General features: G+C 37.7%; 2 protein-coding genes and 1 pseudogene across 3 annotated transcripts in view; 2 read left to right on the top strand and 1 right to left on the bottom strand.

The window, feature by feature from the left end:
• Window positions 1-16,504, top strand: part of MOSPD1 (motile sperm domain containing 1) — a 21,545-nt gene extending 5,041 nt beyond the window's left edge. The window contains exons 2-6 of the mRNA XM_082681262.1: window positions 6,265-6,519; window positions 6,631-6,706; window positions 8,185-8,402; window positions 12,694-12,855; window positions 14,945-16,504. Of these exons, the coding sequence (XP_082537388.1) occupies window positions 6,366-6,519; window positions 6,631-6,706; window positions 8,185-8,402; window positions 12,694-12,855; window positions 14,945-14,976 (642 nt within the window). The 5' untranslated portion in view covers window positions 6,265-6,365 and the 3' untranslated portion in view covers window positions 14,977-16,504. The remainder of the gene's footprint in view (window positions 1-6,264; window positions 6,520-6,630; window positions 6,707-8,184; window positions 8,403-12,693; window positions 12,856-14,944) is intronic.
• Window positions 16,505-19,240: 2,736 nt separating this feature from the next.
• LOC309817626 (PPP2R1A-PPP2R2A-interacting phosphatase regulator 1-like) lies at window positions 19,241-65,094 on the bottom strand (the record flags this gene model as incomplete). Its single annotated transcript, XM_082646899.1, has 8 exons — window positions 19,241-19,376; window positions 47,104-47,253; window positions 49,047-49,143; window positions 51,870-51,932; window positions 53,747-53,757; window positions 55,015-55,058; window positions 64,705-64,761; window positions 65,077-65,094. 8 exons carry the CDS (start codon window positions 65,092-65,094, stop codon window positions 19,241-19,243), a joined length of 576 nt encoding a protein of 191 aa, XP_082503025.1.
• Window positions 65,095-65,269: 175 nt separating this feature from the next.
• Window positions 65,270-68,163, top strand: LOC309817625 (annexin A2-like; annotated as a pseudogene). The gene is made up of 3 exons: window positions 65,270-65,310; window positions 67,002-67,399; window positions 67,665-68,163. The product of its transcript is annotated as an annexin A2-like (transcript).
• The last annotated feature ends 3,926 nt before the right edge of the window (window positions 68,164-72,089 follow it).

Raw genomic sequence — 72,089 nt, 5'->3', positions numbered from 1 at the left:
GAAAAGGATGAGGCAGTCTCCTGTACCACCAGCTCGCAGCGGCTCTGTCTCCCTGTAAAGTCAGGGGTATGTCAGAGCCTCAGATTTCTAAACCCTGCTGGCCCAGTTGGGCACGGGGAGGCAGTGGAGATGAAGAGAGGGAAATGGGAGGGAGGGAGGAGGGGAGAGGCAGCTGGGAGTGTCGATGCTCTCCGTTCTCTTACTGCAGCCCATGGCAAGCAGCCACCATAGAGTTACTGTTCCTCTAATTGGGATGGGTTGCCTGTCTTTTGTGGATGAAGCGTGTTCAGCTATGGGGAAGGGGAATGTTTCTTGATGCAGGAGATATTTATTAGTGGATACCTGTAGGTTAACTGCTAAGTTCAGTATCTTCCAAGTACCTAACGCTGAGCTTGAGTCTTTGGATGCAAAAAAACAAAACAAACAAAACAAAACAAACAAAAACCCCACAGAAAAACAATACGGCATTATGACTGAAATCTGGGGAGTCACAATTAGTCCACACAAAACAAATGTCAATGTATTCACTCTATCCAGTAAGTACATTAAAAAATAATGTAATAAAATTAGTGAAATGCTTGTAGATCAGAGCAGTAGCAGAAGGCCATAAAGAGGGGACATTTGTACTAGGCTTTGAAGAATATGTAAAATTTTGGTGTCCAGAGAGGAAGAATAAAATAAACCTTGGTTATTATCGCCCTAATGAATAGTTACTGACAGCCATAGCTCTGCTTTCACAATCAGGAAAAGAAAGTGTGCGCAACTTAGTAAGTGAAATTGTCTCTCAGTTTTTTTTCTTGATAAAACTGAAAAGGAAACACATGCATCAAGACTTGAATTTTGGGTCATCCTTTGAGAACTCTTCTCTTCTGGAAAAGCGGGAATTTCCTAGAGATGAGGGCATGTGTTGCCATCAGCATTAGGGAAGCAGGGTTTTTGAACTGAGACGCAGAGGAGATGATTATTGTATAGGGAAGTGCGACTCTGGAGACCAGAGTTCTGCCACCAATATCCTGTGCAACCTTGGGTAAGACCCTTAACCATCCTGGGCCTGTTTTCCTTGTTGGTAAAATAAGAAGGGTTAGGAGCTGACATCCTTTGACTCTGTGTGTGCTTGACTTTTGGAAAGCAACCTTATTAACTGATTCACAGTGAGGTTTTACCAGCTTAGTGTATAATCTCTCCCCAGAATTTTTGCACTCTATCATTTTGCAATATTGACTAGAGCAAAGAGAAAGTGTTAGTCTCCGGAAAACCATCAATTAAAGGCAGGTATCATGCTCCATCATGTTTGTTGGCAGAGTCTGTAATATTGCACTGGTGACCTAGTGCTAATTTCTCCCTAATCTCCTCTGGTTGGAGTTTGGGAGGCAATTTATATCGTAGCCAAGATAAGTGAGAAATGGGAACACAAATTTGAAAAGAGATAGTAAACTGCTCAAAAATGATTCAGCACTTTTAAGATGGTGACTAGGGGACAGACAGCCTATTCACAATTCATGGGAAAATATCCAACTCATAAAGAGAAAGCTTCAAAATTCAAAAATAAGAATTTCTACTAAGCCATCATTTAAAGCTAGTAAAATTTCTACTCTGACCTATGCCAACTAACTTCCTGAGGTTAGAAGCAAGAGTTTAGCACTTGTTCTGTGTGTTTAATTTTGACTCCCCAGCCAGATTTATAAACCATCTCATACTCCTTTGTAAGAAAGTGTTACATTTTCCTAAGTTTTCAAGTCATCTTAAATAAATCTTGGTTCTTCTCATTGTAATGAGTTTCTGTTGCATATAAAATTATTTTAAATAATTAAAAATAATTCTATTTAACACATAGTTTAAGGTTTTCAATGTTATTAAAAGATCATAAATGGAAAATGCAATCAACAGATTTTTCACACATTGTTTCTAAATTCCTTCTTATGTTTCAAAACTGGCACCTTTTGTTTCTAAATTCCTTCTTATGTTTCAAAACTGGCACCTTTTTGGAACTTCCCTGGCGGTCCAGTGGTTAACACTCTGTGCTTCCACTGCAGGGGGCATGGGTTCGACCCCTGGTCAGGGAACTAAGATCCTGCATGCCATGTGGCACAGCCAAAAAAATAAAATAAAAATAAAAGTTAAAAAAAACCCTGAGACCCTTTTCAAATTAGCCTCTAGTAGAGTTGTTGTTTGAGTCAACTTTTTTTTTTTTTTTTTTAGTTTTGAATTAGGTCTTCATGGGGTTCAGAACTCAAAAGATTTAAAAGGGTATCAGGAGAAAACTCCCCTCTCACCCCTGTCCCCAGCCATTCAGTTTGTCTTTCCAGGGGCAGCCCTGGCTGTCCTTCCAAAGATATTTTACCCATACCCAAGAAAATAGGTTTACATAGTCTTTTATCTTCCTTTTCTACACAAATGGTAGCATACCCTACTCTCTGCATCGCACCTTGCTTTTCTCACTTAATACTGCATTTGAAGATCAGTCCATATCCACACCACACAAAGAGCTTCCTCTTTCTTCTTGACAGAGAGCTGGTATCCCAACGAATGGCTATATCATACTTTACTTAATGAATCCCCTATTAATGGCCAGTTGGGCCGTTTCCAATCTTTTGCTATTGACAACAACTAGCTCTTACTGCATGCCACGCTTCATTCTATGTGCCTCACGTAAATTATTTTGTTAATCCTCAGTGCTGCAAAAAAAAAAAAAAAAAAAAGCCCTGTCACATATATGATTTCACACAAGGGGAATATTTATGCCTGAGAAATTCCTAGAAGTAGAATGTCTAGATCTGAGGGTTAGGTGCATTCAATTTTGGCAGGTATAGTGGTTGTATCAACTTATATTTATATCCCCGCCAGCAATGTAAGAACATGCCTGATTGCTCCCACCATGTACTATCAAATTTTTGATTTTTGCCAATCTGACAGGTAAAAACATGTATTTCAAGTATAGCTTTAGTTTGTATTTCTCTTGTGAGTGAGCTTACACATCCTTTTGTAAGTTTAAAAACGATTTGTATGTCCTTTTCTATAAAATATTATAGTGTTTGCTCATTTTTATATTGAGTTGTCTTTTTTTAATGATTTGGAGGTCCTCTATATATAGTAGGGCAGTTAGACATTGCCTATGATATGATTGAACATGTTTTTTTGGCTTTACTTATAAAACTTTTTGCCATGCAGAACTTTAAAAGTTTTTATATAGTTGAATTTACTAATAGTTTTTGGTTCCTGGTTGTTAGAAAGCCTAAGATTATTAAAAAGATTTTCCATGATTTCTAGTGCTTTTATGCTTTTGTTTTTTTTATACATTTAAAGCTTTGATCCATTTGGAATTTACCATAATAAAATTCTGGAATTTTATAAGGAGTGAGGGATAAACTCAATTGTGTTTCTAGATGGATACCTGGTTTTATCAACATTTATTGACTGAACTATCTTCCATGAATTAGAGATACCACCTTTTTAAAAAAAATCTTTTTAAAATTTATATTTGGCTGCGTTGGGTCTTCGTTGCTGCGCACGAGCTTTCTCTAGTTGTGGCGAGCGGGGGCTACTCGTCGGTGCAGTGCGTGGGCTTCTCATTGCAGTGGCTTCTCTCTTTGCGGAGCACGGGCTCTAGGTGCGCGGGCTTCAGTAGTTGCGGCACGTGGGCTCAGTAGTTGTGGCTCACGGGGTCTAGAGCGCAGGCTCAGTAGTTGTGGAGCACGGGCTTAGCTGCTCCGCGGCGTGTGGGATCTTCCCGGACCAGGGATCAAACCCGTGTCCCCTGTATTGGCAGGCGGATTTTTAACCACTGTGCCACCAGGGAAGCCTGAGATGTCACCTTTTATCATAAGCTAAATTCTCACTCTAACTGAGTTTTAGAATAAGATGTTGAATATTATTTAGTGATGCCAAATTTGGATGTTCTATTCCTGGCAGCCAAGCTTACTAAGAAAGTAATTGTAGAGCTTATCATTTTCTATTGAAAAGAATAACATGCCAAACTTCTGAGAGGACATTATCCAAATAGAAATATGTATGGCTCTTAGGAAAGAGAAGAAATTCATGGCAAATAAAAACTCAGAATTAAAATGGTTTAACCATATGCTTTTTAGAATAACCTTAGTTTTATTTTATTGAAATGGCCAGTTAGTTTGGTATAGTGGAAAGAATACTGGACTAGGAGAGGCCTGTTGGCATTTTTTTATCTACCTTGGTCTCTTCCTAATTTAGTAATGACAACAAATACTTAGAACAGCGCCTTGCCTATAACAAATGCTAAAGGCTTTACATAGATCAGTTCATTCAGTATATGTAATTAATAACGAATTTGTAATCTGTTGTGAATTAAACAAATACAAAATATTATTACTAATAAATATGTCTATAGGTGCTTTCAGCTTAGTCATAAAAACCTAAAAAACAAAAAACAACCTAACACTGTTATGGGCTACATGCATGCTATAAAGTATACAAAGAGAAAGTGGAACCTGGGGCAGCCTGTGGATGATGAGCTTACCAAGGTTCTCCCTTACCTTCACATTCCTGTGTCTTCCCTTATGCTGATCCCCAGGTCTCAATGCCCTCCCTACCTACTTCCCCCAACACAGAAGCTCGTATCCTTCTTTTCTTTAAGGGCCATCCCAAATGTTGTCTCCTGGCCTCTCTTCCAGGTAGAATTATTCATGCAGTCTTCTAATTCCCTAGCGCTTTATATACAACGGTATGCATTATAATAAAGGTAGCTTAAATATTTATTTTGTCTCCTCAATTATACTTGAGTTTCTGGAGGGCAGAGTTTCTGGAGGGCAGAGTTTCTGGAGGGCAGGGCCTGTGCATTATTCATTTTTGTATCTCTGTGCAGCTCTTGACATAGTTCCTGGCCTATAATGTTCAGCTGAGAGAAAAGAATAAAAATTTGCATACATGATTATACAGTATCCTATTTGATAAAAGTGGGCAAGGCCTCAATCAGAATCTGAGCCCTGATAGCTGGTAAAAACCAAACGATGGGGCTTCCCTGGTGGCGCAGTGATTGAGAGTCCACCTGCCGAGGCAGGGGACACGGGTTCATGCCCCGGTCCGGGAAGATCCCACATGCCGCGGAGCGGCTGGGCCCATGAGCCATGGCCGCTGAGCCTGCGCATCCGGAGCCTGTGCTCTGCAACGGGGGAGGCCACAGCAGTGAGAGGCCCGCGAACCGCAAAGAAAACAAAACAAACAAACAAAAAAACCCCAAACAATGGTACAGCAGAAACTAACACAACATTGCAAAGCAGTCATAACACAATAATAATAATAAAAAACAACCAAACTATGTAATCATTCGTTATATTTCTCTCTGAGTGTATGAGAACCTGAGTGCAAAGTATTAAATGGATTTTGGCCTACTGTATTTTATAGGTGTGATCTACAGGGTGAAAATCAGACATTTTCTGTGACTGTATGTTTTAGCTTTCTCATTTTATTTTAAAAAGCCACATTTAGGGCGCTAGCTAAATAAGAATGTTGTTGATCAAAATTAGATTAGGAGACAAATACAGAAACATTACTTATCACACAGGCTACAACTCTCTGGAACATATTCAACAACCCCAGAAGGAATCCAAAAAGGTCTCTGAAGTTGGAAGAAAATAGCTCTCATGAAGTCTGTGTACTTGATGTAGGAGGGGAGGCACCGTGCCACTTGCATGCCGAGGCCTGCTTACTGACTTTGAATTTTCATGGAAAACTCCAAGGACTGCTTAGCAAGTTTGGATATGCGTCTTCTTTTCAAGACATTTTTCCTTGTCTTGGGTTTTGGTAGAAAAAACGATTAAGAGAACTCTTCCACCCATGCTGCCAGAAGGCACTAACTAAAGCATTGTTGAAATAAATGTTAAAAAAGTGAGTCTCGTGTTTTTCCTTTGTAAATCATGGAGGCTTACTTTGTTTTATTTATTTTTTTCATCTTTAAGAATTCTGATTGGCTCACATAAAATCAGTTGTGACAAAACGTTTTTTTTTAATCTGAGGTTTTAAATGAGTGACATCCTTTTGATCTCACCTTTTTGAGGGTGATTAATTTTAAGTAGGAAGCCTTCTTTATCATAGGTTGATATCCTGAATGTGGAAGGAGCAAGTGTAAGTTTCTTTGCATAGTTTGGTAGAAGCTGTATAAGTAAGCCAAGCGGAAGAGTCAAAAGGCATGTTTAAATGATTTGGGGACTGTTATAATGCATGCTAACCATGCTAGTCAGAGCTGGCTCATGATTACAGGTATCACTCAGTTTGCTTTTTCTCTTCTCTTTCCAGATTGCCAAAATGCTTTGGAGTTTTTAACTGATTTTAAGAAAAGCCCCAAATAGATTTGAGACTGTAAAAACTGAAGCCGCAGCAAGGGGGATTCAGTGCCAATGCATCAACAAAAAAGGCAGCCAGAGTTAGTGGAAGGAAATCTTCCTGTCTTTGTGTTTCCCACAGAGCTGCTATTTTATGCAGATGACCAGTCAACACATAAGCAAGTGTTGACGCTGTATAATCCCTATGAGTTTGCCTTAAAGTTCAAAGGTGAGTCTCCTAGGTGTATTTTCTGGATTTTAACTACTCCCTACTAATTTTTGACTTGTAGAAACTAATTTTTTAAAAAACACTAATGGCCATTGTGACTTTTTCTTTCAGTTTTGTGTACTACTCCAAATAAGTATGTTGTCGCTGACGCTGCAGGTGCAGTAAAGCCTCAGTGTTGTGTGGATATGTAAGTCACAACCACTTCCTGGTAACATGTTTTCAGTGTGTTAATATTTATGTGTTTAACTTGGAAAAGATCTTTTCTTGAAGCTGCTCCCGCATAGGCCTTCATTATATTTTGAATTTTTGCTGAGAGTTTGTCCCGCAACATACTTTTTAAGAAGTTTCTAAGAAAGTCTAAACAGGTTGGCCAAATAATAATTCATTATGTTGGAGCTGATGTGTGTGTTAATATTTCCACGAACACTTCCTCATTGTGCTTTTATTCATAGCAGGGAGATTTATGGAGGCAAAGTTCTAACTTATTCCTTTAAATTTCTCTAGCTATAAGAGGGAATTTAGCCCTCTTTGGAACATCTTGCTGTTATAGTGTCATTTGTGGAACTAATAATACTATGCTCTCAGAACAATGGTCATATAAATTCATCTGAAATGATTCAGCTAATAAAACTGAAAGTTAGTCTATACAAACAGGAAGCGAGTGTATAACTACTCATCTGTAAGAGGTTATCTGAGCTCTTCCAGATAACTTCATCTTAGAGTGTCAGATAAATGATTGTTTGTTCAAGCTGTTCATATTTAATTTTCACTTTAGAACTAGTGGTGACCAGATGGATCCAATGACCAGCCCTTAATTTAAGCTACCAAGTAAACTGTATTTGTTTAAATCTTCCGTTGAGAATGAGAAGCAGAAGTCTTTTCTCTTGCATACATTTTCATCATCTCAGAGCCATAAAATGATGTATCTTTGAGGACGTGTTTTTGCACATTTCTTTTGATTTTCGTTCAGTACGTAATAAGCATGGACTATTGCAAAGAAATATAGTCTCTTGCCTAATCAATGTTTTATCTTTGACTCAGTTGTTCTGTGTTCTCTATTAAGAATGAAGTAAAATAAATGGCACTGCAGATAACTTGCATAGAATTTATAGTACTTTATATACTCTTTTCAGAGAAATACAGAAATGCATTGTAAGCCTTCTGTTGCATTGGTCTTACTGTGTTACCTACTTATTCAATTGCTTATTTTTGCCTTTGTGCATGGACTTCAATTTTAAGTGTAGGGAGAGGTTCGTTATTTTGTTACTTGAACAATAAATAAGTGGCAATAGGAATTTATGAGACTTTTGTGGGGAAGAAACAATTTCACATATCCTGTTTAGTGAATATTGCTGTACACAGATAGCCAGGAAAAGAATGTCATTGCTAAAAGGAATTTTCTTTACCTATCATTCTTTTCTTTACCTATCATTCTTTTACTTTTCTTTACTTATTATTCTGAAGATGACTCTTATTCATCAAATATTTCAGAATTACCCATTTCTTTTTGGGTTGTACTGTGATTTTTTTTAAAGTATCACTAGCAAATTTCTGTATTTGAGTATTTGGTTATAGTCAGTTAATATGTATGAAATTTCTTGCTGAATTCTGCTTGACAGGCCCCCAGAAACCTAAACAGCATTTGTTCTTTTTTAATGTTTCCAGTGTGATTCGTCATAGAGATGTTCGATCCTGTCACTATGGTGTAATAGACAAATTCCGTCTCCAAGTTTCCGAGCAAAGCCAGAGGAAGGCTTTAGGAAGGAAAGAGGTCGTGGCTACTCTTCTCCCGTCGGCAAAAGAACAACAAAAGGAAGAAGAGGAAAAAAGAATAAAGGAACATTTAACTGAAAGTTTATTTTTTGAGCAGTCGTTTCAACCAGGTAGTCTGGATTGTTTTTAAAGCCCTTTTGAGGTCTTACACATTTCTTACTTTAAGAGAATCAGGGAGCAAAGAATAATTACTAGAACAATAACCTGCCGCTCTAAACCTAGTCGACTACTTCGAAAGTGAATGAAGAGATCAGGTACCTAGAATCGAACAAGAGGCCTAGAGCTGGCCTTTCAGCGGAGAGAAGAGCTCCCGCTAGATGAGGTTATAAGGAGAGGGCAGTCGTTGCCAGAGCCTTTTCAATCTATAAAACCTGAGACTGCAGGCCCTGTGCTTTATAATGCTAGCACAATTTGGCAATTCTATACTTTTGTTTCTGTGACTTTCCTATATCCTTTCTCATTTAATTAATTCGAAGAAGGAGAGAGATTGTGTTTGGCAATAGGCCAAGTTTGGTGCACTGTTCATATTATTTTGAAAAAAGAATCTCATTAAAGTTGAAGTTAATTAAACTAAGTAGATTATAATATCCCCTGTGGGCTATTAATTGAATCCCTCTCCATTCCTCATTTCCTTCCAGCTTAGATATTCAGGAGTGTTATGATATATTCTTTCAACATCGACACGATCCTCATAGTCAACTCTTGGACGTCGTTCCGCCTCCCTCTGAACTTCTCATTATCTCCCTCCAACCCTATTATAAGGGGAGGAAGATAAAATTTTCCATAGAAAAGCATGGAAACTTTTTGACCGTGATATATGAACGTGATAACAGCTGTCCTTGAAATTGCAACATTATATATGAGGGATTAAAAACCATCTAGTTGTCATTACATTAATTCATAGATCCCTATCAGTTTGTTCATCTTAGAACGTTTATCTCGACAAGACAGGGAGTAATGCCCCTTTGATTTACTGGAGCCAAGTGTCTTCTCATTCCGTGCAAGGAGTGCCCAGATTCTCTGGTGATACCAAGACTAGGAACTAGGTAGTAACTAGTAGATTGTTTTCTTCTCAGCAACTATTATTAACCGACAGGACCAGTTTTTCATGTTTCGAAGCTGAAAGAGAATCTCTGTCAAATGTCACTTTGATGTCCAATCAATACTGTGAAGTTGACTTATAAATAGATATGAAATGCAAGATTCCTCTTTTAAAATGCCTCCTGTAGAACAAGAAAGGCCATTTGAGCATTTGGTTTTGGGTGTTAATTTTATAATTTAAAGTAAAGTGGTCGTTACAGATCATTTTGGTATTTAACAGACTGATTTAATGCCGAAGAATAATAAGGGTTAAAAGTTTACTGTTTCATATATATATATATATATATATATTCTTTTATTTTTAAATTGTTAGAATTCAAGCGAAAATCATCCTAAAATACAAGTGTGTATTAATTGAGCATTTTATTATTTTATTTTTATAACGAACCTTTGTATCTGAAGTACATTAGAGAATTCTTCTAATGGTATAGCACATGGTGGTCTCTGTTTTGGGGAAAAAAAAAACCACCACACACCTCTCTAAGCCATCCTGGTCAGGAAGCTCAAGGAAAGCAGACACCTTATTTGTCTTGTTCATCAAGTTCATCACTTGTTCAGCACAGTGCCTGGCATACAGTAGTTACACAGGAAATATGTGCGCGGGCCTCACTAGGAAGGCTGGACTTCTCAGCTGGTAGGGGCAGCTGGGTTGGTTTTCTTTGTCTTACAAGGTTTCCACGGCTGCTGCTGTCTAGAGCAAGGGCGGCAGCACACAGTAGAGCTCCCCGCTCCCCGCAGGTACCACAAGATTGTGAGGGTCTCTCTGTGAGTTTAGCTGGAAAAATCGTTGGCGGCTGTATCGTGAAAGATTTAGATTTTAAAATGTGGTGAAAGGCAGTACAAATGAGAAATTTCTTCTCAAGTTATGTATTATATAAAGAGACATATAGTAGTAACAAATTTAAAAAAGTAACCAGCACCTATAATCCCACACACTTGACAGATCTGCTTACATGTGTTCCATGTTACTTTCTAGACCTCGTCTATGTGCATAAATACAATTATATATATATTCTTTTTTTAACAGAAAAAATATATATGTATATATTCTTTTTTTTCATTTAACAGAAATTGAAGAGAAACCCACAAAGCATACTTTCAGAAAATACCAAAGCCCAGGTCATTAAAAAGTTATTTTAAAAAGATTCAGCTGAATCTTAGAGGGTTCGTCTTAATTACATTATTAATGAACTGCTGTGTCTATGCCAGGTTTGAGCCAGTGCTCTCTGGCTTAAGAAAACTACGTTCTTTATTATGGTTTATAATAATAAAGAATTGAAAATGACCTAAAAGTCATTTAGGGGATTGATTAAATTACGAATATTCATAAGATGGAATGTCAGGCAGACATTTACAAGGATTTGATAGAATGGTAGATAGTTATATATGGACATAGAAAGAGGTTCAAATATATATTCCAAGTGAGAGAAAAAAAGTTATAGAACAGTATGTATAGTATGGTCTCATTTAAGTAAAAAAATCATTTTACATGTTTATATGGGCATTTATAAAATCTGAAAGGATCTATACCAAGCTGTTAACAGTGTTATCTCTAGGAGGATGGGATTACAGAGGAACCTTTATGTTTTCTATATCTCTAAAATTTTTACAACCCTGTAGTATCAGAAAAACTTTCCACTTTGAAAAATGTCAAGCATTTATGTGAATGTTTTTGGAATTTCTCTAAATAGTAAAAATTCCTTGAAATAATCTTTACTGTGGGTTTGCATTGAACAGTGTAGTCGTGATAAATATTTTCCTTGAAAACTTACCTTTGCAACAAATATAAATATAAAGTACTACATTCGTTAGCAAAAGATAGACTTGTTTTTAGGCATTTATGCTATTGTTTCATCTCAAGCAATAATCACTATAAAATTTGAATTTGTTTTCACCTATCTGTCTTTGGTGAGGCTCAATTAAACTTCACACAACAGCTATGGTATTAATAATTTAGAAAAGCTGCATCTAATAATAAAAGGAACAGCATTATTTCATTAATAAAACACAAAGATTGTGTTGCTGTTGGCTATTCCTTTTAATGAAAGGAAGGGTAGTGGGAAAAGCCGTAAGACAGAAAATGCTGGTGGGTTTCTTAAAAATATGGGTATGAATATTGTACACATACAACCAGAACTGTAGAATAGCGGGCCAATAATAAATATTTTTAAATTTTATTTTATTGCGGTAAGAATACAACAAGATATCTGCTCTTTTAACAAATGTTCGTGTACAATATAATATTGGTAACTATAGGCACAATGCCGTACAGCTGATCTCTAGAACTTATTCATCTTGTATAATTGAGATTTTTATGCCCATTGATTAGCAACCCAGCCCTTGGCAATCACCATTCTGCTCTCTGATTCTATGACTTTGACTATTTTAGATTCCTCATATAAACGAAATCATGCAGTATTTGTCCTTCTGTGATGGATTTATTTCATTTAGAATAATATTTGCCTGACATTGTTTCTGCTGCTTTCTTACTTCTATGCTATAAATGGGGGTAGAGTGGAGGGCAAGAATTTTCATAGGCAGCTTTAATAACATTAAAGTAGAACGTTTTGCCGCCTTAACACCTTCAAAAATGATAGCAGGATGCTGCAGGTATTAGGACCAAACCTGTCTCGAGACCTACCAAAGATACTCCCAGAAGGTAGTGGAGCTCTACTGCAGTGGGCTCCAAAATGGAGTACACACAAGCAGTGCATTGGGGGTATGGGAAGAAAATGCCAGAACTTCAATTTCTATCTATTTTTAGCCCATTCTCTGCACAGATAATACATGCTTGAACACTTTCTACGAATTCCGGTGGGGTAGTGGGGAAAGGATGATGACCACTGTTCTCTTCAGTGGGAACTCACTACCTCACATTCCATCCTGTAATGGGCTTCCAGATAAGTCCAACAGATCAGGCCCCACGAAATGGGAATGATGGGGAAAGAATCAGAGAAGTTAGGCAAAACCAGAATCCTGGTGCGTGGTGGCCAGTCCGTGTGAATGAACTTTTGTCTTAAGTTGTTTTTAGAAGCAAGCTCAGGGGGCTTCCCTGGTGGCGCAGAGGTTGAGAGTTCGCCTGCCAATGCAGGGGACACGGGTTCGTGCCCGGGTCCGGGAAGATCCCACATGCCGCGGAGCGGCTGGGCCCGTGAGCCATGGCCGCTGAGCCTGCGCGTCCGGAGCCTGTGCTCCGCAACGGGCGAGGCCACAACAGTGAGAGGCCCGTGTACCGCAAAAAAAAAAAGAAAAATAAATAAATAAATAGAGGCGAGCTTAGGGATTTTTATCTTTTTACAGAAAACAGAACTGTCTCCTCAGGACCTAGTTTACTAACTGTCTTCCTGGGAGTGGTGTGTATTGCAGCTCTGATGCTTCCCACGCTGGGTGATGTGGAATCGCTGGTGCCTCTCTACCTCCACTTAAGTGTCAATCAAAAATTAGTGGCTGCTTATATCTTAGGTAAGTGTTTTAAAGGTGCATTGGGGCATATGTGTTGGCAATTTATTTTCTTGAAAAGAATAATACATTGTTCTTTTATTTATTCCATTCTTTCTTCAAAAAATCTCTTCTGGACTAAACTGTGTCCTAAATACCTGCAAAATACATTTGTAAAAACATGAGAATTATGGAAACACTCACATTAAACTTCAGTAAGCCAAGGATTCCTAACCTGAATCAAGGCCCAGAATCTCTAAATGGCTTGCCCGAGGTGTACTGATTACAGTTGATTCTCTTTTTAAAAAAGTTATTTAAAACTTTAATACAGTTTTTAAAGGTTACTTTCCATTTACAGTTATTACAAAATATTGGCTCTATTCCCTGTGTTGTACGATACATCCTTGAGCCTATCTTACACCCAATAGTGTGTACTTCCCGTTGCCCCACCCCTATTCTGTCCCTCCCTGTGTAGGCAGTTTTTATGGCCTGGAGGTGGTAGTGGCGGTCTTTATGTGTGTGTAGGATGATGGTGGTGGCTTGATTTTTCTTTTTTTAAGAAAAACAGATTGCTTCAAAAGCACGTTGAGATAAAGCGCATTTTAAGATTTAATTGTTGGCTCACATTTAGTTCTTTTCAGCTTGTTTATCTAGTACCTAATACTGTATTTTTCAGTTATTTTCCTTTTGCTGATTTACAGTGGTATAAAACATGTATAAAATGTAAAATGCATACATTCCATGATACAGCATTTTTACTTCTAGGAATTGATCCTAGGGAAACATACAAAGCGCATACAGTGATAAAGATGAACAGGGAAGCCTTGTTTAATGTTGTGACCCTTTCTCTTTAAACCAGTTCCCTTGTTTCCTGTTGAATCATTCTTTCAGTCATCCTGGCTTGAAACCTTATAGTTAATTAGTTCAAATGAACAAACATTCATTCAGTACCTACCATGTGTCAAGGATTAGGGTTCTGGTGATGAATGACTCTCCTCATCGTCTCCTCTCACCTCTTCTGAGGTGCCAACTCTTTTCAGTATTCTCTCTCAGAATTCCTTGGTGTGCTCCCTTTTATAAAATTTCCAAATTGTCTTCTAAGTTGTCTCCGACTTCTGTCTGTGTCCCTCCTATTCCTATTCCTCCCCTTTACCCCCATTATCTCCCCCCCACAAATCATCCATCACATTACTGTCAGGTTGATTTCCATCCTGTGTTGATTTCACCACCACCACTCCCTACTCAACAACCTTCAGTGATTCCCCATAATCCGTAGAATGAAGTATAACTCCATAGTTCGGCATTGAAGACTCCACACTCTGAGTCCTCTCTGAGTTACTCTTGTCTAGCTGCTTCCCTGTGTAACTTCTTGATTAGAGTGCGTTAGATTATTTATTGATCCCCACAAAGCTCATCTGTAGCCCCGGTCCTACCTCCATGCCCTTGCTCTTGCCATTCGCTCACCTGAAGTGCCTGCCCATCATACTGTTCTATATCTTTCCTGTCCATCTTTTAGGCTTACTTTAGCTTGACCTTTTGGGGCATCTTCTCTGACTGCTCCAGTCCTATGTGATTATTTTCCTTCTCTGTACTTTATCACTCACTTTTTAAAAACCACTCATTTAGGACTGAGGATATTCTTATATTATTAAATTTTTTTATGGTTTTATGTATGGAGTCTCTTCAAAAGGAACAGGCTAAGCAGAAATACTATGCTTCTGTCTCTTTGTGGCCCTAGGGCCCTGGGATACAAACAGGCTTGCATTGTTTTTGTTGATGAAATTAGCAGGCTTTACTGACACTTTAAAATGCCATGTCTGCTATTATTATAGTTGTCGTGACTGGATAAAACGAGAGATATATTTGATGGTTAAAAAATTAGCTACGGCCAGACATTAGTGATGGCATTAAATCTATCCAATGACTGCCTATTGCTGTAAATTGGATTTCTTCTGTATAGTATCAGCTAAATTCTAGTTGATTTTGAGTTCTTGGTAGAGTGCCTGCCTATGTGCTGTGTTTTATTTGCTCATTGAGGTGTAAACAATTATTTATTGAATGGAAGATTTTGTAAAATGCATGTCCTTAACTGTTCTCCAATTTTTTCTTTCAGGTCTTATCACAATGGCTATACTTAGAACATGAGCAAGGAATTCACTTGACTTCTGAAGTAGATTTATCTTGAAAATATGAATGTGGACTGCCTTTTATCTTTATTTCACCCCATTAACATGCTACAAACTATTGATTGATTTACAATCATTGCAAATGTATAATATATATTTTAAATTACTCTATAATTTTATTCCAAGGACTCCAGCACATTATGTTACAGACAGCAAGGAAGCTTCTGAGTGACACTTAGGAAATTTTTTGAAGAAATTCTTTTTATATCTAAGCCGACCGTGCAAAAGACTTTAATTAAGACATTTGTTATTTTCTCATCTTTTTTCTAATTCACTTTGATTGTTGAGGTCATGTATCCTTCAAAGTTAAAGGCCTAAAAGAGCAAACTGACCAGCCTGAAAATGAAATTACATTTATTTCCTAGCTACGAACATCAATGTTACTATATAAATTATGCCTTGTCCTCTATCATTATATACAGGCGCCATGGTGTTTCTAAAAATAAGAGTTTTACAGTTAATGTGTAGAAGGTAAAAAAATGAAAAAGCATAAAGTACTGAGGGATCATGTTTATCTTAGGGTCTCACAGAAGACAGGACATATTTAATTCATCTGGTGAACTACAGGATAGGTTGTGGTCCAGCCACCAAGAAGCAGGGTGACCATTCTGTTTGGTCTAAGAATTCTGAAGGAAGGTAGGCATAATGCTTTATGTTAATAGGAGGAAAAATCACTTTATCTTTTCTCCCCAGCCCTTTGCCTGACTGTAAGCTACTGGCCCAGATGGGGACTACCAATGCCAGGTGTTTTATGTGGAGATGATTTTTCACCTTTAAACTCTAAGCCAAGTACAAAAACTCCTGAATATCTGTGTCTATTTTTTATCAGTCACTGAGACATTTTTTAAGTTTGTATTTATTATTAAAACAACTTTACCAAAAAAAGTCCCCAAAGCACAACTATGTACATTTCTTTATAGCCTCTTCTGATCTCTAACATATATATGCAGTTTTAACTGTTATTGTTATAGTATCTGATCTTTTGACTTAGGATTTTTATCTGAGAGCACAATGCATTGAGTCTCTTGAAAATCATCTTCCAGATCTTTTTACAGAATGAACTTATGCACTGCTACTGTAGTATTCTTAAGGAATATATGTAAACACGAGATGTATGCCTGAGGTTGGGTTTTGCAGGAAACAGTACTTTGCTTCTAAAGTAAAAGCTTTTACGTATACTCTTCCGTAGAAAATCCTCATTGTTTAACCATTTGGGGAGCATAAATCATTAAATGAATCATGTCTGTATGTTGTGTAATGACTAAAAAGCACATAAATGTAATCTATTTTGAACTTTGTAAAAAAATCCCTTGTGTTTGAAGGTTATCCTTCTTTCTCTGTCTATCTCAAGTCGCGTGTGTGTGTGTGCACGCGCGTGTGTGTGCGTGCGCACGTGTGTGTGCGTGTGTGCGTGTGCAGGTGCACGCACATGTGTGTGTGCATGTGATAACACATTGTAAAGAACAGAAGTTACTTTAAAAAAATAAAAGAAAATGGAGACCTAAGTTTCACAACGATTGACACATTTTGTTTCGGTATATCTCTGAGGAACTCAAAGTCTCCTATTTCCCAAAGCTGTCTCCTATTCCTGTGAGTTAAATAAGCAAAAATAAGAAGTGAAATATGTGAGCTAAAATGTCTTAAGTTTTTAAATTTACCAAAGGAGTTAATTTGTTTTTAGTTTTTGAATAGGTAACAGTTACGTGCTTCAAAAATCAAAAACTGTAAAAAGGTATACAGTGAAAAATCTCTCCTCACCATCCCTGTTCACCCCGTTCCCTGTCCACACAGCTCCTTACAAGTGACCACTTTTTTTTTTTTTTTTTTTTTTGCGGTACGCGGGCCTCTCACTGCTGTGGCCTCTCCCGTTGCGGAGCACAGGCTCCGGACGCGCAGGCTCAGCAGCCGTGGCTCACGGGCGCAGCCGCTCCGCGGCATGTGGGATCTTCCCGGACCGGGGCACGAACCCGTGTCCCCTGTATCGGCAGGCGGACTCTCAACCACTGCGCCACCAGGGAAGCCCGCAAGTGACCACTTCTATGAGTTTATATATACTTCGTTTGTTTCTCCAAATATATATTCTTATTTTAATGCTTTTATATATAAATGGTAACATGTTCTACATACTGTACTGCACCTAGCTTTTTTCTACTTAACGCTATATCCAGGAAGAACTTTCTATATCAGTAAAGAGTATCCTCCTTCTTATTACAGCTGCATAATATTTTGCATGGCTTATAGCATAATTCATTTTACCAGTTCCTGACTAGTTCTACCAGTAACGCATGAGAGTGCATTCCACAGTCTCATTAGCTATGTGTTTTGCCTATCTGATAGCTGAGAAATGGTATATCCGTGTAGTTTTAATTTTTATTAACTTAAAAGTGAGGTTGACCATCTTTTCATAGAGCTTATTCACATCTTTGGTCCCACACCCCCTGCTTTCTGGTGGGTGGGTGGTTTTTTTCCTTATTGGCTGTAGGAACTCTTTGTGATATGAGTTGCAAATATTTCCTTTCAGTTTATCATTTTTCTTTGACTTTGCTTATGGTGTCTTTACCATGCAAAACTTATTCTGGAGTCGTTGAATTTATGAATCTTTTATGACTTCTGGATTTTGAATCATAGTTAGAAAACCTCCCTCCAAGGTAACAAATCATAGATACGCACATGCATACAAACACCAGTTAGAAGATATAGAGAATAGTCTATTTACAATAGCAAAAAAATTTAAAAAACCTAGGTTTAAACTTAAAGTCCCGAAACTTTTATAAGGGAAACTAAAACACTCCTGGGAAACACAAAACTAGACCTGAACAAATGGAAAGACATCTGGGATGTTCTTGGATGTGTAGTCTTAACATCATAAAGATTTCCTATCTTTCTAAGTTACATAAATTTAACATGATCCCAAAAAGAATACCACAAAGTTTTGGTATTTTTGTTTTTCACCTAGACAGGTTGACTCTAGAGTTCATATGAAGAAATAGCATAGCCAGGAAAACTCAAAGAGTAAAGGGAGAAATTTTTCCAGAAATTAAAACTTTTATATAACTCCAATAATGTGCCACTGGCCTGTGAACAAACCAATGGAAAAGAATTGGAGTACAGAAATAGACCCAAATATATCCAGGAATTTAGATAAAGGTGTCATCTGCAAACAGTGGAGAAAAAAATATACTGGTCAATAAATGGCATGAAAACTGGATGGCCATCTAGAAAAAAAAATTGAAGTTGGATTGATGCATTCCACCAGGATAACTCCAAATGGATCAAAAATTTAAATGTAAAAAGATGAAACCATCAAGGTGCTAGACAACAGAATGGGAGAATTAATTCCTTTAAATCTTGGAAGGGGTTAATTCTTGATGACTCAGTAACAGTATTTCATATGAAAGACTAAATTCATAACCAACGTCTCCCCTGGGCAGTAGTTATACTCCCCTCCTCAGCGTGTAACTTCCCAGTTTTGTAAAAGGACCGACCCCAAATGAGTTTTCAAAGTAGATCCCCAGAATCATAAAACGGTTGGATTTTTCCCTTTTAGAGATGACTCGATTCAACTCACTTAAGTTCTCCCCTTTAATTCAAACCTGCCGCATTTTGACACGATATAATCAACAAGAACTGGGTGACCGGCAAGTGATCATACGCTGTGTGTCTGCACTGTGTGGATTTACAGTCCGCATCTGAGTGTGTGGCGGCACCTCAAATAGCCTTCGATCCAATTCAGTGCTGAAGTGCCTGGCACACCCCACAAATTCTGTAGGAGCTGGAGAGGCCTGAACTGGTCTTAGACGGTGGGATTCATACACAAAGAGTAGCGGGGTTCACAAGAAAAGGCAAGGATAAATGTGCCACGAGGTGAGGTGAGTTGTTTTGAAACGATTTCCAGGGAGATATTCGAGACTGTGATTGTGTGTGCCGTTATTTCCTGTCTACCGTGAAGAAAACTTTTTTTCTGCCATGATTAAAGGGGCTGAACACAGGCTAGTGAGGAAAGAACCAAGCTTGCCAAGGGGCCACCGGCATTACAGAATTTAATCAGGGACATGGTAAAGAAGTTGTCATCGTGAAAGTGAATATGATTCATCTTGAAGGCAGCTAGCAGACAGGAAACGCACAGCAAGAGGCATGGCAATAGTTGTAATTATCTGTCACTGTAGGTGTTTCTGCCGCCTCGAAATCGTTAGGCCTGCACAGTTCTGCCACCCGAATTCACTTCAGGAGGAGTTATACAAAGTCAGCGTGTAAAGCTTCAGGTTTCCAGTAGGCATTCTGGAAACGAGTGTCTCCTCGACGTTTTCATTCACCGAACTATTAAGTAGAAAGACTAAATAGCCACTGCTGAGGAGACACCTACCGGGTTTCAACATGAACATGGAAACGGAACTCTGAGGTTTCAAAACTTTGCTATTATAAAAGAGATTGAAGATTTCAAGTAGCACCTAAAGCCCTGACACTTTGAGAGAACAGGCCTAAAAGGAACGATTTAAAATAGACCTAAAGGAAATTGCAGGTAGGGGAGTGCTTGGGACCGCGTAGCTGCTCTAGGAGATTCAAATGGAGGGAGTCTCGCTGTGTTATCCCAGCAGCAGAATGTCAAGTTAGTGATTATTTCATTAGGAAAATATTTGCTACACCTGTAATCTTGAAGTGATTAAACAACATACCAGAGCAGAACATTACTCTCCAGGATTAAATACCAAACAAAATAACAAAGAGTTGACCCAGCTACGGGCCACTGGGATGAGACCTTGTCCACTTACCACATCAAAGACCCTTGAAGTAAGCCATAGGCAGAAAAAAAGAAGAATCAATTAGGATACTGGACTAAACTCAAGCTGGCTGTTTCCTTTATTTTGTTCATTTAGTTTCTAATTTGCCCCTGTCACTTAGTTAATCTAAATATGTACAAAAAATTAAAGTGGCACCCACCCTGAGCTATGTCAGCTCAGTACCTAATAAAAATGGGGCCCAGTTCAAGGAAGATGATGATGGGGAATGTCCAGCTCACTAAATGCATTTTCCAATTAGCTGGGAGATTGCTTTGTGAATCACTGACTTAATGAACACACAAGCTGGGCCGTTCAGGATGGGGGAAAGCCCTCATTCAATAAAGTGAAAAGAATAAATGAAATGATTTCACGAGGATATAGACAGATTTTAGTCCACCAAGGTAGAGAAAAACAATGCAAAACCTCTCTTGACAAAATGAAGTGTGAACTGTGATAACGTTAAGGGGAAAAAATGTGCTAAACCCTGGGGTGGATGGGTAAATTACTTTTGCACAATCACAAGTCATGGCAGACGAGGTTAGGAATGGATTTATTTGGGGAAATTGAAACAAAAGCTCCCTCTCCCCTAATGAACATGTTTTTGGAGCTAATCACTGTACTAGGTTACCTGTGTCTTCTACTCTTTGCAGGCTGTTTGTTTATGGGCTTTTCTTAATAGACTTTATTATTTAGAGCAGTTTTGGGTTCACAGCAAAATTGAGCAAAAAGTACGGAGACTTCTCATATACCCCTGTCCTAACCCCCAACACGTGCATAGCCTCCTGCACCATCCACATCCCACAGAGGTGCATTTGTTATAATGGAGGAACCCACACTGACACATCATTATCAAGCAAAGTCCATAGCTTACAATAGGATTCACTCTTGTCGTATGTTCTATGGGTTTGGACAAATGCATAATGCCATGTATCAACCACTTTAGTATCACATAGATAGTATCATATAGAATAGTATCACTGCCCTAAAAATCCTTTTTAACTTAAAAACCTTGTTATGGATAATGATAAACATGTACAGAAGCAGAGAGACTAGTATAATGAACCCCTCCCATTTACCCATCGCCTGCTTTCAGAAATTACCAACCATGGCCAATCCCAATGAGGTATTTTGCAAAGGCTATGAGAATGGAGCTATAGGCGGACTGGTATTACTTTTGTGGAAAAAGGATTTCTTCTCAGTTAAGTGAGTGATTGAATTATTTTGGAGTGACCATGTATTAAGCACTAACTGTGCTAGGTACTTTGCAAATGTTATCTAGACCCTTGCTACTCCAAGTGTGGTCGGTGGACCAGCAACATGGGCATCACCTGGAGCTTACTGGCAGTGAAGACTCTCCAGTCCCATCTCAGACCTACTGAATCAGGGTCAGCAGTTCAGCAAGATCCCCCAGGTGATCTGTATGTGACTTGAAAGTTAAGAAGCACCGACTCCCTGGTCCAGGGTAGACACTTAAAATAGCATCCTAACAACCCTGCAACAACTCCTCAAGGCAGATACTATCATGCCCATTTTATAGATGAGATAACTAAAGCTCAGAGATATTATTTGGCCTTTTCAAGGTTTCCACAGCTAAACTTAGATTTGTCCGGCTTCAGAGTTTATGATTTTACCGCTTAGAGCATGCTGCCTCCCAGCTAGGGGCTCACTTTTGGGTTAACTCAGTGGAAAAAGAAAAGGAGATGGTAGTATGTGTTTGCACAACAGAGGACCAACCAGTCATCCTGGCAGATGATGACGACAGTGACGACGACAGCGATGATGACAGCAACAATAGAAAACCAAACAGTTTGCTATTATGCACGCAATCACTTGCTCCACTGAAAGACTTTTTCACTTTTCAACCAGTTATTATGGAATCGTGTAGGCAGCTAAATATTTCAGAGCGGTCAGAGGTCAGGAAAAAAAACTGGAGCAATTATCAAAGTTAGTCCCCCTTGACAGTATCTGTGGACCCAAATATGAACCAAACTGCAAACCATATGCTTTCCCAGAACAGAGAGAAGATGTGCTATAGACTCACATAACTGGTAAATGCATTTTTAAAAATCCATCAGGCCAGTTTGACATCATATAGGCAGGAAAGGCAGGTTTCACTTTCCAACCAGCTGGGCAGTTTTAGCCTATAGCTCTGCTTATACTGAGAAGGGAGCCTGAAATGGCTGAGCACTGTTGGGCAATGCAATAGGACCCTTTGTGTTCTGGGTAGCATTTTGAAAGGAATATTACAGGAAAAGGTAGAGAAAAAGCATAATTCTGGGAGCACACCCCAACTTTAGCAGAAACTCATTAGATCTTAGGAACTTCTCCCTCTAATCCTAAGAGGAGATTAGGCTGTTTCCTACTCTTTCTGCTGCACTAATGACTCAGGGGATCAGCATGGCTGCTTGCTTTTGCAATGAGCTGATCTGATGATTAATTAGCCTCTAGCAGAAACCTGATGAAGTTCTCAGTTCAAAGCCCCAGGGATCTAGTTCAGGGCAATCTGTCCTCAACAAAAAAAGACTAGGTGAAGAGGCACACAAACTGGCCTGGTGAGAGGGGGCCGCAGGGCTTATGATTGACTTTCTACTTTACAACCAAATGACCTGGACACAGCCTGCTGTGGTAAAACAGTATTCCTACTGAAAAACAGTAAACCCACTGGCTCAACAAAGCTAATTGTCTACGTGCATGAAATCAAATTCCTAGTGTATCTTCTCTGCCTTGTAAATACCTATTTGGATCACTTTATCCCACATTCTTTTTTTTTTAATCCCACATTCTAATAGATTTCATAACATTTTATGGCCAACCTTGCCCTCATGCTAAAAAATATAATGAACCATACTAAGAATTGAGTCAAAAGAGGCCCAAATAAAGCCACCTAAGGTAAAATGGATGTCTTATGAAAGTTATCTTAAGAATGTCTTTCTACACATTGAAGGAGATTTTAAATAGTATTTTAATACTGTATTTGAATATTTTGATCACTATATTTTCCCTCTGAAAATCTCACAGAGACATTTCTAAGATCTATTTATCTAAATGACCACCTTTGTAAGGTTAGGAGGGCAGTTATTATTGATCCCTCTTGTGCAGATGAGGAAACAGAGGCTCTGACAGTTGAAGTTAATTGCCCTCCAGCAAGGAAGGGGCACAGCCTAGATCAGCATCCTGATGGTGAGCCGGCCCTCTCTTCTTTCCACTTACCACAGGTTGAAGAAAAAATAGCACAAGAGTAGCCACAAAACTATCCCCTAAAAAAACTAAGGCAGCTGAGCACATGCCAGGATTATTAAATTAGTTGGAAATACCTTTTCACTTTGGAAATTACAAGTTACACCCATGGGTCATTTGGTGAGGGGGAAGACACTGAGACACGAGTACTGAAGGCCTTTGGGTTGTAAGCTGTGTTGTGGACCCAGAGGAATGGCACTTGGGGTGGGGCACAAAGCTAGCTGCATTCTGTCCTTCCTTTCCTCACTGCTCATACTCTCCCCACCTAAGGGGAAGTCAGGAATATTCTGGAAGGCAGGGGCCCTTACTCAGAAAGTAGGGAGCTGGGGCACTCTTGTTCCAACTTCAAGAAGAGGGCATTCAGTAGACTGCAGTGTCTCCTGGGCCAAAGTCAGATGCCTTCCCCACCTCTACTTCTGGGGCTGGCTGTGGAGGGAACCATTAGTTTGAATTTATTCTAAAGGGCACGTCCTAATGGGTCTGAGTCTGGATCTGTATATGTGCTGCTATCCAGCTGAGGAGAGCACAGAACTCTTTGTGACGTGAAGAGTGAGTTAAGTTCGTGAAAAGATTTCAAAATAGTCCAGGGGAGAGGAGGTGGGGGAACCCCCATAGCTTCACTTCTGCTAGCCCCTTCCAGTTTTACCATGACTTTGAGTCATTATTTTCTTACAAAGGGCTATAGGGTGCCCCGTAAAGCTCTCTTCCCCACAAGGGAGTCCTGGGGAGTTGGGCTCCAGTTCGGATTATCTAACAGAATGACCCTTGTAGATACCATGTAGATAACACACAATCAGCCCAAGAAATAAATTCCACACATGAACCACATACATTTGAAAGGCCCCAACTGCTGGGAGCCAGACTAATCTGTAGTTAAGGAAGGGATTTCTGGAATTTTCTGTGAGCCTCCCAGGCTTCCCGCATCTCATCCCTCTCATTACGTAAAAGGAATGGAAAAAGGAGATGTTTGTTTGGGCCAGGACAGTGTGTGATGGGAAAAATCAGCAGGTGAGAGGGCATTTTGTAATACTTAATCTAAAGGTAAGAGTTTTGCTAACTACTGAATAAATTTACGGAAGGAAACAATGTCCTTGGTATAAATATTTATATCAAATAACTCAACACTCCTAAAATCCTGGAGAACGTTCTGGTTTGCATGTCATAGGGGCTGGCTGGACACTTGGAGGAGATGTCGTAGACAGAATTTGGGCATGGGATGGGAAACTGGGCTGGAGAAGTTACTCCTTCAGGCCTGAAATTCTGTGAAAACTAGAGGTGCCAATCCATTTTCTTACGGAAACTGTACTTTTTAAAGTACAAAATCATAGAGATGGAGAACAAATGAATGGTTACCAGAGGTTAGGGATGGTGGAGGGGGACGGGGTAGGTGTGACACACCAGGGACATCTTTGTGGTGACAGAATACTTTTGTGTCTTGATTGGGGTGGTGGTTCCACAAATCTATACATGTAATAAAATGGTGTAGAACTATACACACACATTGTACCTATGTCAACTTCATGGCCTTTATATGGTACTATAATTATGTGCAGTGTAATCATTGGGGGAGACGGAGTGAAGGGGAACTTCCTATGAGTCTACAATTATTTCAAAATAAAAAGTTAAGAAACATCAAGCACAATCCTGCATTTCTTTTAAGTGCCCTACAAAACACTTCATTTACACAGTTTTTCTTTTAAGAGAGCCCTACCCCACACACCATAACTCCTTCACTCTTGAGGATTAGAACTACAGACTTAGGAACAAACTTTTCCTTTTCCATCTTAATTTCTTCATTGGGAACAAATTGTCAGAGACCGCATCTTCCCCTTTTTAATTTTAATCTACAGGTCTGATGTTTCAGATGGAGCTACTCGGTTGGTAATGCCTTGAGCAGACAGAGACGGGGAGGTTCTATGTCTGACTAAGCCAGCTCTTCTCTCTGAAATGGAAAAAAAGCAGAAACATGTTAAATTCCTGTCATGCCTTGCATGTGAATAGAAGCATAAGGGTAGGCAGGAGGGAGAAGCCAGGTCAGGAGGCTCTGGGGTCCTCTGGTAAAGCATAGAGGCTCTTCTCAGCTCCTCTGTGCTTCTGGTGTTGAGAAGCATAGAGAAATTGCCCCAGGAGGTCAGGCACTTGAAAGGTAAACAGTTCAACTAGCCTCAGAGAGGGGGCCCTTCGAGTCAAATGTAGAAATGTGAACCAGCTTCCTTCCCCACCTCCCCAAGTACATCAGAAGCGGAGGTGGACAGAGCCTGAGCCCTTCAGTGGGAACAGGTGGTTGTAACGGGCAGGTTATAAAGGGGTTTGGGATGGGAGCACCTGCCACGGGCTGTCAGCTTCCTGACACACTCTATCTGCCAGAGGCCCCAGCTTGGCCTTCATAGATTCCATGCATCTCTCTGAAATTTCTTCAATCCATCTCATCTGACCCAGAGCACATGACTATAAGCTGTCTCATATTATTCTCTTATTTTGAGTCATAGGGGCCTGGGTTCAAATCCTAGTCCTACTGCTTATTATTTGTGTGATCTTGGGCAAGTTGTCTTAACTTTTCTGCCCCTCAGTTTGCAGATGGGGCAAATGGGGATAATACCTGCCTCACAGGGTTTGTAAAGTGTCTGGCACCTAGTAGGTGCCTAGCAAATGTTAGCCTTCTCTTTGCTCTGCTCATTGTTTTCAGTGTGGCCACATCACCCACTAGACTGGAAGCTCCTTGAGGGAGCTTCTCCCCCTGTACCTAGCATCGGGTTGAGTACACTGTTAATGAGTCCCTACTGGTTAGGCTAAATGGTGCCTTCCCAGCTGCCTCAGTGATACTACTGATGGAGACCCAGAAATGGGCATAAAGGAACATCAACATTTCATTTCTGTTTTGTTTGGCTTTGTTTTATTTTTCACTTTCTTTTTAAAAAAATCTTATTTTTTAATTGAGGTATAGTTGACTTACAGTATTACATTTTTCAGATGCATCAACATTCCATTTCAAAGATATGAAAGTAACATGCTGAATTCTTTACTTCCCTGATACATTGTTATAGTAAAACTGTCCATGTGATAAGGCCCACCTTTAAAGCAAATATAATTTTAGACGAATATTATGTACCTCAAGTAAAATTAAAGTCAGTATAGCAATACAATTCTACCTCAAGAAACAAGAAAAATCTCAAATAAACAACCTGACCTTACACCTAAAGCAATTAAAGAAGAACAAAAAACCCCAAAGTTAGCAGAAGGAAAGGAAGCATAAAGATCAGATCAGAAATAAATGAAAAAGAAATGAAGGAAAGATAGCAAAGATCAATAAAACGAAAAGCTAGTTCTTTGAGAACATAAACAAAATTGATGAATCATTAGCCAGACTCATTAAGCAAAAAGGGAGAAGATCAAATCAATAGAATAGCAATAGGACAGGATGTCCGCAACTTACTCTCAAGTGTTTTAGAAAAAAATGTGTGTGTGTGTGCACGTGTGCGTGCGTATGCGCGCGCGTAGAGAGACAATGGTAAATGTAATAAGATGCTAACGATAGATAAATCTTCATCAAGAGTATGTGAAATTTCTTTTTACTACCTTTGCATTCGATCTTCTGTAAGTTGAAAATATCTTGAATTAAAATTTTAAAAATATATTATTTTGAGCATTTAACCATAGGGCCTGATGCTGTGCTAGGTATGATATTCAAGGAAGAACAAGACATGGTCTCTATCTTTAACCCAGAAGCTCATGGTCTGGGGCTGGCAGGACAAAAAACAGGCCAGCACAATTCAGTGTGATAAAGGATGGCACCGAGGAGGTGTGCTGAACCCAGACCTCCTAGGGTGAGGGGGTTGCAGAAGGCTCTTTACAGACGAGGTAAAGGAGAAGCTTAATGTTGGGGGAACTAATTAAGTTTGGGGTGCCAATAGGACATGCAAGCAGAGCTGACCAACAGACTGTGGGTTATAGACAAGAGGTGCCTCCTGAGGACAGACAACAAGGCCTGGATTAGCAGGTGTCAGGGGCCAGGCCAAAATCACCGTAGCCTCCGAGGTAACATAAGAAGTGCAGGCATAAGCAAAAACACCTGAAGCTGAAAGGTTGAACACAAGTGTGCTTACTGATGACTTAGGATGAACTTTGTGGTGCGAAAACTGAACGTCCTAGCGACATCAGCCCCTAGATTGATAAATATCAATAGAAGTAGCCTGGATAAGGGCATGGCCCCAAATTAGCTAGGATTGCTAAGTATAGACTGTGAGGCAGGAAGAGGACATTAAGTGATCATAAGAAACTAAAGAAGTGATTTTTCAAGAACAGGATGAGCTTTACCAGCAATAAGGATAAGGTAGTACCCAATTAACACACAACAGGATGGGGAGAGGTTGTTGTTAATAGGAAAAATCCTGAGAACAGTGCTGGGTTCCACAATGAAGGGAAATCAGCAAGGCAGTACTGCTGTTTCAGAAGTCAATGGGGGAATGGGAATTTCCACTCAATTATTAGATATAAGAGCCAGGATGAGAAAGTACATGAATGTTCCTACCAAGGGCCTGGTGGGAGCTCATTTTTCTCCTTTCTTTGAAAACTTTTATATTATGGAAAATTTATAAAAATAATGAGAACAGCATTGGCTTAAGCCACATAAAACTGCCAAAATGTGACAATTTTTGACCCACAAAAATGCAATTTCATGTTTCAAAAGCAAATGAACTCCCATATACCCATCACCCAGCTTCAGCGATTATTGACACATAATCAACTTCATTTCATCCAAGTCCCCACCCATTACCCTGGCAAACTAATTTGAAGCAAATCTCTGGTGCGTTTTTTTTTGTGTGCTTTTAAATAAATGATTTAATACCTATAAAAGTGATTCATATTATATATACATATGTATTATAATATTTTTACTTAATTTTCTCAGTAAAGTAATATATTCCTGTGGCTCAAAATTCAAAAGATACATCCTGTTGTATACCTTTAATATATACAATTTTTATTTTGTAATTACACTTCCATAAAGCAAAAAACAACAAAAAACGTACAAAGCAAAAGGACAACAGCTCTCTTTCCTCAGAGGCAACCGACATTAACAGCTTTTTATGTATCCTTCCAGAGACGTTTTATGCATATGTTAGCAAAGAGATTGCAAACTATTCCCACTGATTTGTACCTTGCTTCTTCCAACTAACAAAATATTTTAGAGATCATTCCATATCAGCACATAAAGAGCTCCCTCTTTTTTCCAGCTACCTAGCATTCCATTTAAGAACCACAATTTACTTAACTAATCAAACCACTATTGGTGGACTTTTAGGCTGTTTCCAATCTGTTGCTGCTATAGACAGTGTTGCAATGACTCACCTTACGCATTCATCTTGCATCAAAGCAGGTAAGTGTTTATATCTGTAAGAGAAATGCCTCAAGGCTGAATTGCTGGATGAAAAGGAACATGAACTTGTAATTTTGATAGATATTGCCAAATTGCCCTCAATCAGGTAGGAGTTATTTTAATGCTGTCTTCACCCTTTTATCACGCGCAGTTTTCTTGCTGCACCTTTCCGCTTCCTCCAAGGGCCCTGTAGGGGACCATTTCAACATATCAAACTCAGAAACACCTCTCTGGCCTCAGCCTCCTATGGGTCTCCCGCTACCACTCTGGCCACACGACCACCGGCCTGTTCTTCCTCCCCTTCCCTTGCCCAGAGGTCATCATAGGCTGCCGGCTTCCTTTCCTCCTTCCAAGCTGGCCCCATGATCAGCTGTCTTAGCCATGCTAGTGTTCATCCCTGGACTCACTCTCCCCATGACCTTCTGTCGTACCTGCTCTGCCAATCCTCGGCCCTGTGAAAACCCCACCACCCATTCTCTCCATCCCCCCGTCCCAGCCAGCTAACTATTGCTGGAGAAGGTCATGAGATTGGCTCTGCTACAAAGCCAGGCCAGTCAGCCTCAGCGGGGCCCCAAGGGCTGCGAGGCAGTCCTTTTATATATCTGTATCAAATTTCTCTCAGTGATTGTTCCAAATCCTCTCCCTCTCTTCAGGTCCCTTTCCCCACTCTCACCCCACTCTCACCTCTCAACCCAAGGGCCTAGCCTTGGGTTTCAATGACAGGACACAGGTCACCAAGCAGGAACTCCCCCGATTCTCTCAGCTCTTTACCTCGCCCTTCCTTGGATCTCCGCATTTTCGCCTATGCCTGCTCATCCCCCATCCCTCAGCCTCAAGAGAACAAGGGACTTCCTCCTCAAGGCTTCCTCTTCCACCTGTGCCCTTGACACTAAGTCCTCTTGCATTCTCCTGCACTTGGCCCCAGGGGCCATCCTTTTTCCCTTTGGGCAAGCTCTCCCTCCCTGCTAGGTTTTCCTTCTCAGCCTAAAAACACTTCCCCTCTATTGGTGTCACTGTTCCACACTACCAACAAACTCTGAAAATTTAGTCATCTTTAAAATTACACAAGTAATTCATGCCTCCTGGCTTCACTTCTTCCTTCTAAGTCAGCTCCAAAATTTAACAGAAAACTCAGAAAATAATGATAAGTAAAAAGAAGAAAATAAAAACCACCCACAATCCCACCATGTAACTGTTAATATTTTGGTGTATTTCTTTCCAATCATTTTATATGCACATATATTCATTTACATACCTATATGTATTTTTTTCTTACAAAAGTGGATCATAGTACACAAAGTGCTGTCATACTATATTTCAGACATCTTAGCTTTGCTATCTATTAGTTGTCTGATCCTGGTTAAGTAAATTAACATTCCTGAGTCCATTTCCTCCTGTGTAAAATGAGTACTATTGTAGTAACCACCTTGCAGGGCTGTTATGAGGATTCAATGAGATAAAAATATATAAAAACACTTATCACAGTGCCTGACACATGGCAAGTTGAATTAATGTTAGCTATTATGATCTTCCAACGTCAATAAATATAGCTCTACATAATAATGTAATGAGTTCTGTCAGTGTTGTGTGTAACAGGAGTGACTAAAGCCCTGCAGTGACACCAGCACATATTCATTTGGTACATGAGCAAGTGTATCTGTGGGATAAACTCCTTAAAGCATAACTGCCGGTTCAAAAGCTCTGCACATTTGTAATTTTCATAGATATTGTCAAATTGCCCTTCCTCAAGTGGAAGTTACCATGATTTCTCTAACTTTTCCCTTATTGATGAACATTGAGGCTGTTTTCAAATTTTTCACTGATACAAACCCAGACTGTGAAGAACATTCTTATAACTAAATATTTGCATGGATCCATGATTATTTTTTTCAGGGCAAAGGAAAGAGTATGAGTAAATGCACAGAGATGGGGGAGCAAATAGTGTGCATGGGAAGCTGCTAGTATCAGTGACACACAGAGGGGAGAAGGACAAGAGGTGAGGCTGTAAATAAATTGGGACCAGATTATAAGGACTGTGAATGCCACATTTATTCATTTAGTCAGTCACTAAATATTTAGTGACTATCTATTACAGGCCATGCACTGTTTTAGGCACTTTATCCACTTAGTGAACAAAATCAGAAAACGATTCCTGCCCTGGGGGAGCTTACATTCTAGCGAAGAGATACAAACAATAAAAGTAATACGTAAACTACAGACAGTGTTAGAAGTTGACAAGAGAAAAGGGAAGGTAGAGCAGGCTAAAGGGGATCAGGAGTGCTGGGAGCAGAAATATTATATTATTATAATATATTGTTATTAAATATTAATAATTAATATTAATATTGCACAGAGCAATATTAAATAGAGTGGCTGCCCCATTGCAGAGTTTAAACTTATTCTAGTAATGAGGAATCACTGAGGTAGGCATTCATATATGTTCATCATCATCTGTGCCATATCCACATACCACCTGATACTTGATACCTAATGATTTCTTTAAATCAACCTACCATTCACGAATTAAATTTGTTTTAAATGAAGTTTTATAACACCAGCATAAATGGAAACCCAGTATTGCATGCCATGAGGGCCTAGAAGAGGGTACTGGATGATACTAGGACTGGCCTCTTCCCTTCATTACAGAGACCAGCTAGTAAATAAGAACAGTAACAACAAGCACATTTAAAATTGTGTGCTTATTATTTGCCAGGTAGCTTAGCATTTTACATGCAGCAGATAATTAATTTTATCTTCTCAGTAATTCTATGCTGTAGGTACCATTATTGTTCCCATTTTTTAGGAGGAAATTTGGGCAAGTGATTAACTCGCCCAAGCCTCAGTTTCCTCCTAAATAAATGGGGACAATAATGAGGATATAGATTTAACACCTATCTTTCTCAAACTATTCCAAAAGTTGAAGAGGAAGAAACACCTCTGAACTCATTCTACGGGGCCAGCATCACCCTGATACCAACATCAGACAAAGACTCTACCAGAAAAAGAGAATTACAGGCCACCGATGAACATAGATGCAAAAATCCTCAACAAAATATTAGCAAACCGAATCCAACAACACATCAAAAGGGTCATACACCATGATCAAGTGGGGTTAATCCCAGGGATGCAAGGATGGTTCTATATCCACAAATCAATTAATCAAAGTGATAGACCACATTAACAAACTGAAGAATAGAAATCATATGATCATCTCAGTAAGTGCAGAAAAAGCTTTTGACACAATTCAACATCCATTCATGATAAAAATTCTCAACAAAGTGAGTACAGAGGGAACATACCTCAACATAATAAAAGCCGTATATGACAAACCCGCAGCTAACATCATACTCAATGATGAAAAGCTAGAAGCATTTCCTCTCAGATCAGGAATAAGACAAGGATGACCACGCTCACCACTTTTGCTCAACATAGTATTGGAAGTCCTAGCCACAGCCATCAGACAAGAAAAAGAAATAAAAGGAATCCAATTTGGAGAAGAAGAAGTAAAACTGCCACTGTTTGCAGATGACATGATACTACAGAATATCCTAAAGACACCACCAAAAAACTATTAGAACTAATAAATGAATTCAGTAAAGTTGCAGGATATAAAATTAATACACAGAAATCTGTTGCATGGCTATGCACTAACAATGAATTATCAGAAAGAGAAATTAAGAAAACCATCCCATTTATAATTGCATCAAAAAGAATAAAATGCTAGGAATAAATCTAACCAAGGAGGTGAAAGACCTATACTCAGAAAACTATGAGACACTGATGAAAGAAACTGAAGATGACACAAACAGATGGAAAGATATACCGTGTTCATGGGTTGGAAGAATTAATATTGTTAAAATGACCACTCTCTCCAAGGCAATCTACAGATTCAATGCAATCTCTATCAAAATACTAATGACATTTTTCACAGAACTAGAACAAATAATTCTAAAATTTGTATGGAAACACAAAAGACCCCAAATACCCAAAATAATTTTGAGAAAGAAGAACAAAGCTGAAGGTATGACACTCCTTGCTTTCACACTACAGTACAAAGCTTAAATAATCAAAACAGTATGATACTGGCACAAAAACATACACGTATATCAATGGAGTAGAATAGAGAACCCAGAAATAAACCTACACATATATGGTCAATTAATCTATGACAAAGTAGGTAAGAATATACAATGGGGAAAAGACAGCCTCTTCAATAAATGGTATTGGGAAAATTGAATAGCTACATGCAAAAGAATCAAACCAGACTGACTACTTTCTCACACCATATATAAAAATAAACTCAAAATGGATTAAAGACTTAAATGTAAGATCTGAAACCATAAAACTCTTAGAAGAAAACATAGGCATATGCTGTTGACATCGGTCTTAGCAATATTTTCTCAGATATGTCTCCTCAGGCAAGGGAAACAAAAGCAAAATTAAACAAACGGGACTACATCAAACGAAAAAGATTTGTACAGTGAAGTAAACTATCAACAAAACTAAAAGCTGCCTAATGAATAGGAGAAGATATTTGCATATGATATATCTGATAAGGGGTTAATACCCAAAATATACAAAGAACTCATACAATTCAACATCAAAAAACCCCAAACAACCTGATTTAAAAATGGGCACAGGATTTGAATAGACATTTTTCTAAAGGAGACATACAGAAGGCCAACAGGTACAGGAAAAGATGCTCAACAGCACTAACCACCAGGGAAATGCAAATCAAAACCACAATGAGGTATCACCTCACACCAGTTAGAATGGGCATCATCAGAAAATCTACAAACAATAAATGCTGGAGAGGGTGTGGAGAAAAGGGAACACTCTTGCACTGTTGATGGGAATGTAAATTGATACAGCCACTATGGAGAACAGTATGGAGGTTCCTTAAAAATCTAAAACTAGAACTACCATACGACCCAGCAATCCCACTACTGGGCATATACCCTGAGAAAACCATAATTCAGAAAGAGTCATGTACCACAATGTTCATTGCAGCTCTATCTACAATAGCCAGGACATGGAAGCAACCTAAGTGTCCATCAACAGATGAATGGATGAAGAAGATGTGGCACATATATACAATGGAATATTACTCAGCCATAAAAAGAAATGAAATTCAGTTATTTGTAGTGAGGTGGATGGACCTAGAGTCTGTCATACAGAGTGAAGTAAGTCAGAAAGAGAAAGACAAATACTGTATGCTAACACATATATATGGAATCTTTAAAAAAATGGTTCTGAAGAACCTAGGGGCAGAACAGGAATAAAGACGCAGACGTAGAGAATGGACTTGAGGACGCGGGGAGGGGGAAGGGTAAGCTGGGACGAAGTGAGAGAGTGGCATGGAAATATATACACTACCAAACGTAAAATAGATAGCTAGTGGGAAGCAGCCGCATAGCACAGGGAGATCAGCTTGGTGCTTTGTGACCACCTAGAGGGGTGGGATAGGGAGGGTGGGAGGGAGGCTCAAGAGGGAGGGGATATGGGGATATATGTATATGTATAGCTGATTCACTTTGTTGTACAGCAGAAACTAACACAACATTGTAAAGCAATTATACTCCAATAAAGATGTTAAAAAAATTAAAAAAAATAAAAGATAAAAATAGAACTACCATATAATTCAGCAATTCCACTTTGGGGTATTTTTCAAAAAAAACCAAAAACAGTAATTCAAAAAAAATGCACCTCTATGTTCAATGTAACATTATTCACATAGCCTAGATATGGAAGCAACCTAAGCGTCCATCGATAGATGAACGGATAAAGAAGATGTGGTATATATACACAATGGAATATTACTCAGCTATAAGCTGCTGCATAGCACAGGGAGATCAGCTCGGTGCTTTGTGACCACCTAGAGGGGTGGGATAGGGAGGGCGGGAGGGAGACTCAAGAGGGGGGGATATGGAGATATATGTATACATATAGCCGATTCACTTTGTTGTGAAACTAACAGCAGAAACTAGCAAAACATTGTAAAGCAATTATACTCCAATAAAAATATTAAAAAAATTTTTTTAAATAAAAAATAAAAAGAATGAAATCTTGCCATTTACGACAACATGGATGGACCTAGAGGGTATTCTGCTAAGTGAAATAAGTCAGATAGAGAAAGACTACCGTATGACTTCACTTAGATGTGGAATCCAAAAAAGAAATGAACAATCAATCATAACAAAACAGAAACAGAGTCATAGATACAGAGAACAAACAGGTGGTTGCCAGAGGGGAAGGTGGGTTGGGAGGATGAGTAAAATTGGCGAGGGAGACTAAGAGGTACAAACCTTCAGTTACAAAATAAATGAGTCACAGGGAACTAACATAGTGTTGTAGGTCAATTATAGTTCATTTTTTTAAAAAGGGAAAATAGGGCTTCCCTGGTGGCGCAGTGGTTGAGAGTCCGCCTGCTGATGCAGGGGACACGGGTTCGTGCCCCGGTCTGGGAAGAGCCCACATGCCGCGGAGCGGCTGCGCCCGTGAGCCATGGCCGTTGAGCTTGCGCGTCTGGAGCCTGTGTTCCGCAACGGGAGAGGCCACAACAGTGAGAGGCCCACATACCGCAAAAAAAATTTTCTTTTTAAATAAATAAATAAATAAAAAAGGAAAATAACCTAAATGCCCCCAAATGAGGGTCTAATTGAAGAAATTATATACTTATAGCTTCTAGTCAGAGTTTATAATAACAAAAAACTTTTAAGATTTTAAATAAGTAAAACAAAACACATAAAATTATATATACAGCATGATCACAAAAATATTTCAAAAATATGCATAGAAGAAAAGACTGGAAGGAAGTACATCAAAATATTGTTGATTATCTTTGGGAGTTAAGACTATTAGTAAATTTTTAATCTTGTAGTTCTTTGACTTTTCCAATTTTTCTATGAGTATTTATTATAAAATATAAACTTTTTTAAAAAGTTTTAAAATTTTTATTTATTTTTATTTTTTAGAAAAGTCAATATAGGAGAGAAGGGCCCATGGCTTCTGCTTACTCCATGTCGTGCTTGGGGGAGACTTGGAGAGGGGACAGGAAGGGAACAGAAGCTCCCAGCTACATCATCCCCTGACCACCAACCCCACAAAATCCAATGATTGAGGTTAGAGCTAGATTACTGCTTTAAAATACAAACACCTCCCCTCAGAGTTAAATTTATTGGTCACTTTAATTTTCCTGCGAAGAATTTTAATCAGAATGTCCAAATTGATTACAGACTCGCTAGGATGGGAGTTTTGATTAGAAGAGGGGAAGAAGATGAACCTCTGGAGCATCGGCCCCGGCCCCTTTTGGACGAGGGCAGACCTGGAAGGTACCAGCAGAGGGAGGGAAGGCTGGCACTTGGGCAGCTGGAGGGAAAGAGGCAACAGAAAGCAAGGTGGGACAAAACTAAAGACAAGCTATCAACTCCGGTTGTCTCTAATTCAAGTCCTTTGGGGAAAGAAACAGAATATAAATACAATAAATAATACATCAGCAGAGAGACAGTGCCTAGTTCCTGTTAACATGCTTAGTCTCTGAAAGTGTAGTACTGCTATTCAACTTCCTGAGAAGTGAGCTTTGTTTCTAAAAAAGAAAGCCACTTTCATTCGTAAGAAATAATATGGGACTTTGAACCACTCAACCTAAGAATCTGAACCCGAGATATATCTTTTCCTGGTTTCAGTTATCATTGAATAATGAGACTCCCATAAAGTCACACAGATGAAGCCAGGTTCCCTGAAAGGCTCACAACCAAGAAAAGTTCAATATAATATAGTAATGCAGTCCTTCAATGTTTGATTTCTAAAGGGAAAGTGAATCTTTGAATGGAGTAAATAATAATATATTTAAATAGCTTAGAGAAAATTGGAGACTGAAGAAAAGCTTCTCATGGAAACAGAAAAACTAGGAGCAGAAGGGTTATATCTCTGACATAGAGCAAGCACTGCCTAATGACCCCCAATAGTCCTCAAATGTGATATTATGTGGGTCCTATGTCACGAAGGAAAACAGTATTGGATCTGTTTGTTGCAGACCATCTACGATGGGATAGACGTCCCTAAAGGCAAGTACAGCACCTCTGCTTTCACAATGTAGGAAAGGAGACAGCAAAATCCTTTAGTTGATAGCCTGGTGAATGTGGTACCACATTTTCTAGTACACAAATAGCTTCCTTCTCCTGCCCAACACTTGAGGAGTCCCAGACAAGACTCAGACAACCCTGGCACTTCTGCTGGAGTTCCTGTTTGGTAAACTGAAATTAGCAAAGCCTGTTGCTTGGTAACATGTGCTCTAGTAAACGCTTGGATCTTGGGTATGATGAAATAGACCAAGTACATCCACTATTTTGTTTTGCTTTTTTTTTTCTTTCTTTCTTTCTTGTCACCAAGATCCAAAGGCTAATACCATGCTTCATAGTTTTCCAGGTACCCACAACCCCCTAACCAACAGGACACTGGCAAATCCCTATGAAAGTCAGACTCTTCTGCCAGTAGGTGAGGGAGTTTGGGAGCCTACAAACACATTTAGTATGTCACTGAGACTTTAGCAGGCCATAGATTCTCTTGAACTGACTATGATTTATCTATGAATTAAGCCTCTGGAGAAAGTCGTCAGTTTATTTTCTAAATCAAATAGGATTATCTTTTGAAGGAAGTATTCCCTTTAGCTGATCATTTTAAACAGTAATGAATAATTGCCTTTGGCCAAATACCAAAACCCAAGATCTACAAGGTAAATTCTTTGAAAACGAATATAATCTGATGAGCATTTTTGATAAAATAAATATTTAAACATATTTCCTCATTTTCATCGATGGCTTTCTTATCTCAAGCAACATTTAACACAACAAATCCTTTGGAAAAATAGGATTTCAAAATCAAAATATTATTTAAACAAACTACATACATGAGGCACATAAATGAACATGCATTGCTGGTGGGAATATAAAATGGTAAAATTACTTTGGAAAACAGATCGGCAATTTCTTATAAAGTTAAACATGCACTCGCCATATAATATAGCAATCCTACTAGGTATTTACTTAAGAGAAATTAAAATACACATCTACACAAAAGCTTAAACACAAATATTCATAGCAGCTTTATCTGTAATAACCCCCAACTGGAAACAACCCAAATGTCCATCAAAAGGTGAATTGTACCATATACATACAATGAAACACAACTCAGCAATAAAAAGTAATTAAGTACCGATACAGGAAGCAACATGAATGGATTTCAAGGACATTCTAAGCAAAAGCAACCAGACACAAAAAAGTATATACTATATGATTTTATACATATATATGAAATTCTATAGAAGAGAAATCTAATCTGTAGTGATGAAGAAAAGGAGATCAGTGGTAACCTAGAGCCAGTGGTAGGAGTAGAGGAAGATTAACTACAAAGTGTCAGTGGACATTTTCTGTGACAATGGAAGTGGCTATATCTTGACTGCAAGCTTAAATAGGTGAAACTTATAGTAAGTGTGGAAATTATATCTCAACAGAGTTGATTTTTAAAATAGCATAAATGAAAACTCTTCAAAAGTTGAAAATTTAAAGTTATATCTGCTTAGCAAGTGTGACTATTAAGTATCCTGTGCAAATTGTGTACCAAGATGCAGTCTCTACAATTAGGAAATTACTCTCTTGAAAAAACTAAGCACATAGGAACATGTGGAAGGCATTGGGCCCAATGCTATTCGGAGCTGGTATATACAGTTAACCAGGTTCTTTTAAATAGTGCCTACCATGTGGAAGGATTGGCAAAAGGAATAAAAGGAAAGGATTCATTAGGCTGGAAAGGAGACCAATACACACTAGGTTGGTTGGGAGATCTGGGATCAGATCAATGACAATAAATGATATTCCAGTACATCACCATGAACCCTGGCTTGTCACTGTCATCTTGTGAGGTGCCTCTCAGTAAGGAGGCCAATTAATCTGGATGCAGGTTGACCTTATCTAAAAATTGGTACCAAATAACTGGGACAAAGAGTAGAAAATGGTATAGGACAAGAGGTTCTTCAGATTCCTTGGCCAGACTATAGGGAATCCCTTGCCCTCCCCATCAGTGTGGAAGCTCTCTCATTCTCCTTTCAGTGTTTGGTAAAAAATTCTACTAGGGTTTTTATAAATGCAGGAGATCAGATGAGGAACAGATCTGGAATATTTCATTCATCTATATAGCTTTAGAAATTAAAAGATGGGAAAAATAGATAATTGAGTATCTCTCATATATAATCTCAGGATAGGATTCAGAGTACAGTCACACCACACTGGGAAATATTCTGAAATTACTTTTTTAATCAGAGGGATCTAATAATATCACAATCTTTAAGGAACTTTTAATGAAATGTGAAAAACAAGTGTGGAGTGTTGTGGTCACTTCTGGGTGCCACACTTGAAGGATATTGACAAACTGGAGGCTAATGGCCAGGATGGTAACAAGGCCTGGAAACCATCTCAGGGAATAAAATACTAGAATGGAAACCTTGAGGAGAAAAGATCTATCTAGACATGGTAGCTGTTGCCAAGCATCTGAAAGTCTACATCTATGGGAGAGGTGATAGACTTTGCCTATTTTGTGGCATTCCCTATGACAAATTAGGACCAAAGGATGGAAGACAGATTTTAGTTCAATATCTGGGGGAATTTTTGAATGAGTAGAACTTTCCAATAGTTGAAAGGCTCTTTGACTCTCCTTCAGTGAAAATTCAAATAGAAGTAAGTGAAGAATCCAATAGCAGTAAGGGAGTGCTAATCCTCTTATCCTGTCCCTCACATAATTAATAACTGCATATGAGTTTCTAAAACATATTTAACTTCTATTATTTCTTGATTATACAAGTAACAGATATGCCATGTGCAAAAAATTGAAAATACAGACAAGCAAAGAGAAATGCAAATGAAAACAAAATCATGCATCTTCCCATCTCCCAGAGATGTAAACATTTTGGCATATAGCCTTACAAGAACTTTTTCTGTTATAGATCCCTATAAAATATATGCATATACCTTTTAAAAACAAAAATGAGATCCCATTAATCACACTGCTTTTTTACTTCATGATACAGTGTAAACATCTTTCCATATCAAGTAATATATGACCATGTCATCATTCTTAATGAGTGCAGAGATTTCCATGAAATGAATGTACCGTAATTTGTTTAATCCAATGTTTCCCAAAGGGCATTCTACATAACATCAATTCCACAAGATGACCCTCAAAAAAGAAAACTTAGGTTACATAGTTTAAATATGCTCCATACCATATCCCCTTTCTTGGGCTTTCACAATGTTAAAGAAATTAATTAACGGAGTTTCCCAAACTTACTTGACCATAGATTCTCCACGGTCTCTCCCTTCTTTAATTCTTCAGGACACTTACTTATTCACATTTTATAAAACACCCTGATAAGTGCTGGCTTAACTGATCCTTTAGTGTTAATACTACGTTTTTTGTTTTTTATATCAAACTTGCCATTTTAACCATTTTTAAGTATACAATTCAGTGGCATTAATTACATTCACAATGTTGTACCATTCCCACTATCTATTTCCAAAAGTTTTTCATCATTACAAACAGATATTCTGTACCCATTAAGAATAACTCCCCATTCTCCCTCACACCAGCCCCTGGTAACCTGTAATCTACTTTCTGTTTCTACAAATTTGTCTATTCTAAGTAAGTGGCGACATGCAGTATTTATCTTTTCGTGTCTGGCTTATTTCACTTAGCATAATGTTTGCAAGGTTCATCCATGTTGTAGCATGTGTCAGAACTTTATTCCTTTTTGTGGCTGAATAATATTCTGTTGTATGGGTATACCACATTTTTATCCATTCATCTGTTGATGGACAAAAGTTGCACCTTTTGGCTGTTGTGAATGAATAATGCTACAAGGAACACTGGCATACAAGTACCTGTTTGAGTCTTTGTTTCCAAGGAGTGGAATTATTGGATAATATGATAATTATATGTTTAATATTTTGAGGAACTTCTAAACTGTTTTCCACAGTTGCTGTGTCATTTTACATTCCAACCAGCAATGTGTAAAGGTCCTATTTCTCTGCATCCCCACCAACACTTGCTATCATATGTCTTTTTGATTATAGCCATCCTCATGTATGAAGTGGTATCTCTTTGTGGTTTCTATTTGCATTTCCCTAATAACTAATGATGTTGAACATCTTTTCATGTGCTTATTGACCATTTGTATATCTTCTCTGGAGAAATGTCTATTCATGAGGTCCTTTGCCCATGTTTTGATTGGATTATCTTTTTGTTGCTGAGTTCTAGGAATTCTTTATATATTCTGGATTAAACCCTTATCAGATATGATTTACTAATATTTTTTCTTATTCTATAGGTTGTCTTTTCACTGTCTTGTTAATGTTCTTAGATGTGCAAAAGTTCTTAATTTTTATAAAGTTCGATTTATCTATTTTTTTTCTTTTGTTGCTCATGCTTTTAGTGCTATAGCTAAGAATACATTGCCAAATCCAAGGTCATAAAGATTTACCCCCTTTTTTTTCTAAAAGTTTAATGGTTTTAGGTCTTAATATTTAGGTCGTTGATCCATTTTGAGTTAATTTTTGCATATGGCATAAGGTAGGAATCTAACTTCATTGTTTTGCACGTGGATATGCAGTTGCCCCAGCCCCATTTGTTAAAAACATTAGGTTTTTCACGGTGGCAAAGAACATTACAGTAAACATCCATTTCAACCTGTCCTATATTTTTCCCTAAGAAAAATTCCTATGAGTTGCTATATCAAAAGATGTACACATTTTTAAGGCTTTTGATACATACTACCAAACTTCCTCCAGAAAGGACATTAGGAATCTACCACAGCAAATTCAAATACCACTTTCCCCACACTCTTAACAGACTTGTCTATTATAAAATTTTTTAAATCTCTGCTAATCAATGTGGCATGGAAATGTATTCCAAATCAAGTTTAAGGGAGTTTTAGCTGAACTTCCCTTGGCAGCCCGAACATGCTAGCCTTAGCACCTTCCTCTCCAAAGACCTCACACTTATGAAAAGATTATCTAAGAGTAAGACTTGATGTAAACCACTGCAGAGTTTAATATGTCTAGCTAAGGAAGCAAACTAAACCCTTCCTCTCAGGAAAGTGGGACTAGAAATGAAAAGTATATTTAGGTTCTTCTGCTGGATAGTGTAATTTCAAAATATTTCTTTCCTCAGCACAGAGTCACAGACCAGCTGTTCGCGACTTTCAAGTGTGTCCTTTTTCATTTGTGTTCAATGGAGAGTTACCAAACACGAGTCATGCCAAAAAATCAACTAAACTGAAATTAGAGGAAGAAATTTTTCTTATAACCATATAATAATTATCAAGGAAAAAGAAAAGGCTATTTTGCTGGTTATCTGCTTTTTAGTACTAGTTGAGTACTTCCAAATGTGTATTGGGACAGACTTTTTTTATAGTTGATGTTGCTTTTGGCTCTGTCTCCTTTGCTTCTTTGAAACAAATATACCAAGTATAGGGCTTCGCTGGTGGCGCAGTGGTTGAGAGTCCGCCTGCCGATGCAGGGGACACGGGTTCATGCCCCAGTCCGGGAAGATCCCACATGCCGCGGAGCAGCTGGGCCCGTGAGCCATGGTCGCTGAGCCTGCGCGTCCGGAACCTGTGCTCCGCAACGGGGGAGGCCACAACAGTGAGAGGCCCGCATACTGCAAAAAAAAAAAAAAAAATATATATATATATATATATATATATATATATACCAAGTATACCTTTATTTTGTTTTGTCTCAAGCTGTAGTTATAGTAGAAAGAAAATTTTATGATTAGTGTTTTGTCAGTGGGAACTTGTTATTAATATGGAAATCCTTAGAGGATCATCTATCCACACAAAACAAGAAACCAGGGGGAAATGAGCTTTCCACATTTCATCATAAAGCATGCATAATTCATAGAAGGGTGGAAACTACTGATGAGGCTGAAGAAAATGAGTTTCTTGTTGCCAGAAAGAATCAAAATATTAGGTACAAAGCTCTCTAATTTCCTAAATATTTTCTTAAGGCCTTCTGAAGTTTAATGTCATCATGACTTTCGCTGTCATGCTAGCAAAGATGAAGGCAGATGTTTTTACAGAATCAATAACATTTTAAGAGGCAGAAGGGATCTTACAAATATCTAGTCCAACTCTATTTTACTGATTGGAAATATGAAACCCAGAGAGGTGGCGTGACCTGCCCAAAGTCATACAGAGCTAGTGACAGAGCTGGACCTACAAGTCAGGCTTCCTGACTTCTGTACTCACTAATAATGTAGGCTGTTCCCTCGCCTAAAAGGTTGGTGTGAACCAATGTTCCCAATTTGCTTTGCTGTCAGTAATGCCACAGAGATCTCCGATTTCATACAATAGCTTATTGGGCAATTTATGGGATTCAGTTAATAACTGCATCAGTTTGACACATTTCTTCTGAGAGACTAGGGTCATTATTTCCCATTATCAAGAAAGTTGAGCAAGTTTCCAAGATTCCTATATGATTCCTATTTCTATTCTTTTCTACCTATACCTTGTGGACATTTGTAAAAATCAATCTTATTTACTCTTGGGTTAAGAAGCACATTTTAAGAAATGCTGTGAGACATCATGGAATTTAAGGGAAAGAAAGCTACCTTTTCACCAGAGTAACCTATTGTTCTCTGGCCTTTTAAAAATGCACAATTTCAACTATCTGAGAGTGAAGTCTACCTATATGATGTATTTTTCAAGCTCAACTTTTAAGATTTAAAATATTTAAAAACACTTCAGGCAAATTGTAATTAGTTTTCTCCATAGATATTCAAAGTACCATACATGCATTTTCATCATGGATATTTATATGTAGTTGCTTCTAGGTGAATTTTAAAAATTCATTTAGCAGATGAGATTAAATATCCTGTAGTGGGAGTACTAATAATTCAAGGGGCAAAGATTAATGCAGAATTAGAATCTTAACTCGTGTGCTTTTAAAATCTCACTCGATTTGCCTCAGTTCTAAAGAGCCAGTGAAACAGGCCACGTAGATACAAATTCTAACTCCATACCCATTTTTAATGTAAGAGCTTTCTAACAGTGAGAGTTGTCCAACAACAGAATGAACTGGCCTGTGACGGAGTTCAGTCAGTCACTTTGAAATCACAAGATTTCAAACTCAGGCTAAAAGGTAACCTGTCTGGGGTTCTTAAAAGGATTCTTGCAATGAGAGGTAGATTAAAAGACTTCTAAAATCCTTTAAGATCTAAGTTTCTGTAATTTCAATATTGTCTTTCTCTCATACTTTTATAGTACAGAGGTCCTTTCATATGTGTATTTAGAGTCATATTATCTTAGACTGACTTGTACCATCATTTTTGCACTTATGTTATCCTGCTCAAAGATAGCAATGGTATCTCACTCATCTTCATATAACCTACAGTTTTAAGTATAGTTTATGTACACAGAAAGTATTCATTAGATACTTATTGAATATATTTGAAATTACAAGCTTGATTAGTTGACTTAGTCATTATAAATTTTAAGAACCATATTATTTTTCCCCTGGTCTGAGAATCTAATTTATTACTGCAGTGAGTTTTCATGTTAGGATGTATCTGGGTGCTGCTCTTTTATAAGGTTATAAGTAAAATAAGAATACTTGATTGAACACGAACACATATTTAAGGGTTAAAAACGATGCTTTTAAAGTATATGAAAAACTATTTCCATTTTCATTTATCCTCTTAGTGACAATGTGAAAACTAGCATATATATATATACACATATATACACATATATATATACACATATATACATTTATAATATATAGGAAGAAGACATACGAACACTTATGTACAATATGATCACCTCTTGTTCTTACATTTTTTTAAAGATGGGTTATAAGATAGACAATTTAAAAAACTAATTTAAGAAAATTGGAACAATCAAAATACCAAAACTATCCTGTTGTGGGTTGAATTGTGTCCCCAAAAAGATAAATGTTGAATTTCTAACCCTCAGCACCTGTTAATGTGACCTTATTTGAAAATAGGGTCTCTACAGATATAATCAAGTTAAGATGACGTCATGCTGGATTAGGGTGGGCCCCAAATCCAATGACTGATGTCTTTATAAGGCCATGTGAAAACACAAGGACACAGGGAGAACCCCAAGTGATGATGGAGACAGAGACTGGAGTAATATGTCTGCAAGGCAAGGATTTCTGGCAACCACTAGAAGCTAGGAGAAAGACATTAACAGATTCTCCCTTAAAGCCTCCAGAAGGAACCAATGCTGCTGACATCTTGATCTTGGACTTTTGGCCTCCAGATCTATGAGATAATCCATTTCTGTTGTCTTGGGCTACCCAGTTTGTGGTACTCTGTTATGGCAGCCCTAGGAAACTAATACATGTCCTTCCCTGTGGAAAACTGGCATGACAATTCCTTGGCATGTTTAGGATAACAAAACATAGTCTTTCCATAATTAAAAAAAATCAACCACAGGGCTTCCCTGGTGGCGCAGTGGTTGAGAGTCCGCCTCCTGATGCAGAGGACGCGCGTTCGTGGTCTGGTCCGGGAAGATCCCACATGCCGCGGAGCGGCTGGGCCCGTGAGCCATGGCTGCTGAGCCTGCGCGTCGGGAGCCTGTGCTCCGCAGTGGGAGAGGCCACAACAGTGAGAGGCCCGCGTACAGAAAAAAAAAAAAAAAAAATCAACCACAAAATACCTCATGTAAAAGTTAGAATTGCTTTGGTCTGAAAATTAATAAATGGAAAATCATTTAAGATATGGAGCCCCCCAATACACAAGCTCGAAAGGTAACAGAATGGAAAACCAACTACAAAGTCCTCAATTCTGAGCATATTATAGTGATTGTGGCATCCTAGGATTCAGCTAAAACAATAAAAACTAACCAAATAGAGTGAAAGAAATTGTCTAAGTTGAAAAAAAAAAGTATATTGAGATGAGATAGCCAAGATTACCAAGACTTATTGAAGAAAGTTCCTCACACAAATGAGTAGTAGTCTCACCCTCATTGTTCACTTTCTCCATCCTTAGTCTTTGTACTTGATCATTCTGAAAAACTTTTTTTGCTGAAGTGTCGATAGCACATGGGGACCTTTTTTTCTGTCATTGATCTATAATTTCAGCAAGGAACACCACTGCAATCACACCTCATTCCATGAGGGCCCCCTTATATGTTCACAACTCGTCCACTGAAGTCTGGCAAGAAGCTAAGTAACAAAGGCAATATTGATAGTTCACTTGTCCTTAGCCAATTTGTAGAATCCTATCCCAGTTTCAGGAGACCATATGATTCCAGTCATTCAGAAATATTCAGTTTCATTTATTCATAGGTGAATAGACTTTCCCCCTGCCATATATATACATTCTAATCAAGTCCATCAGGGCTATTGTCAAAAAATTCTTGATGCCAATCTTTTTCCCATGTGGAATATACCTACATCAGATTTCCATAATTCTGATTATTTCTAATGACAAGGAAAAATGTTTAATAAATATTTTAGATAGCCACTCCTACCTTCATTAGCTGAGGAAATTTAAACCAATTTTCAACTTCATTTCATGAAGATACATTTCTATTTTGCAAAATGCTAATACTACCCCCAATTACCTAAAGCACTTACTTTATATTTAAAATTTTTAATACATGATTTTTCTTATTTAAAAAATCCTTAAGACTTTTGAATAGAAAATTGGGTTTTAAACAAACCTTTATAGCCCTTTGGGAACAACTGGAAGTGCATGGTTCCTGCAGAAAAGCCCTAACATATTAAGCCTATATTTAATCAAATCAGTAGTCATGATGATGAATAAAAGGTAATTCATAGAAATGTAAAACACCACAATTTATCCACATTGTCTTTTTTCCACACTTAATTAGAGTACAAAATTGATCAGGGATAACCAGGTTAAGTACAAATTGAGTGAAGCCCCAATTACATATTATTTTCTTGCTATTCAATTAGCTTCCATTCATCTTGCTTCCCCTACCTATTCCTCCCCAACAAATTACACATCCAAGGATTCATGTCAAAAATTGGCAATCCTTGGATCAATACAGTATAACTAGCTTAATTTTAAAACTGCTTTTGATAGATGATTTTTCCTTACCAAGTGGAAACTAGCAATTACTGAAAATATTAAAAACTAGCATAAATATTCAGTACATAATTTGAAAAACCATTTTACCTGTTGATTAATGGAACAATAATATTTCATTAGAATGTATAATTTTATTTATTTTTTTATTCACATAAATAGATAGAGCTCTCAATTATTTTTTTAAAAAATCAAGGTACAACATCTTTTTATACATTAGCAACTTGAAGATGTATGATTGTATCGTCAACATACTTCTTATTTAGAAAACATCTTTGAAAGTATTACTACATTGCTTCTAAGGGCATACCCAGGAATTAGACATGCAAGTTCTATAGATAAACAGAATTCTAGGAAATTGAGAAAAAAAGATAAATAGGAAATAGTCTAAATTATACCACATACAATCCTGTTATTACTCTAATGTGTGTGTGTGTGTGTGTGTGTGTGTGTCTGTGTGTGTGTGTGTGTGAGAGAGAGAGAGAGAGAGAGAGAGAGAGAGATCAAGCGAGTGCACGTTTGTTTCTCCATTGCTGTATTGGGGAGAGTCTTGGGATAGGTAAACCACTTAGTTAAAAGCTCATCTGCTAGAATAAATAGAGAACTAAAATCAGAAGGCAACACAGGAGAGTTTGTGACAGTGCTGATTTTAGCTGGTGAATTATGAGAAGACCCTGCACTGCTGCTGTTTCTATCAAGAGCATCTGAAGATAGACTAGGAAAAAGAAAATACCACTCATTGATAACAGAATTCAAGAGATCTCTGTGCTTTGTCTACAAATGAATGCAAAATACGTGAAGCAAAGAATTGGCATTAGTTACAAGAGCAGTTTCATAAGAGCAGTAAAACAAAACCAACGGTAACAGTAATAAAAATCCATTCACTGTATTTCCCATTTTGATCATTAAAACTTGCTTTACTGGCACACTTTTAAATAATATGCTCAGTCTAACAAAGCACTCAAAAATCCAAGATAGAAAAAATGGGGCAGAAGATGACTCTTTTCCAAGATGGCATTTTTATGTATATCTCTAATACCTCTTAATCTAATGCCAAAACCCCACTTCTAAAAATGTGTCTAATAAATCACAGCAAGATCCTTTTTGACCCACCTCCTAGAGTAATGGAAATAAAATTAAAAATAAACAACTGGGACCTAATGAAACTTAAAAGCTTTGGCACAGCAAAGGAAACCATAAAAAAGACGAAAAGACAACCCTCAGAATGGGAGAAAATATTTGCAAACAAAGCAACTGACAAAGGATTAATCTCCAAAATATACAAGCAGCTCATGCAGATCAATATCAAAAAACAAACAACCCAATCTAAAAATGGGCAGAAGACCTAAATAGACATTTCTCCAAAGTAGACATACAGATTGCCAACAAACACATGAAAGGATGCTCAACATCACTAATCATTAGAGAAATGCAAATCAAAACCACAATGAGGTATCACCTCACACTGGCCAGGATGGCCATCATCAAAAAATCTACAAACAATAAATGCTGAAGAGGGTGTGGAGAAAAGGGAACCCTCTTGCACTGTTGGTGGGAATGTGAATTGATACAGCCACTATGGAGAACAGTATGGAGGTTCCTTAAAAAACTAAAAATAGAACTACCATAGGACCCAGCAATCCCACTACTGGGCATATACCCTGAGAAAACCATAATTCAGAAAGAGTCATGTACCACAATGTTTATTGCAGCACTGCTTACAATAGCCAGGACATGGAAGCAACCTAAATGTCCATCGACAGATGAATGGATAAAGAAGATGTGACGCATATATACAATGGAATATTACTCAGCCATAAAAAGCAACTAAACTGAGTTATTTGTAGTGAGGTGGATGGACCTAGAGACTGTCATACAGAGTGAAGTAAGTCAGAAAGAGAAAAACAAATACCATATGCTAACGCATATACGTGGAATCTAAAAAAACGGTACCGATGAACCTAGTGGCAGGGCAGGAATAAAGACGCAGACGTAGAGAATGGACTTGAGGACATGGGGGGAGGGGAAGCTGGGATGAAGTAAGAAAGTAGCATTGACATATATATGCTACCAAATGTAAAATAGATAGCTAGTGGGAAGCAGCCACAGAGCACAGGGATATCAGCTCTGTGTTTTGTGACCACCTAGAGGGGTGGGATAGGGAGGGTGGGAGGGAGTCTCAAGAGGGAGGGGATATGGGGATATATGTATACATATAGCTGATTCACTCTGTTGTACAGCAGAAACTAACACAACATTGTAAAGCAATTATAATCCAATAAAGATATAAAATAAAAAGTGTCTACTATATATTAATGTCACACATAAGTGTTGGGGAGAAGAACTAAAGTTAATATTATAGTATCCATTTGGGATATTCATTTTTTAAAACTTCTAAAAATATTTCATAATATACCATACTTCTGAGTATATACAATAACCAAAGTAGACTTAAAAACCAAGTTAAAAGTGGTCAATGAATGCTTGAAATCTCATGTTAATACTCACAATACATTCCTATCAGATAGCTGGGTAGTATCAGAAGAAAGCACGTTGGTTGTGTCTTGGAAAAATCTCTTTGGCTGATGTTCAAATGTCATTTCACCTATGACGAAAATGCAGATCAAGGTAGATATATTTTGTCTAACGTGTTTATTATGCTTTTAATTGCAAAAGTAAAACTTGTTCATTGCAATTAATGTATAAAATACAGAAAAACAAAAGGGAAACAATTTTACATCACCATTATCCAGAGATAACCATTTTTCAGTAATTCCTGAATATATGTGTATACATGATTTTTTTAAACAAAATTGGATTTGCACTGTATATAATACTGATATGTAATCTACTTTTTGTTTTTAATGATTATAATTTTTCTCATATTAGTAACTAAATTCTACAACATAAGTTTATATAGCTATGTAGTAAGGATGTACCCTAATTTAATCTCATTCCTTATTTTAAAACTTTAAGTTACTGCTCTCCTTATTTTGCTAAACATACACAATGAACTAAATAGATCGATTTTTTTTTTACAGCATACAATGAACAAAATAAATACATTTTCAAAGATTAGGGAGAAAAACTTAATCTCAAAAAACCACATTGCTATCTATAATCTTCACTTTGAAGTAAATGTTACACGTTCATGTGATAACCATGTCTGGATGTGAGTAAAACTGATGATCAAGTCCATAACTTCTATGGTGGAATATATTTGAATGATAAAACACTATGGCCACCTACTCATTAAAAAACATCCCTAGGAATAGAGATTTCCAGACCTTCCTTAGGAGTATAATCATGGCTCATAAAGCTTGAAAGAGGTCTAGATATTATCCCATGCCAGATACACTTACACCATTATGGAAAAACTACTCATCTCTCCTTTTTGGTTTAAATTAAAAACAAGACAAATCAAAACAAATTCATCATAGAAGAAAATTAAAATTTTCTTTGCTAAAATCATTATTACTTGTAAAACAATATTTATAGCTGCCCAATCTCTGTAGATCTCTCAGAATTCCCACTTGAAGCCTTATTTTTTCTTGCTTGTTCCCAACGGAAGTAATTGCTGCTAATCACCATAAAATATGCCTTCATATGCTTGGAGACTCTAACCCTTATTTCTCCTCCACTTTACAGAGAGTCCTCATTCTTTTTTTGTTTTTTCCCCCCAGGACCTCTTTTTGATTTTTTTATACCATCTTTCCCCACACTTCACTTGTATTAATGTGATAATTGGACATACTTTGTTGTTTCCCAAATAAATATTCATATTCCAAAATATATAATTAAAATTAAATTTCTGTTTAATCTGTTATTACATCTGGAAAGTCAGATAAACTTTGACCAGATCTGTATAGACTATATTTGGGAGGGTCTGACTTAAAACACATAGACCGTGTGGTACTTATAGAATTTGCTTTGGAGTTCTTAGGGACACCTCAAAGAAGTGAGGCAGTCAACTTCCAGAGCAGCTGAAAACCAGGTACAAGAAGCTCATGTGGAACATGCCACATCCACCAAAACACTGGATGGAAACCAAGTCTATTATGTCAAAATTGAAATATAAAAACAATTTTTAAAATCATAAATTCTAATAAAATTCCAGGCATTTTCAACGTCATGAAACATTTTATATGTTATCTTAAAAGAAGAATTATTTTAATTTAGTAAAACACTGTGTTTAATTTAAGCGTATTTGATTTTAAATACTCAAAGCCCCCCCCCCCCCAACTTCCTAACAGCTCTTCAACTGCTAATACATTTGAATGTTTTTTCAACATTAGCCCAAACTTCACAGCACAGGTAAAAGACACTTAAGCTAGGTCATTGATCCATTGTCATAAAACAATGTGCTTAGTTTGTAAAAGAGCATTTTCCAGAACTGATCTCCTCTTAGTCTTAGAATATAACGAGTACACGCTGAGTTAGGTATGTTGTTAGGAAGACTGCCATTAATTCATGCCAAATGCAGGGAACACTGCAGTGCATTTCGGTTTCCTTCCCTCTAGTTTTGCTCTTCCCCTACCTCTGCCCCCCCTTCCATTTCTTCTTCTTTCTCCTTCTTCTTTCCCATCTTAATGGATTTTTCACAAATATACATCTTTAAGTTTAATCTCCTTTCCCATTTATCCATTTTCCCTCCCTATTATAGTTTAACTTTGTATTAAGCCTATAATTCAGTAGTCATATCCCAAAAAAGGAAGAAGTACATAGCTTAGTGAGGCAGGGGTGAGAAAGGGGATCCAGAACTGTGGCAGTTTAAAAAAAAAACCACTTCTGTTCTTTCCTTGCCCTTTTATTACTGAATAGGTGGATCATTTTCCATATATTTAACCAAACAGAACCCCCATAAACAACTGAAACATCAACATACACTTTAGCATATATTTTTAGTGCTGTAAGTGGATCTAATTTGTGTCAACTTATTCATATGATATCAACGTGTACGTGTAGTGGTGGGGCAGGTCAGGGGTTGAGATTCAGGAGAATACTTGATGGCTGAATCACTCTATTCATTCATTCCCCACCTTGTTTCAGAAAGTATTTAAGGCAGCTAGCTTGGTGAATTATACAATGAAAATCATAATAGTTGACTAAACTGGAATTAAAATTTTCAATTCACATTTATATGGCCCTTTATAGCTTTCAAAATGTCTTTACACATAGTTTCATTTCAGTGAAACAAAAGGCCTCTAGTAATTTATCAAATATGTTTTAAATAAATAAATCCTTTAAAATGTATTTTTGTATAATACTTGATTTTATGTGATATCTTATGAAAATAAAGTTATATTTATTTCTGTTGGTAGATAAAAGTACCTTTTCTTTTTAATGGTCCAAGGATACTTGGTCTAATAGTGTTGGTTGGGACTTTGACTTCTTCTAAAATAAAATTATAATCGTTACAAGAAAACATTTGAACAAGATCAGCTGTGACTATTTCGTTATAACAGATCTAAGGATATACACTAAAAGAGGACTGTATGTAGTATCCCACATCACATGATTTCATTGCTTTTCTCTAAATCTAGGTAAAAGCAGGAAAGCCTCAGGACAGAAAACTGTCTTGTAACTTATAAGGATTCAGGATTTTCCCAAGTTGTGGGGAAAAAAAGCTAGAAGAACCTGTAGTCCTGGCTGTGACCTGCCCTAAGACAAGGTGAAAATCAAGAGTGAATGAGGGGGTATGGTAGTTAAATGTTCATTTGTTCATTCGAGAGTTAGCTCTGATCCTTATGAACAAGCTGAGTCAGAGGAAGGCTATGTTCAGACAGGGTTAATGAATTACTGATTCTTCATATGGTCACATGTTCTCACACATTCTTAGTTGATTCTTTTCAAAAATATAAAATGGGCTTCCCTGGTGGCGCAGTGGTTGAGAGTCCACCTGCCGATGCAGAGGGCACGGGTTCGTGCCCCGGTCCGGGAGGATCCCACATGCCACGGAGCGGCTGGGCTCGTGAGCCATGGCCGCTGAGCCTGCGCGTCCGGAGCCTGTGCTCCGTAACGGGAGAGGCCCGCGCACCGAAAAAAATAAAATAAAATAAACCAAAACGATGACATTTTAATTTAGCTAAAAAGACATTCCTTGTTTGGTTGTCACAGAACCTGGAGCTACAATTTTTTTTTTTTTTTTGGCTGCACCGTGCAGCTTGCGGATCTTAGTTCCCCAACCAGGGATTGAACCCGGTATAACTTTTCTCAGAAAGCAGATTAGTGGTTTCCTAGGGTGGGCAGGGGTGGGGGGAGGAGATCAAGTGTGAAAGATCACGAGGAAACTGTTCAGGGTGTCGGAACTGTTCTATATCTTGATTATGGTTACGGTTACAGGATTGTACACATTTACCAAAATTAATCAAATCGTATAAAGGTTGGTGACTTTTGTAATATGTAAATACTAGTTTAAGAAATGAAAGGGAAAACTGCCATTTTGAATCAGCTATAACTATAGCAAAATGTATCCCCCAAAAGATTTGGGTGGTGAAACATTGATGTTTTATAAGTATTTCAAGGGACACAGACTTTTAGACACTCCTTTCTTACCTTCTCAGTCGCCCTGGTGAGAGAAGCTGTTGGGGGTGCTAGAATTAAATCAGTGGACTTTGGAGAAGGTGGTTTCTCTAAATCGTTGTTACTCTTTATAAGCAGTGTCCAATTGTAGCACCTATTGCTTACTTATCAAGTGCTGAGGGTGATAGCCATGGCACAGGGAAGGGAATCCTTACTGCGTCAGTGGTTGTACCATGGAGCTCTCACCATCCTAAAGCAAGCAGGGAACCCAAGATTCACTTCAATAAGCAAAGGCACCTTTTGCCTTTTGGGAAAGAGAGCTACATGCCGGATAAGGGGCTTCCCTAGCACCCAAAAAAGACCTAGAATGTGACTACTCAATATTGAGCAATACCTAACAGATACACAAATCCTAAATTTCAGTCTTTCTCTTTGGTTTTGACCTGTGATTTGTTATTGAAAACTACAATGCTGTGTCCAGGAAAGGATCAAAAAAGCTTTGGTTAGAACTAAGATACAAATGGGACAACAAAAACAGCTATAAAAATGTTTATAAATTTTATGTGGACAAAATCAGGACCACACAATTCAGGATTTTAAAACATGTTCTTTTCTTCTCCAAGACACAAGTAAAGTTATATTACGTGTTTCTTTCCTCTTTCTAACACACTTGCAGATTTACTCACTCACACTAACACTTAAATTAATTAGAATTAGGTCAGTTAAGGGAATCCAAGAGCCTCTATAAATTGTATTAGCACCAAAACATGAAAAGTGACAGGCTCCAGAGGTTATCTACTCATTCTTCAGGACTTATTCCTAAATCAGGAATAGATGGCAATCTAAGGCGCTCAGGGCTCAAAAGAAAATAAGATGTCACTGCTTCTGCTGATGACCCATTTCCCTACCTAATAATCCCCAAATCTAGAAACTGACACCTAACCAGAACCTCTTCTACTCAAACTTCAGCTCAGTTCTTCTTTTGTCATTATCTGAGATGTCCATGGAAAAGAACCCTAAACATCATTCAACTACCACAACTTAGTAATTATAATATGTACAGGGACATAAAAAAATGTTAGCAAGGAATGTAACTACATTCCAAACATGTTTAAATGAAAGGCTGTACATTAAAATGCTAGTAGGAGTATATGTATTACAGGCATAAAAATGCAGTATTTTCCCAGTAAATCCATGGCCTGTGGTTTAAAATTCTAATATATAGTTAATAAATTACATAGAAGGGAGTGAAATCATTTATCATTTCATCATCTAAGCAATTCAACCAGCACAACTGAACTTTTTTTAGACTCACTAGGACAGAGAGGAAGTTGATCCACAGGAACAGTGGTTTTGTATCAGACAACTATTTACTTTGAACCCCACTCTCAAACAATTAGTTATTTTTATGGGTAAATCATAAACTGTTTCAAGAGCAGTAAAAAATTATGCAGGGCTTCCCTGGTGGCACAGTGGTTGAGAGTCTGCCTGCTGATTCAGGGGACACGGGTTCGTGCCCCGTTCCGGAAGGATCCCACATGCTGTGGAGCGGCTGGGCCCGTGAGCCATGGCCGCTGAGCCTATGCGTCCGGAGCCTGTGCTCCGCAACGGGAGAGGCCACAGCAGTGAGAGGCCCGCGTACCGCAAAAAAAAAAAAAAAGTTATGCAGCATATATAATTTTAGTTTCAAATGAGAGTTTAAATGTCTAGAAATTACAGCAAAACCAGGTAGTGCCAACATGAAAAATCAGTAAAAATTTCAAATTTTCTACAAAATTGAAGTGCTAATACCATACCATACCATACTTCAAAGTTTCTTTCCAAGACTGACCCATCTGTATTGCAGTTTGTACCTCCTTACAACAGAAATGATATCAGTACTGAAGTTTACCTATCTAAAATAAAAGATATAACTGAATATGATCAGAATAGTAATTCAATGCACACTACTCACCATTCATGCATTGTTTCCCTATTCATTAAATCCATGGCTTCTTCCTGAAAGGTGAGAACGTGAGGATAAACTGAATGCCCTGTTCCTATGATTTTACAAAGTTTTACTTCATTTGGCTGTACATTTATTATTATTCACTGGGCTATAGTAGAGCTAGAGTATAAACAAATCTCTAAACAAGTGTCTGGTTCTCTACTTTTCATTGTTGCATCTACCACACAGAGATCTATTACTTATGCATTATAGTACATTGGATATGCAGGAATTGATTAGATGAAAAACTTTGTACCTTTCTTCATTCAAAAGAGAAAACATCAAACATTAAACATTAAACTATTTTTCCAACCATTAATACTATGATATTAACAAATAGTACTCACAGTCCAACAAACTAAATGTCTTTCAGCATGGGTTTGCTTAAGCAAATGATGGTACAAGCATGATTTAAATCTAGTCATTGACATTGAAAAACATGTATTACATATGAAGTAGGAAAAAACCACAAATGCTTTTTATGTAAAACTGTAAATGAGAGGTGCTCAGAAGGATGTTCCCCAAAAAGTTAACAGTACTTATCAATGAGTAGTGAGATCTGTGACAGTTTGTTCTTTCTTTCTCTGTACTTTACCATATTGTTTGACCTTTTTATAAGTATGCAAGTATTTTTCACATAAATAGTTACTTAAAAAAATAACCCACATATGGAAAGACATCCTGTGTTTGTGAATTGGAAGACTTAATATTGTTAAAAAGGCAATACTACCCAAAGTGATTTACAGATGGAAGGCAACCCCTATCAAAATCTCAATGGCATTTTCTGTCAAAATAGAAAAATGACCTTGAGAAACAATAAACTTGGGAGGACTACACTACCTGGTTTTAAAACTCACTACACAAAGCTACAGTAATCAAAACAGTGTGGTTCTGGCATAAGGACAGACATATAGACCAATGGAATAGAATAGAGAGAGCCTAGAAATAATCCCTTGCGTATATAGTCAATTGATTTTCAATAAGGATGCCAAGACCATTCAGTGGGGAAAGGACGGTCTTTTCAACAAATGGTGCTGGAAAACTGAACATCCACATGTGAAAGAATGAACACTTTCCTTACACCATATACAAAAGTTAACTCAAAATGGATCAAAGACCTAAAGTTAAAACTTAAAACTATAAAACTCTTAGAAGAAAACATAGGGCAAAAGCTTCATGCCATTGGATTTGGCAATGATTTTTTGGATATGATACACAGGTAACAAAAGAAAAAATAAATTGAACTTCATAAAAATTAAAAATTTTCTGCATCAAAAGAGAGTGAAAAGACAATCACAGAATTGGAGATGTTTGCAAATCATATATCTGATAAAGGATTAATATCCAGAATTTATAAAATATTCCTACAACTCAGTGACAACAACAAAACAATTCACTTGAAATACAGATGGTCCCCAATTTACAATGGTTCTGCTTATAATTTTTCAACTTTACGATGGTGCAAAAGCAATGTGCATTCAGTAGAAACCCTACTTCGATTTTGAATTTGACCTTTTCCCAGGCTAGTGATATGCAGTCAGATACTTTCTCGTGATGCTGCACAGCGGCAGCCATGGCAGCTCCCTGTCGGCCATGCAATCACGAGGGTAAACGTCCGATACACTTACAACCATTCTGTACCCAGACAACCATTCTGTTTTCACTTTCAGGACAGTATTCAATAAATTACATAAGATATTCCTTACTTTATTATAAAATAGGCTTTGTGTTAGATGACTTTGCCCAGCTGTAGGCTAATGTAAGTGTTCTGAGCACGTTTAAGATAGGCTAGGTTAAGCTATGATGTTCAGCATTTCACTGCATTAAATGAATTTTCGTCTTAGGATATTTTTAACTTATGATAGGTTTATTGGGACATATGCCCATCACAAGTTGAGGAAAATCTGTATGGGCAAAGGACTTAAATAGATGTTCCTCCAAAAAAGATATAGAAATGGCCAATAAGCATATGAAAAGATGCTCAACATCATTTTTTATTAGGGAAATGCAAATCAAACCCATAATAAGATACTGCTTTACATGCATTAGGATAGGCATTATTTTAAAATATGGGGAAAAAAAAACAAGTGTTGTTGAGAATGCAGAGAAACTGGAACATGAATTGCTAGTGTGAATGTAAAATGGTGCAAACTCTGGGAAAAAATTGGTTTCTCAAAAAGTTAAAGATTAAATTATCATATGATCCAGCAATCCCATTCCTAGGTATATACCCCAAAGAATTGAAAGCAGGGACTCAAACAGATACGTGTATACCAGTGTTCATAGAAGCAGTATTCACAATAGCCAAAAGGTATCCTTTACCAGATGAATAGTTCTTTTAGATGGTATATACATACAATGGAATATTATTCAGCCACAAAAAGAATGAAGTTCTGACACATGCTACAATATGAATGAATCTTGAAAAGATTATGCTAAGTGAAGTAAACCAAACACAAAAGAACAAATATTGTATGCTTCCACTTATATGAGCTACCTAGAATAGTCAAATGCATAGAGACAGAAAGTAGAACAGAGGTTACAGGAGTGGGAGGGTAGAATGGGGAGTTATTGCTGAATGGGTACGGAGTTTCTGTTTGGGATGATGAAAAAGTCCTGGAAGTGTAGAGTAGTGATGGCTGCCCAACATTGTGAATGTACTTAATACTATTGAATTGTAGTCTTAAAAATGGTTAAATGGTTAAAGAAAACCTCAACAACCCACAGTCCAAATTCATCCTGGCATTCCTAAAAACATACTTCACGAATAATGAAGAACTTAGGATGGCGCTGGGGAAATATGGTGCTAAATATTATGTGGAACATGAAATGAGCAGATGAGCCTTCCCTTAAAGAGGCCTAGAATCACATTGGAAAGACTTTATTATATACATTTAGTCAATCTCCAAAGTAAGCATAGGCATAGCCCAGGAGAAGAAAAAAGAAAACAAAATAGAAATTTAATTTATATACTTTAAAATCCAAGACAGTAAGAAATGAAAGCTTGCCAACATTAGACATACAGATTGACACTGGTGCCCTCACTCAGTCCATAGGGTCCAAAGATCTTGTGAGAGAAGAGCCTTTTTTTGGCCTTTAGCTAAGTACAACTAATTGCAGTTCGCCTGTGCCAGGTTAGGCGGGCATATAGATATATTATCTAGTTTTAACTAAACCAAGCACCGCAAAATGGACAAGTGCCTTAACAAGATTCCCACGAGAAACCTTGGACAGAGATTAGTGATGCAAGTCTGTGCAGACAACAGCCTCTCCTGGCACAGCTTCTCATCAGCCACCTGACTGAAAACACAATGCTGAGCTAATCTGCTTTGTCAAGGAGCTGGCTAAAGTAATTCTAATCCTCAAGACCATTGGAAATACGAATTCATATTGACTCTCAATAGTCATCTATAATTAATAAAATAAAAATTTAAAATTTCTAGAAACATCATTTCATCTTCATCTCATCCTTGTTATATCTCTAATCTTGCATATATTCTATGATTCACACTATATGCTGGCACTCAATATACACTATATTCACAGTATATGGCGATAATGTAAATACAATAGACATAAATTGGAAGCATGTGCTCAGTTTTTATTGATGCAGTGCGTGATTAAAAGAGTTTAAATATTACTGTCTACAGTATAAACAATAAATGTCATAAATAGTCTGTAATAAAGAGTGGTGTGAGTTGTGTGACTTAAAATTTGACCTCGGCCTTGAAAGATGTTTAAAATCTGGACAAGCAGAGGGTGGAGGGGAGGCTGTAACAGCAGAAGGAACCATATGAACAGAAGTTTAGAGGAGAGAAAGTATATGGCAGGTTACACGGTAGTGAGACTAGTTTGGTTGAAAGGGAATTTGCACTACAGAGCAATGAGAAAGAAAACTGGTAAGAGCACCAGATTTATGGGATCTTAAATAATTGAAGAGATTGAATTTAAAGAGTTTGGGCAGAATAGCATAGCTGTTAGGACCACTGGTTTTGGAGCCAAACAGAACTGAGTCAAATCCCAGCTCTATAACTTACTACCTGTGTGACCTTAGGCAAGCAACTTAACCTGAGCCTCAGTTTCTTCATCCTATAAAGATGATGATAACAATAAGGATAATGACGTGGTTGTACAGTTCCTATTAAAAGGTCTGGCACGGGCTTCCCTGGTGGCGCAGTGGTTGAGAGTCCGCCTGCCGATGCGGGGGACACGGGTCCGTGCCCCGGTCCGGGAGGATCCCACATGCCGCGGAGCGGCTGGGCCCGTGAGCCATGGCCGCTGAGCCTGCGCGTCCGGAGCCTGTGATCCGCAGCGGGAGAGGCCACAACAGTGAGAGGCCTGCGTACCACAAAAAAACAAAACAAAACAAAAAAAGGTCTGGCACATAGTAAGTGCTCGATACAGCCTAGCTATTCTTCTTCTTATTATTATTCAGAAGGTAATGGGAAGCCATTGTAACTTTTTGCACAGGAGAGAAAAAGATGAAAATAATGTTTTAAAAAAGATATTTTGGTGTTGGTTGTGGAAGTCGGATTAAATTAGCAGAGATAGGAAATCTATTAGAATATTATTACAGTAATCTGGACCCAAGGGACAGAAGGAAGTAGTAATGGGAACAGAGAAGGTATTGTCAAGGAAGAATTAATAGGATTAGATGCCTAATTGGATACAGTAGAAAAATAAGGAAGAATTGAAGATGAGCCTAGGGCTTTGAGTCTTAAAACTGTGAGACTGACTATTTTGATGCCATTATGGAAAATGAGAGAAATTGGGAAAGGAAGTTTAAGAAGTTAATCAGTCTTTTAAAACAACGGAACAACAGTAAATCTTTTCAGCAAAATGTAATTGTTAGTATAGTTCTTCCATTTAATATTGACGTAGATGTAGATGTTTTCCTCTAGGGAGAAGCTCAAAGTATTTTGTAATTCACTCAATCCACAAGTAAAGAGCAAGTTTTCCCAGAACTAGGACAGAATTTTGCTTATTGTTTCTCCCACTGAAAGTTGGAGCATTCCCCAACATCAGCTATTTTAGGATCATTAGTAAAAGTGGGTTGACACTTTTATTATTTACATCTTGCCTATTTCCAAAACGGATATGAGATGGCTTATAATAAAATAAGATTGTTAAATTAAGGATTAAAAGTCAAGAGCCATGTAACTGTCAAGGGCAAAGAGTATGCTAGAAACCTAGGTTAAGGAGAGTTGTTGTACTTGAGCACTGAACTTAGCTTTCAACTTTTTAGTATCTAAGGTAAAAATGAAAATAGGAAATCACCCACTTTTGCTCTCTGAAGGAGAGTATGCTTGAAAGATTTTAGTTGCCCAGTGGCACCTTGCTCAATAAATGCTTGCTGAAAGAATGAAACAATTTGTAAACTAAGATCAAATTAAATTTCTTTTAAAACAAGCTAGGCTATTCCCTTAGAGAAGGTCTCTTCATAAGAGAGACTAGGTACTTTGTAGGTTCCAAGGAAAACTCAAAAACAAATCACAGAAATCTAATGTCATTGCTTTACTAGACTAAAAAATGGTAACAAAGTCCACAAGACAGACTAACTGTGAAACCTGGCCAGCAGAAGAAAAAGCTCACAGGCACACCTTATGTAACAGACAATATCTAAATTGTCCCTATCACAATCATGCCCTGTACTCCAGCTGGTATAATCTGTTTTAAATGGCCTCATCTCATAAACTTCCCCTACATTTGTGTCTAAACCCAGTTTAATCTATCCAAACTAGGTAATATAAAAAGAAGACTGTAAAACGTGTGGCTAAAGTTCATATTTGTGAAGATATAAATACAAGGGATGCTAGAAATGCGGAGGTAGTATGTAAGTAGATAATTTTTTAATTGATTTTACTGAAGGCACTACAGAGAAAGTCAAGTTCTTATTGGGTACCAATGATTTTATTTTCTATTTAACAAGTCAGGAAATAAATGTAAAGTTATAGAATAATATGTTATGAACGAACTGTTACGGGTTCAATTGTTCCCCCCTCAAATCCATATGTTGAAGTCCTAACCCTCAGTGCCTCAGAATATGACTTTATTTGGAGAGAGGGTCTTAGCAGAGGTAATCAAGTTAGGATAAGGTCATTAATGTGGGCCTCAATCCAATACGACTAATGTCCTTATAAAAAGGAGAAATTTGGAGATAGACACTCGTACAAGGAGAATACCATGTGAACATGAAGATGGCCATCTACAAGCCAAGGAGAGAGGCCTGGAACAGATCCTTTTCTCACAGCCCTCCGAAGAAATTAATGCTGCCAACACCTTGATTTCAGATTTCTGGCCCCCAGAGCTGTGAGAAAATGAACTTCTGTTTAAGCCCCCAGTTTATGATACTTTGTTAGGGTAATCCTAGCAAACTAATACACAAACTATTTCTGCAGGGATGTTATTTGTTTAGGGGACTGGGAGAGAGGGAAAAAAAGCCTGAGTGCTTTCAACCCTCTTGAAATATAAGCTCAACTGCTATTAGGAAAGGAAAATGACATAAAAAGAATAATTCCTGAATATTTAGGAAGAATTACTATGTTTAGAAAATCAACTTCCATGGTAATCATTTTGCAATATATACACATATCAAATTATTACATTGTACACCTTACACTTAGACAATGTTATATGTCAATTATATCTCAAAGCTGAAAAGAAAAAGAAAATTAACTTCTAGCTTGATGTTCTCAAGCTCTCTAATACCAAGAAAACAACTAACAACCACAGTCAAAAAGAAATTGTCTGGGACTTCCCTGGTGGCGCAGTGGTTAAGAATCCGCCTGCCAATGCAGGGGACATGGGTTCGAGCCCTGGTCCGGGAAGATCCCACCTGCCACAGAGCATCTAAGCCTGTGTACCACAACTATTGAGCCTGTGCTCTAGAGCCCGCGAGCCACAATTGCTGAGCCCGTGTGCCACAACTACTGAAGCCCGTGCGCCTAGAACCCGTGCTCTGCAACAAGAAAAGCCACCGCAATGAGAAGCCCGCGCACCGCAACAAAGAGTAGCCCCCACTCACTGCAAAACTAGAGAAAAACCTGCGCGCAGCAAGGAAGACTCAACACAGCCAAAAATAAATAAATAAATTTAAAAATAAATAAGTAAATAAATGGCTTCATTTAAAAGAAGAAGAAGAAATTGTCCATTAACTGCCTAATAGGAAAAGGGCAACTTAAACCATACCCTTACTTAAAAGTTGACCCAGAACCTAATATTGACTTGGGGCTGTGTGCTTGTTTTAGAATAAAAGCAAATATAATCAAATCAGTTTGTAGAAAATACAGGGGATAAAAGAGCATATTAAACAGCACCACATGGAAGCAAAATCAGAATGTGGGGCTTTCCACAAGACAAATGGCCTAGTTTCTTCAATAAGGAAGTGTCATGGAACAAAAACAGGAGGGGAAGGCTGTTTCAAATAAGAGACCTAAAAGATCATGGTTGGAACATGTTTGAATCAGTGAAAAAGGCATTTTTTGAGAATCAGGAAAATTTAACCTGGACTGGTTATTAGATAAAATTAAGGAATAACTCTGTTAGATGTGATGATGGTATTGCAATTATGTAAAATAAAAAGTCCTCAGAGATTCATACTAAGTATTTAAGGGTAAAAAGATATTAGGGTTTTACTTTAAATCACACTGCTCCCCCCAAAACAGAAGGGGATAGTTGAAAAATGATGTACAAAATGTAATCAATAGTCGAAACTAGATATTGAATACATGGAGGTTCTTTTTTGCATGTTTTAAAATTTCCATTAAACGATTTTTAATGTAGTGTGCCAGGAACCACACATATATTAAATCCTTTCATCCTCACAAAAATCCTATGAAGTAGCTACTATTATTTCCCCCGTTTCGCTACAAAATGAAATTAAATAAATGCCTTTGTTAATGTCATTAGAGTGAAAGTTCAGAATGTAATGAGGCAAGAAACAGACATTTCTGTTTTGTACTTAAAAGGTTAAGTTCAACAGCTAAAAAGAAGTCATGGTTAAAGAATGCATGTAAAGAAATATGCAACTTAAGATATCTATCAGACAATTAAACTGCTGAAAATAAGTCTTAATTTTCCATTCAATCAGCACCCAGATTGAAAGTTAATGTTATTTCTATTTTCCCATTTCATTCATTTTCTACTTGTGTTTCATTTTATTTTATTTTAGCTTTAATTTTTGTTTTATAATTTTATTTAATTTTTTAAAATTTTAATTTATTTTTTACTGAAGTATAATTCACCTAAAACACTATGTTAGTTCCAGGTGTACAACATAGTGATTCACTATTTCTATATATTACAAAAAACGATCACCACTTGTGTTTCATTTTAAATGTTTATAATATATATTCTGTCACTCTGGAAGTAAGTTGCTTTACAATTTATATTACTAACCAGTTAAATTAGTCCTGATTTCAAGCTTCATAATCAAATAGAAACATGTAGTAATCAATTTAAAAATATTTGGTCTAATTTAGGGGAAGCAAAAAAAATGCACAAGTAAACCAGAGGTCCCTTTAACTACTAGTTTTAGGTTCTTTCATTAAGAATTTCTTAAATAGCTACATACTCACAAAGACAAACAGTAAAAGAATGTCTTATTTACTCAAAAGTAAAAGGATCTTTTAAACCATACTTTCTTGCTAGTGGATGATAAGCTGGGCGTTAGGGAAGCCATGGTGTGAGGGAGAGAGGGAGAGAGGGAAAGGAAGCAGGAGCTGGAGCACAAAAAACTAGAGTTACGAGATAATCTGGGTTTTGTGCCACTGAAAACATGGTGAGGGTAGCTGTAAAAGAATCCAGTAATTTGGGGCTAAGTCTTGGCTTGACACTTGCTAACTCTGGACATTTGGTAAATTACTAACTTTCTGCCATCTTTGGTTTCTGACCTTATAAGTTTGTTGTGGGATGAAATGAGACCACAGATGAGACCTATTATAGTGCTAAGTGAATAATAAGTGCTTCATAACAGTTAAGCAGCCCCGCCGTGAACAAAAGTCTGCTTGTAGTTGGGTGAAAAAAATAATCCCACCACCTGTGGTGAAATGGCGATTTGATCTTTTGAGTTCTGTGGCTAATCCTTGGATAAATCAAAGATTTAATTCTGTATTAGGCTTTTGCTATTAAACACACACACACACACACACACACACACACACACACACACACACACACACACAACATAAGACAGTGAGGTACAATGTGTTCCTGAACTCAAATCACTGAGAAGTGAACACAAAATGATAGCATAAAGACGGTTTTATGTGTCAAAAAAATTCTTCATCTGGGAATTTAAGAAAACCATGATAACTATGGCTATTATGAACCTGAAAATTAATTTTCATATATAGCATTCATCATCTTCTTTGAGATCCCTGAAAGAAATTAGATTCAAGGTAAAAGAGTATGCAGTATTTCGGGAAACTATCAGTTTATTAAGACAGTTAATAACCCAAATAAATAGAGGGCTCCTTAGTTGTTTTGGATTCTTTTTTCTTTTCTTTTTTTTTTTTTTAGAGAAACCATTCCTGGAATTAAAAACTTAATCACATGTGACCTCACTTAGAATTACTGAACCACAGGTATTGTTTAAAAGAAAAATAAAATTTACTTTTTTTAATGAACAGCTGTCAGTTTCTCAAAACTTCTTCTTACCTGTTTGATTTGATGAAGGTGACTGGTGGAAGCCTGAATGGGAGAAGGTGGCACAAACTGAAATTTAAAATATAAAAGTCAAGTTTCCTTTAATGTTTCTGATTATTTCTAAACATTAATTAAGTCAATGTTGAATGGCTTAAAGTATTTCTTGAATGCCTAATGCATGCTAGCAACAGCATTAATTAAATTTAAAGTTTTTAAAAATTAAAAATCCAATTGAATCTTGCCTGAAAATTATATTACTTGAAAGTCTATATATACCATAACAGAACAAAATAATTGTTAACATAAATACGGGGCAGAGCATCAATAGAACATTTTGTTTATCTCTAGCTGTCCCTTCCCAAAGCACTAAGATCTTAAAATCACCTCATTTTTCCTTGCCATTTTTAGCTCATTATTAAAGCTTAGTGATAGGCATTATCCAGAAAAAACTGAAACAGTCATTAAATCAGCAGCTAACTTAATAAGCATATAAAAGAAACAAACAAAATAATTCCAAATATCTTGGAATCTAGCTGGGGAAACTAAACTTTCATAATAAGGAATGAGTAAGGCAATCATGTTCAAGGAGTTCAACACATTTTACTCTTGCTTGGTCAGGTACTTGCTGTCTAGGCCCTTTCTCTTTTGCAGGACTATTTTCTCCTTTTTGGTCTTTTCTCAACGCTTATGAAGACCCATACAAGAGGGAAATGAAAGAATGCAGAGATTTAAAGCTGTGTGAAAATAAGGTTTGAAAATTACCTTTAGAATTCATTTATCGATTCTATCTGTAGCCTGGTTCGTTCTTGAAATGCTAGATAATGAATTTACCATAAATTATGTTCACATTATATCTGAAGATCACATTGAATTGTGTATTAAAACATATTTAATGAGCATCTAATATATGCTAAAGCACTGTGCTAGGCCCTGAGGATCCAAAGACAAATAAGACATTTTCCTGTCCTTGAGAAATTCAAAGTCCAGGTAGGGAAAACTAGGCCACAGGTAAGTGCCAGAACAAGTTAGGATTTGTAGGAATTCAAAGGACAGAGAATATGATTCTGCCCGGGGTCTTCGAGACGGCATCACAGAAGAGGGCAGGAATTCATTAGATAGAAAAGAGGAGGGAGGCTGTTTCAGGGAGTGGAGAAGAGATGCTCAGGCAGAGAGCCATGTTTGGGGAACAGAGAGATTCAGGGTGACTGAAACTTGGCACATGATAGTGAATGGCAAGAAGCAAACTTGGGGGAAATTCGGCTGAAACCAGGTTGTTGTTTTTGTACTTTAGCCTTTGAGCCTAATAGGAAACCTAAAGCATAGGGCCCTCTGAGGTCTTAAACCTCAAAGGTATTTTAGACAAGAAGATCATATCTATTTTAGAAAGGCAACCCTAGCAGCATATGCAAAACAAATTGAGGGTGGAGGGAAGAGGCACTAGAAGCAGGGTCACGGGCCAGGTAAAAGATGACAAGGGTTTGACCGAAAAAGGGAGGGATGAAGACAAGGAGGCAGATTGGAGAAATGATAAGAAAGTAGAAAGAGCTAAAGGTTGGCCTGAGGGTTCTAGCTGAAACTATAGATGGGTGGTGGTCAAGAAAGGCAGTGAGAGGAGCGTGTTGGCCAAATAAATATTCTTATGAAGCAGATAGTCTGAATTTTTATTACGTTTTAAAATTTATCATATGACTTTTAAAGGAGATATTACCTCGCCAATTATATTTTTCTGAAGAAAGTGTTGAAATCAGTTTTTTTTTTCTAATCATTTGCTAGAAGATGGAGGAAACAGCCAAGGTTCAATGACATTGACACATCATCAACCAAAGTTCACAGCTCATATTAGAGTTCACTCTTGGTGTTATACATCCTATGGGTTTGGACAAATGTATAATAACACAAATCCATTGTTACAGTATCATACTGAGCAGTTTCCCTGCCCTGAAAATCCTCTGTGCTCCACCTATTCATCCTGATCTTTAATTTTTTCAGCAGAAATTGACTCACTTTCTTTCTCATTAAAGCAATCAATACATGCTCAGTATAAAACATAATTAATGGGGGAAAAAGCATCATCCACTCTCCAGAGGTGACCACAGTAAATATTTCAGTGTTTATTTTTCCAGATACTATTTTGCAGTTTGAGTGTTTGGGTTTTTTCGATAACACATTCCAGCTCCACATCTGGGGCCACTTGCAGCTCTCAGCTCCTGGTCCAGCTTCTATCAAAATGTCTACTGTTCACAGAATTCTGTGCAAGTTTGACACTATCCACCTGACCACTGACTACTATCCACCCCCAATGTAGACAGGTCAGTCAAAGCATACACTAACTGGGATGCTGAGCGGGACGCTATGAACATTGAAACGGCCATCAAGACTAAAGGTGTGGATGAGGTCACCATCGTCAACATTTTGACCAACTGTAGCAATGAACAGAGACAGAATATTACTTTTGCCTATCAGAGAAGGACCAAAAAGGAACTTGCATCAGCACTGAAGTCAGACTTGTCCAGCCACCTGGAGAAGGTGATTTGGGGCCTTCTGAAAACACCCACTCAGTACGAGGATTCCAAGTTGAAAGCCTCCTCCATGAAGGGGCTGGTGACAGATGAAGACTCTCTCATTGAAATCACCTGCTCAGGGACCAACCAGGGGCTGCAGGAAATTAACAGTCTACAAGGAAATGTACAAGATTGATCTGGAGAAGGACATTGTTTCTTTTTCTTTTTTTAAATATTTATTTATTTATTTATTATTTTTGGCTGTGTCAGGTCTTAGTTGCGGCATGCAGGATCTTTCATTGCAGCGAGCTGGCTTCTCTCTACTTGTGGCACATGGGCTCTCTAAGTTGAGGTGTGTGGGCTCAGTTGCCCTGTGGCATGTGGGACCTTCGTTCCCCGACCAGGGATTGAACCCATGTCCCCTGCATTGGAAGGTGGATTTTTAACCACTGGACTACCAGGAAGTCCCAGGACATTGCTTCTGACACATCTGATGACTTCTGCAAGCTGATAGCTGCCCTCGCAAAGGGTAGAAGAACAGAGGACGGATCTGTCATTGACTATGAACTGACTGGCCCAACATACTTGAGATCTCTATAATGCTGGAATGAAGAGCAAAGGAACTGATGTTTCCAAGTGGATCGGCATCATGACAGAGAAGTGTGTGTCACCTCCAGAAAGTATTTGAAAGGTACAACAGCAATAGCCCTTATGATCAAGAAGGAGGGCAAAGGAGACCGGCAAAATGTTTTCCTGAACCTGTTCAAGTGTATTCAGAACAAGAAGTCCCTGTATTTTGCTGACTGACTGTACAACTCCATGAAGGGCAAGTGGACTCACGATACGGTCCTGATTCGAATCATGGTCTTCTGCAGTGAAGGAAGGGGACACATTGAAAATTAGGTCTGAATTCAAGAGAAAGTATGGCGGGCACTGCCACATCCAGGAGGACAGCAAGGGTAACCACTAGTAAGCGTCGCTGTGCCTGGGTGGTGGGGGTGATGCCTGAGATGGCACAAGTGTCCAGAAGTGGGGCTCCTATGATTCCAGGTGACAGTTCTAGAAACTCAGTTTGCAATTAGCAGCCCCCTTGTACCCATCCATCACCTTGCCTAAGCATTGCCTGACTTTCCCAGCAAGTTTCTCCTTTTAGCCAAAGAAATGAACATTCCAAGGAGTTGGAAGTGAAATCTATGATGTGAAACACTTTGCCTCTCTTGTACTGTATGGTAAACAGATGAATAAATTGAATTTTTACTTTAGAAACAAAACAAACTCAAAATCCATTCCAAGTATCTTTCCATGTTAAAATTCACCTGCAACATCATTTTTAAAGGCTGAAAATTATACCATATAGAAGTACCATAATAATAAGAAGCACCTATTTACGTGCCAGACGTGTCTTATCTCACTCAATTCTCCCAACAACCCCATGACAGAATGGCACAATGGGAAATTTACACCAAAGATACCAGTGAGGTTTATTGACATCTCAGGAAACTAGTTCTATTTTAATACCTTGCTTCATGTAGAAAAATTGACATTATTATTGTCCCCATTTTAAAGATTAGAAAACTGATGGCCAGAGAAATTAAGCAACTTGCTCGGTCATACAGCTGATAATTGCTAGAACTGGGACTCAAACACAGATAAGGAAGGCTCATTCATTAAATCTGTTCCCTGTTGCTGGACATTCATACTGTTGCCACATTTTTTGCTTGCTTTTTATAAATAATGCTATGATAACCTTTAAACTAATCTTTGCACACATCCTTAGTGAATTCTTTAGGATAAATTCATAGAGTTGGAATTTCTGGGTCACAAGGCTGTTGATATGCATTGCTGACCTGCCCTACAGAAAGCTTATACAAATTCACTTTCCAGCAGTGTATGAAAATATTGATTTCCCTGTACTTCTCCAACATTAGATATTATTGCTAATTAAAAAAAAATGTATGCCCATTCTTAAGGCATACTGTAAAAAATAATCTATTTTCCAAAGCAAGTAGAAAATATTGTGATTTATCCACAGTTTTGGATATTCCCCCCCAATGTGCCCGTCTATTAGCATTGATCATTGAGAAGTTGTGCGGCAACATGCACCAAATCTGAAAAATTTAGGTTTACCTTTAAAAAGTTCAAATACATTGGGTTGGCCAAAAAGTTCGTTCGGATTTTAGGACCATGTTATAGAAAAACCCGAACGAACTTCTTGGCCAATCCAATATATATCCACACACATATCTTTGAACAAGCAGAATTTTAACAAGTTTAATTCATACTACTGATGCTCATATCATCCTCATTCAAATGCCCAGAAAGTTCACAATATAGAATGTGCAACACTAAGGTTTATAAGATTTATAATCTAATTGAAAGGACATGTTAACCTCAACTTAAATATATACATACACCCTACATACAGAAAAATATGGTACTTTAGCTGTTTTATAAATGATTGTTATTTTTTAAAAAGCCAAAAGAAGAGAATTGTATGGTGTGGCAAACTGTTCTAAACTAATTATGAAAGACTTCCTGGAAGAGATTATTTTTAATTGATATCTAAGAGATGGGAAGGAACCAGTTTAGTTTCAGGCAACGGCTCAGAATTTCCTACTGGAAAACTTTATCCAGGAAATCCTGAGAAGATTGCCTGACTGAAGTTGATGACATCTGCAAGGATATAGTGTGAAATGTCTGGGGAAGGTAGGATTTGAACTTGAGCTATAGAAGTATAAGCCACAGTAAAGCTTTTAAACTGGACAAAATATGGATCATTTATGGGACTTGGTTGGTTCTTTTAGTAATAACGTAGAAAATTAATTGTAGAAAAGGCATCTGGAAGAGAATTCTCCCAAAGATTAAGTACTGTACGTGGTATATGCAAGGGAATGACCTCAGATAATTTTTCTACATGAAACAAGGTTTTAAAATAGAACTAGTTTCCTGAGATGTCAATAAACCTCACTGGTATCTTTGGTGTAAATTTCCCATTGTGCCATTCTCTCACACTTTAGGGAAAAAAAGTCCTTGGGAGGAAGCAACAGTACCAGCATCAAGGAATGATGTCACAGGGCAGGGAGGGTAGGAGTGGGAGTGGGGGGTTGGGAGGGTGCTGGGTGAAGCTGATTCCCAAGTGTTATCTCTAGTGAAGGAATTAAGATAGGAGGAAAGGTCGTGCTTAGTTCCATTTAAGAGAGACCACAGAAAACTAATATTGTAAAGACATTAAATTTTTTAAAAACAATGTTTAACTTTCCTAGGTTTGCTATTTTTAACCCATTTCCTACTGTAGTTACTAGAGATAAAGCACTTAGAAAATTCTGAACAAGGGTTGTATGCTATGTTTAGGAATGTCTCTCCCGAGTTCCCAAAATGATTTAAGGTGGCTTACGAAGATACTGAACATGAATTGAATGTAGGCTAGAAGGACAGAACATAATGCAGGGCAAGGAATGTATTACACACTCACTACTGGGTGGGCCATAGATTGGATTTAGAGTTGATAGTTGCCAATGTGTAAAGCAAAACCTAATCAGGTAAATATTGGTAGCCATAAAATTAAAACGGACAAATTGCTCAAGTAAAGTACAACCGTTTCTGACAGGAGGATGAGATACTTTTCCTGGAGAAAAGACAAGGCTGCACCAAGTTTAACAGAGGTTCCAGGAAGAGAATTCCAAGCAGAAGAGTGGGGAAACAGGCATGCCAACCTCGGAGGTCTCAGGGGATACAGCAAAGGGGTAAATCGGGGGGAAGGCATAGTCTCCATAGCCAGAAGAGGGCCTCGGGTTTCTGCTCATCAGAAGCGGGGTGGGGTGATTTCCTGATAGTGGTGAAGAAAACATTCGAGCTTAATTAGAAAATAATTGTGAGATAGCAGATTTTTACAAGGTTTGTAAATATATATCTCTATTTGCGTGTTAAATGGCACCCGTGATTCTTCAATGCCCTCTATCACCGCAATTTTTTCTAAAACACTGTTCTACCTACATTTTAATACATTAAAAGCAACCTCAGTTAAAATTGTTTTAACTGCGGTAAAATATACATAAACATCAAATTTACCATCTTAACCATTTTTAAGTGTACAGTTCAGTAGTGTTAAATAAGTACATTCATGTTGTTATGTAACCAATGAAAAGAATCCTTTTCATCTTGCAGAACTGAAACTCTATACCCATTAAACCAACACCGCCACCACCATTCCACTTTCTGTCTCTGGGAATTTGAATACTCTAGATTCCTGCAGTACCAATTTTAAGCACAGTCTAGTATGGGATAGGATCCTTAAACTTATGGTTAATGATATCATTCAATAACACTTTTCAAGTACAGTTGACCCTTGAACAACATGGGTTTGAACTGCACGAGTCCACTTACACCTGGATTTTTTTTCAATAAATATACAGTTGGCCATTTGTATCTGAGGGTTCCCATCCATGGGTTAAAACAACCACAGATTGCAAATTTAATACACAATCTGTGGCTGGTTGAATCTGAGGAATCAAACCCTTGGATATGGAGGGTGGGCTATGGGACTGGAGCATACTCGGATTTTGGTATCATCCGTGGGTCCTAGAACCAATCCCCTGCCAATACCAAGGGACGACTGGATTTTCAAAACAATATTTTTTCAACAGGGATGTTTCTATTTTGCAATGTGGTATATCCGCTAGAAATGAAAACACCTCTATTGTTGATGCTTTGTGAAAAACATTCAAATAGTATAGAAATGCATAAGGTGGAAGTGAAATTCTTCCTATAATTCCATGCTCCAGAGATAACTACTAATAATAGATTGACACATATCCTTCTCGACATCTGTAAACATATAGAAGATCATGCTATACATGTGATTCTGAACCCTGGGTCTAATTACTAGGTACAAAGGTT

The sequence above is a fragment of the Grampus griseus genome (genome assembly GCF_964374135.1).
Source record: "Grampus griseus genome assembly, chromosome: X".
NCBI lineage: Eukaryota > Metazoa > Chordata > Mammalia > Artiodactyla > Delphinidae > Grampus > Grampus griseus.
Note: the sequence above shows the minus strand (reverse complement) of the source record. Positions and strands in the feature narration are given on the sequence as shown.